Source organism: Caretta caretta, chromosome 24 (assembly GCF_965140235.1).
Source record: "Caretta caretta isolate rCarCar2 chromosome 24, rCarCar1.hap1, whole genome shotgun sequence".
In the NCBI taxonomy this organism is placed as follows: Eukaryota; Metazoa; Chordata; order Testudines; family Cheloniidae; genus Caretta; species Caretta caretta.
The window spans coordinates 16,543,351-16,615,439 of record NC_134229.1 but is presented as its reverse complement, the minus strand read 5'-3'; the positions used below and the strand labels follow the sequence as shown (position 1 = coordinate 16,615,439).

At 48.7% G+C, this 72,089-nt stretch overlaps 1 long non-coding RNA gene across 1 annotated transcript; it reads right to left on the bottom strand.

Annotated features, from left to right (window-relative positions):
* Positions 1-24,615: 24,615 nt before the first annotated feature.
* Positions 24,616-31,424, bottom strand: LOC142070081 (uncharacterized). Its single transcript, XR_012666014.1, has 6 exons — positions 31,401-31,424; positions 30,913-30,951; positions 29,455-29,502; positions 26,562-26,585; positions 26,073-26,111; positions 24,616-24,663 (listed from the first exon to the last, which is right to left on the bottom strand). It is a non-coding gene; the product is annotated as an uncharacterized LOC142070081 (long non-coding RNA).
* Positions 31,425-72,089: the final 40,665 nt, after the last annotated feature.

Genomic DNA, 72,089 nt, shown 5'->3' with positions numbered 1-72,089 from the left:
GGGCCCCTCACTCTCAGAGACCCCATCAGCCTCGGACATGGGCAGCCTGGGGAGGGGAACCTGATTGTCTGAGGCTGAGGCTGAGTATGCAAGAGGAGAGAGGGTTTCTGTGTCTGGGAGGGAAGCAGGAATTCTCTGCAATGTTTTTCTGGTTGAGATGCCTGGCAGGGACTGACTTGTCTAGGGGTTGCTACCCAGCAGGTGTCAAAGGGTTAAACAGCTGGCTGTGGGGCGGAGGAGGAGACTGAGGGGTCTGTGTCACTTTCTGGGGTAGGAGGAGTGGGTTCTTAAAGGATTGGCAGAAACCTCAGCCCCCCACTCACCCCAATCACCCCTCACTGAGACACAGACCCCAGCAGCCACCACCGACCCCAATCACCCTTTTACTGCAAAACGGTAAAACAGTAAAAACCCATCTGCAAAATATACTGCCCCCCTCCCACCCCCCTGCAGAGCTGGCCTTACCATGAGGCGAACTGAGGCGTCTGCCTTGGGTGCTAGATTGTATGGGGGGCACCACTAGGACCCAGAGTGTAGAAAATTGTGTCTGCTGCTGGTGCATCTGTATTCTCTCTGCTGGAGATGCACAGAGATGGGGGAGTGCTGGGCTGGAGGGAGGAGGGCACAAGAGACAGAACAAGGAGGCAGGAGAAAAGGTGAGGGGCAATAACTGAAAGCAGCAGGAGCTGCAGGGAGAGAGAGGAGGAGGAGCCTCTTTTGTACCCCTCGAGCACCCCCAGCAGCCTGGACTGATTAACCCCAGCTTCTCAGGGAGCTTCCTGTTTCCTGCTGCTTCGCTGAACCCACTTGAGGAGAACAGGCTGTCAATTGATATAGTAGGAGCCAGTTAGGCCCTTAAGACGCTGATATCTTCGCTCACTCAGGACCTGCTACCAGCTTGCTTATTTGTCCCTTTCAACTGAGTGTTGAGAGCCACTTTAGCTGGCACAGAACAGCAGCCACGAGTGAAAGAAGAAAACGCCGCTCTGGGGCAGCATTCAGAAAAAGAAAGCAAGCAAAGGAAGCTTTTCTATCTAAGCAGGAAGGAGCTCTCCTGAGAGACACAGACACAAATGCTCATGGTGAGCCTTCCAGCCCCAATGAGGATGTGAGTGGTGAAGAGATGCCTGATCTTCCAGTTAGTCAGAGTGTGGGTGACCTGGCAGCTACTGCAGCATCCATATCTCCATCTCAAATGGATGTAACCACGCACATTCCTAAAGAAAAGTGTAGATCAGAGAAGAGTGTGGTGGGGGCACAAGAAACAGCTGCTGCTGAGTTTAGTTCCATAAGTCTAGATGATCCAGGACTGTGGACCCACTTGAGCAGTAGCCTGAGGGACTTCCTTGTACTGCACGGGCCACAGCAAGTGAAAAACTTCATGTTCCCCAAAGACAATGAAAATAGCCTCTGTTTAGTCCCTAGCCTCTGTTTGTCAGAGGGTGGTGATGGATGGCAGGAAAGAGATCACTTGATCATTACCTGTTAGGTTCACTCACTTCGGGGCACCTGGCATTGGCCACTGTCGGTAGACAGGTTACTGGGCTGGATGGACCTTTGGCCTGACTCACTATGGCCATTCTTATGTTCTTATAGAAGTTTCCATCCAACACATTACTGGCATGAAATCCCAATGGTGACAAAGTGGAGAGGCCATGGCTTATGTACTCAAAAACCCAGAATGCTCCATACTGTTTTTGTTGCCAACTCTTCCAGTCTAATGTTCCAGCCACAGTGGGTTCTAAAGGAACAAAGGACTGGAAAAATCGGGCTAGAAATCTAGCATGCCATGAGAAGGCCGCAAATCAGCAGAGAGCATTCCATAGGTGGAAAGAGCTCGAGATGAGAGTAAGGATAAAGGATGATCACCAGAGATGATCAGCATCAAGAGAAGACCGCATCAGAGTCTCTTTACTGGCAAAATGTTCTGAAAAGGCTCATGGCCATGGTGAGAATGCTTGCAACACAAACCCTAGCCCTGCGTGGCACTTCAGATCAGCTGTATGTGCCAAACAATGGAAACTTCCTTAAAATTGTGGGGCTGATAGCTGAGTTTGATGCTGTACTCCAGGAGCATCTAAGAAGAGTCACCACCCAAGAAATGTACACACACCACTACCTTGGAAAAACAATTCAAAATGAGATCATCCAGTTACTGGCAACAAAAGTCAAACAGAAGATTGTGGCAGATGTGAAGTCAACAAGATATTACTAAGTTATTCTGGACTGCACACCTGACATAAGCTGTATGGAACAAATGACTTTAATGGTGGGTTTTGTAACAACCACAGAACCTAGTGACAATGTCCCTGCACTGGTGACTGTCAGAGAGCATTTTCTAGAATTCATTGACATTGATGATACTACAGGAGCTGGTATGACAAATGTGCTTGTGACGGTGCACCCCACAAGGCTTTCTGGAAATATGCTTCTAAATGTATATGTATGACGTAACTGGAAAATGTTTCATGCTACATATGCCATGTAACATATTTCTGTGAAGGTTATGATCACTGCATCTATTCTTCCTATTTGTAGGCATGTATCATTTTTGTATTTGAAGTTGTGAATATTGGCTGTGTACTTGCTTGCTTTTAAGTAGCCTTGGTAAAGCATCTGGTCAGTTTCTTGAGAAAGGAATATGGAAATTAAGTGCCCAGTCAAGAAGCACTTAACGGACAATGGATCTTGGAAGGCTCCAATCCACATAAGAAGTCTATCTGAGGATGTTCAAGGTAGCATGCGAGCCATGGCTGCTACCTGTAAGTTCTGGATCATGCATGGACATGTGACTTGCCCATGTGACTCCAAAACTCCAACTTGTAGCAGGAATTCTATTCAGGGGGAGGGAGGGGTGTCCACCCACAAGAGAAAGTCTATTTAAGCCCCTGGGAGAACCCTCCATTTTGTCTTAAGTTGGCTCAAGAGATAGCCTCTCCACCCCCAAAATATACCTGAAAGAAACTGGAACAAAGGACAGTAACTACAGGGGGGCATGATTGATTGCTGGACACAGACTAGAAGGAGACTAGTCTGTAAAAGGAAGCTTACTGGAACACCTCTGAGGGTGAGGGTTTTTCTGTATTCAGGTTTCTGTCTGTATTAGGCATAGACTTGCGTGTTCTATTTTATTTTGCTTGGTAATTCACTTTGTTCTGTCTATTACTACTTGGAACCACTTAAATCCTACTTTCTGCATTTAATAAAATCACTTTTTACTTATTAATTAATTCTGTATTAATACCAGCTGCGCATATCTCTCTATCAGTGTTATAGAGGGCGAACAATTTATGAGTTTACCCTGTATAAGCTATATACAGGGTAAAACGGATTTATTTGGAGTTGGGACCCCACTGGGAGTTGGGCATCTGAGTGTTAAAGACAGGAACACTTCTTGAGCTGCTTTCAATTAAGCCCACAGCTGTTAGGGGACGTGGTTGAGGCCTGGGTCTGGGTTTGCAGCAGGCTAGCGGGTCCGGCTCAAACCAGGCAGGGCATTGAAGTCCCAAGCTGCCAGGGCAGGAAATCAGGGACAGAAGTAGTCTTGGCACATCAGTTGGCAACCCCAAGGGGGTTTCTGTCATCCAACCCGTCACAGTGCTTCTTAAAAAGCTGGAAGAGACGGGAATTGCGATAGCTGACAGGAGAGGTCAGGGCTACGATAATGGTGCCAACATGAGAGGAAAGAAGAGAGGAGTGCAGACACGGATCCGAGAGATAAACCTTCGAGCTTTTTTTGTCCCATGCAGTTCTCATTCATTGGACTTGGTGGTCAGTGAGGCAGCATCAGCTTCTAGTGAGGCTGCTGAATTTTTGAATGTAATTCAGAGCATCTCTGTATTTTTCTCTGCATCAACTCATGGATGGCAAATTTTGAAGCAACATCTGGGAACATCCTCTCTAACACTGAAACCACTGAGTGCCACACGATGGGAAAGTCGAGTGGAGGCGATAAAGCCTATCAAACACCAAATTGGGAAGGGAAGGGGGAGGAAGGGGGAGGGAGGAGGGTGAGGGGGTGAGAGAACCTGTATTTGTGCAGGAAATGGCCCAACTTGATTATCATGCACATTGTGTAAAGAGTTGTCACTTTGGATGGGCTATCACCAGCAGGAGAGTGAATTTGTGTGGGGGGGTGGAGGGTGAGAAAACCTGGATTTGTGCTGGAAATGGCCCAACCTGATGATCACTTTAGATAAGCTATTACCAGCAGGACAGTGGGGTGGTAGGAGGTATTGTTTCATATTCTCTGTGTATATATAAAGTCTGCTGCAGTTTCCACGGTATGCATCCGATGAAGTGAGCTGTAGCTCACGAAAGCTCATGCTCAAATAAATTGGTTAGTCTCTAAGGTGCCACAAGTACTCCTTTTCTTTTTGCAAATACAGACTAACACGGCTGTTACTCTGAAACCTGTCAAATTGGGAAGATAGATGATGCCATAGTTGCCATTATGGAGGATAATGCTATGACAGGAACTGTTTGTGGGAGAACAGTGGCAGAGGGAAATGGAATCACCAGAAACATACATAACTTCAAATTTCGGTGTGGCTTAGTGTTGTGGCATGACAAACTGTTTGAAATAAATGTTGTAAGCAAGAGACTGCAAGGTGTTGACCTTGATATATCCGGAGCAATCGAACAACTGAACAAAGCAAAGTCACACCTACAGTCTTACCGGTCAGATGAGGGATTTCAAAAGGTTCTGAAGAGTGCCCAGAAGTTGGCAGAGGAACTTCGCACTGAAGCTATTTTCCCACCCCTTCAAGAATACAAGAGTCACCAAAGAAGAAGACATTTTGATTACAAGGCACGGGATAATCCCATAAGAGACCCAAACAGCAATTCAAAGTTGAATTCTCTAAACAGGTGCTAGATTGTGCAATACAGTCAGTTGAAGAACGTTTCATGCAGCCTCTGTCTGTTACGGCCCCTGAGCTCAGGGAGTTGCTAGCTTGGGCGAGAACGTTTCATGCAGCACAGGGAACACAGCGATATATTTGGGATGTTGTATGATATTCCAAAACTCCTCACTATACCTGAAGAAGACCGACACCAGCAATGGAGGGCACTAGAGACAGTGTTGACATGATGACATGAGTGATATTGATGGGAGTGATTTAGGTGATGAACTGAAAGCCCTTTCAAGATACATTTCAGCAGGATCAACTCCAGAGGCTGTTCTGGAATATATGTGCACAAAGAAGATGGCCACCCTCTTTCCAAATGCTTTTGTTGCTCTGCACATACTTCTAACGCTTCCTGTACCAGTTGCCAGTAGAGAACGCAGCTTGTCCAAGCTGAAGTTAATAAAAACACATCTACGCTTCACAATGACACAGGAGAGGCTGGTTGGCCTTGCAACCATCTCAAGATAAGCATGAGCTGGCCCAGACTATGGACCTTCAGCAGGAAGCAGTTCAAAACTTTGCAACCAAGAAGCCACAGAAAGCATCACTTTGATTATTCAAACAGATAAAAATGTCCGTGTTTACTATGCAGACAAGAAAAGTTACGTTTGCTGTTCAGGCGTTTGAAAGTTAAGTGTTACTTAAAATTTTTGAACATGGGCATTTTACATTGTTAGTTCTCCTTTATTGGGTAGGCAGCAGAGCAGCACCGCGAGAGAAGTAGAACAGGAAGAAGGCAGAATTGAGACCTTTCAAAGTTTTGGCCCAAGCAAAGGGACATGGGGGCGTCATTTGAGCTTCCCGCCTCAGGTGCCAAAATCTTGTGGGCTGGCCCTGCCCTCTCCCCTCCACCACTGCAACCAGGCCCTACCCTGTCACACAGTGAGAGACAGTCCCTGCCCCAGCTGAGATCGGGTCCTGTTGTGCCAGGTGCTGTACAGACACCCCCCATATCTCTCCTTCCACATACAGCGCCTCCTCCTCACCCCGCCGCATATATTGATGTTACAGCCCTGCTCAGAGCACGTCTAGCTCGGGGTCTGCAGACGAGGCAGCAGAAGGGTCGGCAGGCAGCGCCAAGTGCTTCAGTGTGCATCTGGGACGATGACCCCACAAGTCCATGGGGCAGAGTAGCCCCCAGGGCCTAGACTGTACCAGAGCCCCTTGCCCCTGGGCATCTGCTGAGGCTGCAGAAGGGGCGAGCAGGGTACCATTCACTCAGGACGTGTCTGTTGGAGGCCGTGAAATCGTCGGTGTGAAGGGGCAGAACGTGCTTCACCCTCAGGCTGTGTGCAGATCTGGGCTCCCTTCATGGCCGGGTCACCTGCTGAGGCCCCTGCGGAGTTCCCTGGAACTGAGCGAGATGGAGGGAAAGAACCAAGCTGTGTAACGTGCCAAGGGATTTCGCTTCTACCCCCTGAGAGCCCTGAGGAACTGCACCCAGCCACTCTGCACCCTCTGTGCCCAGACAGGTATCAAACCGCTCCCTTCTGGGGAATGCGGGACATTGTTCTAGGAGAGGAGATGGTCTCACTGCTCCCATACGTGTGCAGCTCTCGGGGTGCGAGATGCCCCTTCCTGCTCTGCTGCTGTGCAGGGGAGGTATAAACTGTGGGAGTCTCTCCCCAGCCTGCCAGGGCCCCGTACCCCTCGACGTGCCTGGAGTCCCCCTGGCAGCACTGGCTGTGATGGTCTAGGCTTGCAGCTCCTCAGCGCCCTGGGCCTACAGGCTCTGGCCTCCAGGGCAGCGTGGCAGGTGGACAGCCCCAGAGTCAGGGAGCCCAGGGCACGCAGGGTCTGGGCTCTGGGGCAGCCTGTCACAGACTCTCAGGACTCGTGCTCTCTCGGCTCTGTACGGTCCCCGGGGGAACCCCCTTCAGGGGACAGCCCTTCTCGGGGATCCGCTCTCTCTCAGGGGTTAAGCCCCTCCGCCTCCTGGAACTGCATCTCTCTGAGCCTCCAGCACGCCTGTCTCTTGCTGCAGGCCCCCTCAGCAAGTCCATTCACTCTGGACCCCTGGTGCTTCCACACCCAGAAGGAATAATGCCACCCTGTTCTCTAGACCAGAGCGACTCTCAGCCAGCGTAAAACAGGAGGGTTTATTGAGCCTCTGAACACAGCACAGGAAACGCTCATGGCCACAGGCCTGACCTCCCTCAGCACCCTACATCTAGATCTGTCCCGCCTCCAGGTGGTCTCTGGCTGCTCTCTCCTCCTAGCCCAGAAAATCCCTCCTTCCAGCTGGGCATCTGACATCACCTCCCCCAAGACCCATCTCTGCCCTTTGTCTTCTGTCCCAGGTAAACAGGCTGCCTGGGCCCCCTCTCCTTTCAGCCTCTCCTCTCATCCGTCCTCTATCCCCCTCTGGCTGGAACCGGCTGGTCAGGTGACCGGGGTCCTCTCTCCGCACCCCATTCTTCTCCCACTGGCCGGAACTGGCTGTGACTCCCGAGCTGGGCCTCCCAGTCACCACTCACTGGGGTATCCATTCTCCAGCCCCACCCCACCCCTGCCACTTCCCACCCCAACCACCCCTCAATGAGACACAGAAACCTCCCAGACACCCTCAACACCAGTCAACTCTCACTTGGACACATAGACCCCAGCCACCCCCACCCCAATCACTCCTCACTGAGAAACAAACCCTCCCAGGTGCCCCTCATCACAAACACCCTTCATTGTGACAGTGACCCCCCAGCAATCCACCACCCCAATCACCCCATCAATGAGAAACAGACCCCCAGGAAAACCCCCACCACTAACACCCCTCACTGAGACACAAGCCTCCCCACACACACCTCACCGCAAACACCCCTCAATGGCCCAAAGACGAACGATTCACCGCTACAGACTACAGAGTAGGGACCGAATGGCTAGGCAGCAGTTCTGCGGAAAAGGACCTAGGGGTGACAGTGGACGAGAAGCTGGATATGAGTCAGCAGTGTGCCCTTGTTGCCAAGAAGGCCAATGGCATTTTGGGTTGTATAAGTAGGGGCATAGCGAGCAGATCGAGGGACGTGATCGTTCCCCTCTATTCGACATTGGTGAGGCCTCATCTGGAGTACTGTGTCCAGTTTTGGGCCCCACACTACAAGAAGGATGTGGATAAATTGGAGAGAGTCCAGCGAAGGGCAACAAAAATGATTAGGGGTCTAGAACACATGACTTATGAGGAGAGGCTGAGGGAGCTGGGATTGTTTAGCCTGCAGAAGAGAAGAATGAGGGGGGATTTGATGGCTGCTTTCAACTCCCTGAAAGGGGGTTCCAAAGAGGATGGCTCTAGACTGTTCTCAATGGTAGCAGATGACAGAACGAGGAGTAATGGTCTCAAGTTGCAGTGGGGGAGGTTTAGATTGGATATTAGGAAAAAGTTTTTCACTAAGAGGGTGGTGAAACACTGGAATGCGTTACCTAGGGAGGTGGTAGAATCTCCTTCCTTAGAGGTTTTTAAGGTCAGGCTTGACAAAGCCCTGGCTGGGATGATTTAACTGGGAATTGGTCCTGCTTCGAGCAGGGGGTTGGACTAGATGACCTTCTGGGGTCCCTTCCAACCCTGAGATTCTATGATTCTATGATTCACCACCCACCTCAATCACCCCTCAATGAGACAAAGACCCCCCCAAGCCACCCCCCACCTCAATCTCCCCTCACTGAGACTCAGATCATCCAGCAACCCCCACCCCAATCACCCTTCAGTGAGACACAGATCCCACTAGACATCCCCTACCCCAATTACCTCTCACTGAGACATAGACACCCCCCAACCACATCACACCCCAAGCCCCCAAACTGAGAGACAGACCCTGCAAGACACCACCCATCCCAATCACTCCTCATTGAGACACAGACCCCCCCGATACTCCAGATCACAATCACCTCTCAATTGGCCACAGACCCCACACCCCACCACAATCACCCCTAGCTGAGACACAGAGCCACCAGTTACCCCCTACCCCAATCACCCCGCACTGAGACACAGACCCCCCGGAACCACCCCGCTCCACCCCAATTGTTATGCTTATAAGAAACACACGGGATCTTTTTTAGGCGAAAAAGCAACATGCCACATTTATTGAAGATGCAATAATTAGCATATGGATGTAATTACACTACACTACACACACACACATACACACAATCCAGCCAGTTGTTGTTATAGTTACCAGTTTAGAGTCCGGATCAATCTAGTGGCCAGCTAGGTTAATCACGGGTAGCAGGAGCCGGGTTCTGTTCGTCATGACACGATCCTCTGGGGAAGTCTTGGCAGGACGAACTCAAAGATTCATGGTAAGGCACCCTGTTTATATAGTGATTTTTTAAATTGGGATTAATGAGTTGTGCACCATTATGCCGTCATTAATTTTTTTTGATGAGTGCTTGTTTTTAAAATTTTTAAAATTTTGTTTTTTATTAAGTTTTTAGGGAGTTCTTTTATGCAGGTTTTGATTATAGTTATTTTGCTGTTATTGATAGGGGCCTGTTTTATTTGTAGAGTTGTTAATTTGCCTTTTTTTTTGACATTTTAAGAGAGGCGTGTTGCAGCCTTTTGGCATCCTTGCGTTTCTTTCTGAGGTTTTTTTTAAAACATTTCGTTCAGCGATGGCCTTGATACTTGTTTTTTAACACACATTTTTTACTTACACACAAAACAGAATTATTTTACACAGAACATTTTGAACAGGAACATCAAATTGCAATGCAAAAGAAAAACAACCATGGCATTCTTTTACTTCTTTTAAAATGCAAAACCTCCAACAAAGTGGTGACCCTCAAGGATCTGTTACTGCCTTGAAATTAGTGTCTGTTGTAAAAACTGAGTCAGCTTTTCTATTTTTGGTAAATAGTACATGTGGTTGCTATATTTATTGATGCTAAACTAATAATTTGCATTTTAGTATATTTTATAGCTATGGTAGTTTTATTCCCTAATTGTATTTGTTGTTGATACAGCAGACAGGTGGTGTTCAGCCACGCCACATATTCCATCTTGCTTTTAGGTTTCCCAGACCTATTTGTACCAAGTTTATAGTAGTATTTGCCAGCTTGTGAATGCGACTATTTTGCAGTTTTGACTTAATTTAATCTATTTTTAGTTACATTTAGGTCTATAATATTTATAATTCCTGCTTTAAAACCAATCACTCCTAATATGCTGATTGCTACATTAGGATATTTCCCTGTTAAGACTGGCATTTCTTGACCTCCACCCTTCTGCAACATTGGTTTTTTGTAAATGCATTTAAAATGCTTATTAATTTTGTTTTGCTTAATGCAGTAGTCTGTGGATTTTTTGTAACACAATACATAACAATGCTAGCAACAAGACAAACACCACAAAACAACATAAAACACAATTTTTGTCACGACAACAGATTTATGGTATTCTGGGTTGCTCTTTAGCTGGTACCAGCTTTCTTTGGTTTTTTGAAAGACAAAAAGAATGTTTTTACCCCCTTAGGGGGTGGCAGATTATTGCTTAAAATATCCATTTTTTTACAAATACCCTTGCTGATTGCAGGCAAAACAGAAGAATTACTCCCATACTTTCCTGTGTTTTTGTTTTATAGGCAGGCCAGTTTTTAATGGCTTCTACTTTCTAAGGGTTTAAGGGAAATTATTGCATTGTTTAGTTATTAAAAGTATGAGGTGGCGTACCACAGTTTTTATTAAAGTTCAATATTAAAGATATTATGCGGATCTGTTATACTGCATTCTCCACCAAAAGTGTTATGCTGATAAGAAGCACATGGGATCTTTCTAGGGGAAAAGGCAATATGTTGTGTTTATTGAACATACAACAATTAGCGTATGCGTTCAATCGCACCACACACACACACACACACACACAGTGTCCCACCAAACAATGTTATAGTGACGAGTTTAGAGTCCGGATCACTCTCGTGGCCAGCTCGTTTGATCACGGGTAGGTAGGAGCTGGGTTCTGTTAGTTACGACACGATGCTCCGGGGAAGTCTTGGCAGGATGAACCCCAAGTTTTATGGCAAGGCACCCTGTTTATATAGTGATTTTTTTATTGTTTAATGAGTTCTGCACCATTATGCTGTAATTCATTGCTGTTTGACGAATGCTTGTTTTTTTAATATATTTTTATTTTGTCTTTGTATTATGTTTGTATGGAGTTCTTTTATGCAGGTTTTGATTACAGTAATTTTGTTTTTATTGTTAGGTGCCTGTTTTATTTTTAGAGTTGTTAATTTGCCTCTATTTTTTTTTTTTTTGACATTTTAATAGGGTCGTGTTGCAGCCTCCTGACGCTCGTTTGTTTGTTTCCAGGGTTTTTTGAGAACATCTGGTTCAGCGATGGCTTTTATACATGGTTTTTTAACACACATTTTTTACTTACACACAAAACAGAAATACTTTACACAGAACATTTTGAACAGGAACATCAAATTGCAACGAGAAAGAAAAACAACCATGGCATTCTTTTACTTACTTTAAAATGCTAAACCTACAACAAAGTGGGGACACTCATAGGTCTGTTACTGTCTTAAAATTAGCTCGACTACAGGATTAAACACAATCAAACCTCACTCAGACACAGATCATCCAGCAACCCTCACCCCAACCAGCCCTCACGGAGACACAGCCGCCCCCAAACACACCCCACCCCAGTCACACGTTATGCAGAGAACCTTCCCCAAGCCACCCGCCACCCCAATCACCCCTCAATAAGACACAGACCCCCCCAGCAACCCGCACCTCAATCTCCCCTCAATGAGACACAGACCCCCACCCCAATCACCCAACAATGAGACACAGACCCCCAAGCCACCCCAAGGTTTGCTAGCCTGGGAGAAGGTCAGGGCCTGGGCTGGGCTTCCTAGAAAAGAGGCGGGACGGGGTGCCTTCACGCCCTGGAGATTTTTGATCAGCACTCGTCATGTCCTTGCACAAACAAAGCCTGTCCCCGACCTCTCCTCAGGAGGGGGCAGATTCTGGTCCCGTTGGAGCAGCGACGCTGCCAGAGTAACTGTGTGGCATTGCAGAGAACCAGGACAGGGCGATGCCCCAAGGAATTCTCTAGAACTAGCACCCGCCGAGCACCCAGGAGAAATCCATCCAGCTCCAGGGATTCCTTCTGCTGCCTGGTGGGTACTACAGGACACCCAGAAATACTGAACTTCACACCATTGTGGATGGAGCACACGCTGTGCTCCCACAGCTCAGACCAATGGATTGTGTTCTGAGGTGGATTGGACAGGACACAGAGGCCTCAAAGATCGGGGAACCATTGTGCAGAGTCACACAGTGAAAGACAGACCCTGCCCTTCTGAGATCGGGCCCTGTTGCGCCAGGTGCTGTACAGACACCCCCCACCTCATATCTCTCCTCCCACATGTAGCGCCCCCAGCGCATCCCTCCTGTCTCTGTTACGGCCCCTGAGCTCATGGAGTTGCTAGTTCAGGCGACAGCAGCTCTCACTCCCCCCAGACAGCCTCTCTGGGGTGTTCACACAGGCAGCGGGATGGGGGCTGCTGGGCCTTGTAACATGCCTTGCTGGTAGGTGATCAGGTGTCCGGTTTTTGACCATTAAAAGTCCACTCGGTGGTGCTGTGGGGCTAAGGCAGGCTAGTCCCTACCTGTCCTGGCTGGCACCACGCTGCATCCTGGAAGGGCCAGTAGGTCCCGCTCCTAGGTGGGGGGGGGGGGGGGCCAGGGGGCTCCGCGAGTTGCCCCTGCCCTGAGCACCGGCGCTGCAGACCCATAGGTTGGGAACCATTGCCAATGGGAGTTTGGAGGGTGTTGTGCCTGTGGAACCCCCACAGACCCCAGTCCTTGGCGGGCGGAATCGAACCGGGGACCTCTGGACCCTAGTGCATGAGTCTTTACAGCATGAGTTAAAAGCCAACTGGCTGTTAGCTAAGGCTGTAAAGCAAACTCATTAATCTCTCTCTCTCAGTGGTCTTTGTGCCACTATATGGGACAGAACACCAAATCCAGGATCATGTTACACCTTTCTCTGCAAGATGGTTCATTATTTGTTCCCCTTTTAGGTACATATAGTTAGGATATAGATATTCAGGCCTGTCTGTAAAGGCCTATACTCTAAGAATTTAGGTGTATTCTTATCACTTGGCTAGTGATAGAGGTATAAAAGAAAGAATCAAAATCACTGCCTGCTGGTGTAAGGGCCTTCTCTTACTGTGACAGTCTGAGGCCCTGTTCTTAGGCTCAGGCCTTTGGCTAAGCAGCAGAGGCAGCCATAAGCTGGGAAGCGACCGGTCACATCCTCACATCCCAAACTAGTCACACTGAAATAAGGTGCTATTCGGCTGTTAGGCACTATCAGGACAGGATTGTATTCCTATCACCTCCAGAGAAAGGGAAGTGCCTAGAAAATGTAAAAGGAAACTTAGTTTGATAGCATCCTGTCTGGCAAGAACTCACTTATCAATAGCTGGGATGTGAAATCCTCACTTCTGTATTGTCTTGTCATTATAGTTCCCACTTTGCTGTTGTTTGTCTGTATAATCTCTGTGTGGTTTTGTGATTGTTCCTGTCTGCTGTATAATTAATTTTGCTGGGTGTAAACTAATTAAGGTGGTGGGATATAATTGGTTACATAATCATGTTACAATATGTTAGGATTGGTTAGTTAAATTTCAGGAAAATGATTGGTTAAGGTATAGCTAAGCAGAACTCAAGTTTTACTATATAATCTGTAGTCAATGAGGAAATGACTGGGTGTGGGTGGGAGTGGGCATGTGGGTGTGTGAGATGGGAACAGGGAATGGGGGTAAGAAAATTGGAATCATGTTTTGCTAAAGGGGGAGATGGGAACAGAGAATGGGGGTAAGAAAATTGGAATCATGTTTTGCTAAAGGGGGAAATGGGAACAGGGAATGGGAGTAAGGAAGTTGGAATCATGTTTGGCTAAGGGTAGGAATGGGAACAGGGACACAGGTGTAAGGCTCTGTGGTGTCAGAGCTGGGAAGGAGGATACTAAGGAAGGAAACTGGAATCAGGCCTGCTGGAAGTTCACCCCAATAAACATCGAATTGCTTGCACCTTTGGACTTCGGGTATTGTTGCTCTCTGTTCATGTGAGAAGGACCAGGGAAGTAAGTGGGTGAAGGAATAAGCCCTCTAACATCGCCCCTTAACCTTCTCTTTGGTAACCAAAGTATATTGAGTTCCCTGAATCTTGCACTCTAAGGCATGCTTTAATCCTTTAATCATCCTTATGATCCTAATCTCGCGCCCCCCGAGAGAGTTAAACTGTAAGGCTTGTGTCTTCAGTGGGATTCTGGGAGAGGCTGTGTTTAAGATACAGCGTAAAAACGGGGCTGCACTAATTCCGGCGGGGGGTGGTGGTTGGACTGCATTGCAACTCTCAAGAAGGGGTGCTAGATAGAGGATCAGCACCTCCAGAGCATGCATAGGGACCTCAAGACGGGCAGTGCCTGGGCTCTGTTCAGACGCTGGAGGCTTAAAATATGGAAGGCAGTTGCTGGGTCTCCCTAAAGCAGTGTGGTGAGCGGCCAAGAGGGGGCGCTAAATCCGAGCTGTGACAGCCGTTTCCGAGCAGGTTGTGTGGGTGTGGCTGCTTGTGTGTCACAATCCAGGAGAGCGAGGAGAGGGGCTCTGGAAGGAGCTGCCATTCTTTCCCCCAATGGTGTTCGACATTGCCCTTCCTGAAATGATCCAAACAGCAACCCTGCATCCCTCTCTTTTGCAAAACTATTGTTCTACTGCCCTAGACAGGGATTGACAGACAGGCCTAAGCCAGTTAGGTGTCCAGCTCCTTTAACTCCTTTAGTCTCCTTTGAAAAATGCCACCCTAATGTCTTTTTTTCTGAAAAGATTTTGTTTCTCCTGTGAAGGATAGATAGTGCTGGTCCGGGCAGAGAGGAGGAGTGGATGAGGCTGAGAAGCCAGTGGAAGGGGCTGAAGCCCAAAATAATTTTGAACAAATGAAGCCTTCTCATAAGTTTGTGCCATAACTTGTGTCCTTTGAAGAAGCAAGACTGAGGTGCAGTGTATGGGTTGTTTTGATGGGAGCGAATGCCTGTGTGATGTTCAGGCCAAAAGAGTGTAACTGTTCTGGAAAGGGTTCGTTTTACGGAGTGCAAGGAGACATCTCCAGACCTCTGGGGATTATGTGCTGGAACATCTGCCCTGAAGGGAAACTTGCCACTTGTTCTCCCAGTCACAGCCCTGGGAACTGTCGCTCTCTAACTCAGTTACAGACCCTTTTCCTTCCTGCTCTATTGGATTTGTGAGTTGCTCCATCATTTATTTTTTCTCGGTGCTTCCCAACCGAGGAAGAGGGAAGGATATTGGAGAGCACAACCTATTCCCCCCGCCTCACCTACACACAGTTCAGAATTCCCTAACAGAAATGACAGCATTTAGGCCTGGTCTAAACGTAAGGCAGTTTACTTCAACCTAATTATGTCCGTGTACACGCTGCAGCCGTGTCCCGCTGGTGGAAGTGCCCTCCTACACCGACATCATAACTCCACGAGAGGCGTAGCACTTATGTTGGGGTAGTTAAGGTGACGCAGTGTCTGTGCGGACGCTGTGTTACTGACATTGGCTCCTTGCTGTCTTGAGCCCGGCTACCCACGGTTCCCCACTCCCAGCCAGGCTGCTGCCTGGAGGCTCCCTGCGCCCCATTCAGGGAGTCAACAACCCTGGGCATCTGGCCCCTGCTCCCAGTGGGGAGTCAGGGGTGGCGGGTGGGAGGAGGGATGCAGCTGGGCTCCTGGAAGGGAGCTGCAAGGAACTGAGAGCTTTGGCTCTCAGCCTCCCACACTGCCCCTCTTTAGTCTGTGGAAGCGCTCCTGGTGAGGACACGCATCACGGACAGAAGGAGGGTAGTGTGGACATCAGCCACCACAGGAATTACTAACATAGCTCGACTTCGGGCTGTAGTGTAGACATGCCTTAGAATGGAGTAAATCCCATGCCAGTCTGGAAGTAAAATTAATTTACCGAGAACCATTTAAACAACAAACAATCCCAAAGCTTTTTGTGCAGTTGGATTTATTTTTATTTTTGCAAAGCTCTTGCCATTCCCCAGGGCAACAGAGGGACAGAGCTCTTTGCCCTCTGTTACATCAAAAGACACCACAATCAAGGAACAGCACAGTCATCAGTTAGAGACCCAATCAGTCCGATTGATGATTCTCATGTGGGATTTGACTGGTCAGGAGAGGTGTGAGGCAGCAGCAAGGGAAGCATAACGGCAGGCATCATCGCCATGATCAGCAAATCTGGTTTCATCAGCATGTCTCTTATTAATTCATCATCCCAGGGTCTGCAGGGCCAGGGAGAGATGGCAAACAGCAATTATGTTCCCAGTAATCCACTAGGAATAAGACAAGTATCCTCCCCTATACCCTGAAGGAATTCCACCCTTTTCTATCCCCAGCCAGCTGGGTGCATTTTACATCCTTTGCAAACTGTGTTATTGATAAACTGGAAAAGAGAGTCAGAGCCCCGCCCATCAGCTCCTCCCCTCTGCCCCCAGGAGCGTGCAGCGGCTTGCAGGAGGGACTGGGGGCGAGGGGGTAGGAGCGAGGGTGGGGCATGCTCGGGGGAGGGGCAGAATGGGGCAGCAAGAGGGGAGGCAGAGGGGGGGCGGGAAGAGGCAGGGAGGGGGCAGAAAGAGGCAGAGCAGGGGTGGGGCTTTGGGGGAAGGTGTGGAGTGGGGGCAGGGCCTGGGGCAGAGCTGGGGGTTGAGTACCCCCCCCCCCGACCCCCGGCACATTAGAAAGTCAGACCTCAAAAATTTAACAACAGTGTGTTTTGCAAATGAAAAAAAATGATGATTTTGTTTTCTGTTGGAAAACCAAAAGAAGGGCCTGGGCTATTTGTAAGACTAGAAGCAAAGGAAGACATGGAAGCTGTTTTACTGAATCTTAGGACACACCCTGCGAAGAGATGAGGGTCTTTCCTGAACTCTCACTTAGGTGAGCAGGAGCTTCGAAAGCACAACGGGCACTGCTGTCCCCAGCCCTGTAGGGGGCAGTGTCGTTTAGTGGCTGGGAGCGTAGTTGAAACCTGCATATGACTGGCCCTGGGGATACTATTATCTCCACCCCAAAGGTGCAGACTGCCGGCACTGGCAGCCAATCGCAGCTCCCAGGGTCTATGATCCCCCTCGGGCAGCATTTCTCAGAGTTCGGGTCGCGACTCAGTCCTGGCTCACGGCATGTCAGGCGCTGGCTTGCTCTGGTCAGCATGTTAAAAGTCCCGTCGGCTTTGCCGCCCGGCTAAGGCAGGCTAATGCCTACCTGTTCTGACACCGCGCTGTGACCCGGACGCAGCCAGCAGCGGGTCCGGCTCCCAGGCAGGGGGGCCACGGGGCTCCGCGCGCTGCCCCCGCCCTGAGCACCGGCTCCGCACTCCCATTGCCTGGGAACCATCCAATGGGAGCTGGGGGGGCTCAGAGTCTGCAGGCAAGAGCTGCACGAAGCCGCTTGCGTGCCTCCGCCTAAGAGCCGGACCTGCCGCTGGTGGCTTCCGGGATGCAGCGCGGTCAGCGGTGCCAGGACAGATGGGAAGCCTGCCCTGGCACCCTGGCTGCACGGCTGACCGGGAGCTGCCGGAGGTAACTCTGTGCCACAACTGCACACCCCAACCCCTTGGCCGAGCCCTGAGCCCCACCCCCCGCAAACATGGAACACATTCCTGCACCCCAAACCCCTCATCCCCAGCCCAACCCCAGAGCCTGCACCGCTAGCCCAGAGCCCTGACCTCCTCCTCCACCCCAACCCCCTGCCCCAGCCCAGAGCCCCCTCCCACACCCTGAACCCCTCAGTCCCGGCCCCACCCCGCAGTCCTCACACCCGCACCCCAACCCTCTGCCCCAGCCCAGAGCTCCCTCCCACACCCCGAACCCCTCAGTCCTGGCCCCACCCCGCAGTCCTCACACCCGCACCCCAACCCTCTGCCCCAGCCCTGAGTCCCTGTCACACTCCAAACCCCTCATGCCCAGCTCCATTGGGTCGTGGCATCAACAATTTTCTGTGATTTTAGAGGACCCTCTTTCAAGAGATTTCATGGGTACCCAGAAGAAATCATGGGACACTTTCATGCCTCTCTAGTGGATTTGTGGGAGAAGAGGTCATCCTCCAATAAGGCTGTGGGAAATTGTCATGAGGCCCCTGCTGCCAGCTGATTGTGTATTCTAGATTTCCTGGGACATCTCCCACCTGCAATAAATTCCAGGTGATTTCAAAGGAACTTTTTGCAAGATGTTCCATGAGTACTTAAGGGAACTGTAGAGATGTCAACATCCCATCGCCCCTGGTAAACTCCCATAACCTCCCTGGAGCTACTGTGTGTTCACTAGAAGACTGTTTGAAGTAACTCCCAGCAACACTGCCTTCGGGGGATACAGAAAGCTTTTTGTGTTCTGCATCATGGATAGCTGGGATGGGTCTGGGAGTGGTCGGAGAGAAGGTCAACCTCCGGTAAGCCCTCTGAAGCAGCTGGTGTTTCCAAAGCGCCTTTGCAACATTGGAAAACAAAGCCAATGCTCCTTACTTGGCAAATGCTACCAGACAACAATCCTGCCAAAACCTGGTTGATTCCCCTGCTCTGTGTGAAGACAAATGACATGCAGAGGTAATCTCTGCCACTGAGACTGTTGTCTTTAAAGCTGTTGTCACTTACGATATTAGTGTTGAAACTACCGAAGCCCAGCAAGTTGCAGAATATTTATTATGTGTCTTATGGTAAAACCTAAAGGTCCCCAACTGATAATCAAATGACCCAGTGAAGCTATGGACTATTTAAACCAGATAGGTATCTGGCCCCAACATCATTTTCATCCACTGCTGGAAAGAAATAAAACCCTTGCAAAAGTTCATACATCCAAAGGCTGCAGAAATATTTTCACCACATTCAATAGAGGAGATACAGGGGGGTGGGATAGCTCACTGGTTTGAGCGTTGGCCTGCTAAACCCAGGGTTGTGAGTTCAATCCTTGAGGGGGCCATTTAGGGATTGGGGCAAAAATTGGGGATTGGTCCTGTTTCAAGCAGGGGGTTGGACTAGATGACCTCCTGAGGTCCCTTCCAACCCTGATAGTCTATGATAGAAGATGCCTCAAGAATTTTGCAAGCAAAGGGTTAGGCTGATAGTGATCAGCGATGCAGCATACTCTTGAGACAAAATAAAGCAAAGTCAGAAGGCAAAGATGACTGCTGATACTCACTGCTGACGAGAAATTGTTGTTTTACTGCAACAGAAAGAAAAGTTAGGAATGCCCCCTGTTCAACACCTCACCAGGGTAGCAGAGGATGCACCATTTAGTAACTTCAGAATAGCCCGAAGGAACTGTGGGACACTTCATGCCTGTCCAGTGGACTTTTAGGAGAAGAGATCATCCTCCCATGAAGCCGTGGGAAATTCTCATGAGGCTCCCAGTGGGGATGGGCTTGTATCCCAAAACTCTTGGGATATCTCCCAGGTGCAATGCATTGTGGGTGATGTCAAAGACTCTCTTGCAGGATATTTCATGGATGCCCAAAGGAATTGCGGAGACGGCAACCTCCCATGACCCTGGCAATCTCATATAAGACTCCCAAATATGTGTTCACTGGTGACCCTCTGAGGTAGCTCCCAGCAGAAGTGTTTTCCGAGTGATATCAGAAAGCTTCTTCTGGCATGCCTCATTCTTACCGCGGGTACTGTGGGAGAGGAGGTCAACCTGCTGTAAGCCTCTGGAGATGTTCATAAGCCCTGTGGAGTGGGAGGACTTTCCATACTGCCTTTGCAACATGGGCAAACGCAGCCAGTGCTCCACGCAGGCAAACGTTACCAGACATCAAACTAGCTGAAACGGGGTCCATTCACTGATGTGTGTGAAGCTACATGGCATGGAGAGGTATTCTCTGGTACTTACCTGGCTGTTGCCGATACCCACATTCTGGTTGTTGTTACCGAAGTTCTGCAAGATGGGGAAAGTTTATTATGTTTATTGTGTAACAGCTATAGGGCTCAAATGGATATTCCTTCGACCCAGTGGGCCATGGACAATTCATAGCATCTGCGGATGTGGCGTAATGATTCCAGTGCTTCTCTGGACAATTTACACCAGTGGGAACCTGGCCCTGTTGATTCCTATGACACTATGACAAATTTACATGAACTAGGGATCAGTCACAGCATCATTCTCATCCACTGGTGGAAACCAAGAGAGAATCCTTGGTAAAGCTCTGACACTCCAAGGCTGTAGTTCGAGAGGAGAGATAACTGCTGATACTCATCACTGACCAGAATTGGTTGTTTTTCTAGAGAGGTTAGGAATGCACACTGTTCCACCCCCCACAAGGGTAGCAGAGGTTGTACCATCTAAGAACTTCAGAATAGCCACACCAGATCAGACTGATAGGCCAGTCTACCCTGATGTCCCTCCCTGGGGCTGGAACAGAGGAATAGGCCCCCCAATCATATCTCCTAAAAGACCCAGTATACCACTACTGAACTCTTCAATGCTATCAACATAAATAATATCTCCTCAGTACTAATCGAGTATTTTAACTCTTATGCTATGCTTAGATCCCCTCCCACCGAAGTATGTCTCATTCATAGATACCTGGGTATCTTCTTTTGTTCTGCAGCAACCAAGCCACATGTTATTTCCACTCACGTGACATGAAGCAAAATTAATAGCAAAGGAGTCAGCCAAGGTATCCCTGATAGGGCACCATTTACCCTGAGTTCCTAGGACTGTAGCCAAGAGCAGTGCATTCCGTGTGATTTCGGAAGGATCTCTTGGGAGATATTTAGTGGGTGCCCAAAGGAACTGTGGGGCACTTTGTTTCTGTCCAATGGACTTGTAGCAGAAGACATCATCCTCCCATGAAGCCCTGGGAAATTCACATGAAGCCCCCAGTGGGGATGGACAGGTATCCCAAAACTCTTGGCATATCTCCCAGGTGCAGTGCAATGTGGCTGATGTCAAAGACCCTTTTGCAAGATATTTCATGGGTGCCCAAAGGAATTGTGGAAAGGACAACCTCCCATCAACCCTGGAAATCTCATATAAGCCTCCCAAATATGAGTTCATATGGGGACCCTCTGACGTAGCTCCCAGCAGACATGCTTTCCGAGTGATATCAGAAAGCCTCTTCTGGCATGCCTCATTCTTACCCCTGGTACCGTGGGAGAGGGAGGTGAACCTGCAATAAGCCTCTGGAGATGTTCTTAAGCGCTGTGGAGTGGGAGGACTTTCCGGCAAATGCAGCCAGTGCTCCTCAAAGGCAAACGTTACCAGACATCCAACTAGCTGAAACGGGGTCCATTCACTGATGTGTGTGAGAGGTAATCTCTGGTACTTACCCCGTTGTTGTTGCCGCCGAAGTCTACATTACCCTGCAAGATGGGGAATGTTTATTATGTTTATTGTTTAACACCAATAGGGCTGCAACGGATATTCCATCGACCCAGTGGGCCGTGGAGAATGTATAGCATCTCGGGATGTTGCGTATTGATTCCAGGGCTTCTCTAGGCAATTTACACCAGTGGGAGCCTGGTCTCATTGATTCCTATGAAACTTGGGCAAATTTACATGAACTGGGGTTCTCCCCCAACATCATTCTTACCCACTAATGGAAACCAAGAGAGAATCTTTGGTCAAACTCCTACATTTCAAGGCTGTAAATTTGTTATACAAGGCTGGACTGATGGAATAAAAGGGTTCAGGGTGGCAGTTGCGTAGAGAGCTTTGCCAGTAAAAGGTTGGGCTGTTAGTGAGCAGCGATACAGAGTAGTATTGAGGCAAAGCAAGATAGTCCGATAGGACAGATAACTGCTGATACTCACCATTGACCAGAATTCGTTGTTTTTCTGCAACAGAAAGAGAAGTTAGGAATGCACACTGTTCAACCCCCCGACAAGGGTAGGAGAGGTTGTACCAGTGAGTAACTTCAGAATAGCTGCACCAGATCAGACCAATAGGCGAATCTACCCCAACGTCCCTCCCCAGGCTGGAACAGAGGAATGGGCCCCTCAATCTTATCTCCCAAAATGCCCAGTATTCCAGTGCTGACCTCATCAATGCTGTAGACATGGATAAAATATCTTCGGTGCTAATCTAACACTTTAACTCTGATACTATGCTTAGATCCCCTCACAGCTAAGTACGTTTCTTATTCTGAGATATCTGTCTCTCCTCTTTTGTTCTTCAGGAAACAAGCCACATATTATTCCCACTCAGATGACATAAGGCAAAATTAATCTAATAGCAAAGGAGTCAGCCAAGCTATCCTTGATCGGACACAATTTACCCTGAGTTCCTAGGACTGTTGCCAAGAGCAGTGCATTCGGTGTGATTTCGGAAAGATCTCTTGGGAGAGAATTAGTGGGTACCCAAAGGAACTGGTGGACACTTCATTCCTGTTCAGTGGGCTTGTAGTAGAAGACATCATCCTCCCATGAAGCCATGGGAAATTCTCATGTGGCTCCAAATGGAGATGGGGCTTGTATCCCAAAACTCTTGGGATATCTCCCATGTGCAATGTGTTGTGGGTGATATCAAAGACCCTCTTGCAAGACATTTTATGGGTGCCGAAAGAAATTGTGGAGAGGACAACCTCCCATCAACCCTAGCAATCCCACATAAACCTCCCAAATATGTGTTCACCTGGGGACCCTTGGAGGTAGCTCCCTTCTGAGTGACATCAGAAAGCCTCTTCTGGTATGCCTCATTATTACCCCGGGTACTGGGGAGAGGGAGGCGAACCTGCTATAACCCTCTGGAAATTTTCATAAGCCTGGTGGAGTGGGATGACTTTCCATGCTGCTTTCGCAACATGGGCAAATGCAGCCAATGCTCCTCGAAGGCAAACGTTACCAGACATTCAACTAGCTGAAACGGGGTCCATTCTCTGATGTGTGTGAAGCTACAGAGCATGGAGAGGTAATCTCTGGTACTTACACTGTTGTCGTTAAAGCTGCCGCCGTGGATGTTGCCGGTTTTCACGCTACCGGATTTCTGGAAGATGGGGAAAGTTTATTATGTTTATTGTGACAGATTTCTAAGTAGTAGCCATGTTAGTCTGTATCTGCAAAAAGAGGAGTACTTGCGGCACCTTAGAGACCAAGCAGTTTCTTTGGGCATAAGCTTTCATGGGCTAGAACCCAATTCATCAGATGTAAAACCTATAGGGCTCCAATGTATATTCCATCGACCCACTGGGCCGTGGTCAACTGATAGCATCTGGGGATGTGGCGTATTGATTCCAGCCCTTCTCTGGACAAAATACACCGGTGGGAACCTGGCCCCGTTGATTCCTATGAAACTAGGGCAAATTTACATGAACTGGGGATTTCCCCCAGCATCATTCTCACCCACTAATGGAAACCAAGAGAGAATCCTTGGTAAAGCTCTGACGTTCCAAGGCTATAAATTTGTTATCCATGGCTGGACTGATGGGATAAAAGGGGACGGAATGGCAGTTGCATAGAGAGTTTTGCAAGCAAAGCGTTGGGCTGTTAATGAGCAGCGATACAGAATAGTGTTGAGGCAAAGCATGACAGTCCGATAGGACAGATAACTGCTGATACTCACCACTGCCCAGAATTGGTCGTTTTCCTACAACAGAAAGAGAAGTTAGGAATGCACAGTGTTTAACCCCTCACAAGGGTAGCAGAGGGTGTACTAGCGAGTAACTTCAGAGTAGCCACACCAGATCGGACCAATAGCCAATCTACCCTGATGACTCTCCCCGGGCTGGAACAGAGGAATGGGCCCCTCAATCATATCTCCCAAAATACCAAGTATTCCAGTGCTGACCCCATCAATGCTGTAGACATAGATAATATATCTTCTAAATCTAATAAATTTAGAAGATATATTATCTTTAGATAAATTTAAATTTAGATAATAAATCTAGCACTTTAACTCTTATGCTATGCTTAGTACGTTTCTTAGATATCTTTCTCTCCTCTTTTGTTCTTCAGGAAACAAGCCACATATTATTCCCACTCAGATGACATAAGGCAAAATTAATCTAATAGCAAAGGAGTCAGCCAAGCTATCCTTGATCGGACACAATTTACCCTGAGTTCCTAGGACTGTTGCCAAGAGCAGTGCATTCAGTGTGATTTCAAGAAAGATCTCTTGGGAGAGAATTAGTGGGTACCCAAAGGAACTGGTGGACACTTTGTGCCTGTTCAGTGGACTTGTAGCAGAAGACATCATCCTCCCATGAAGCCATGGGAAATTCTCATGAGGCTCCCAGTGGGGATGGGCTTGTATCCCAAAACTCTTGGGATATCTCCCAGGTGCAGTGCAATGCGGCTGATGTCAAAGACCCTTTTGCAAGATATTTCATGGGTGCCTAAAGGAATTGTGCAGAGGACAACCTCCCATCAACCCTTGCAATCTCATATAAACCTCCCAAATATGTGTTCACCTGGGGACCCTTGGAGGTAGCTCCCAACAGAAGTGCCTTCTGAGTGACATCAAAAAGCCTCTTCTGGTATGCCTCATTATTACCCCGGGTACTGGGGAGAGGGAGGCGAACCTGCTATAACCCTCTGGAAATTTTCATAAGCCTGGTGGAGTGGGATGACTTTCCATGCTGCTTTTGCAACATGGGCAAATGCAGCCAATGCTCCTCGAAGGCAAACGTTACCAGACATCCAACTAGCTGAAACGGTGTCTATTCATTGATGTGTGTGAAGCTACATGACATGGAGAGGTATTCTCTGGTACTTACGTTCTTGTTGCCGATGCCCCCATTCTGGATGTTGTTCTTACCGAAGTTCTGCAAGATGGGGAATGTTTATTATGTTTATTGTGTAACAGCTATAGGGCTCAAATGGATATTCCTTCGACCCAGTGGGCCATGGACAATTTATAACATCTGGGGATGTGGCGTAATGATTCCAGTGCTTCTCTGGACAATTTACACCAGTGGGAACATGGCCCCGTTGATTCCTATGACACTACGACAAATTTACATGAACTAGGGATCGGCCACGGCATCATTCTCATCCACTGGTGGAAACCAAGAGAGAATCCTTGGTAAAGTTCCGACACTCCAAGGCTGTAGTTCGAGAGGAAAGATAACTGCTGATACTCACCACTGACCAGAATTGGTTGTTTTTCTAGAGAGGTTAGGAATGCACACTGTTCCACCCCCCACAACGGTAGCAGAGGTTGTACCATCTAAGAACTTCAGAATAGCCACACCAGATCAGACCGATAGGCCAGTCTACCCTGATGTCCCTCCCTGGGGCTGGAACAGAGGAATAGGCCCCCCAGTCATATCTCCTAAAAGACCCAGTATTCCACTACTGACCTCTTCAATGCTATCAACATAGATAATATCTCCTCGGTACTAATCTAGTATTTTAACTCTTATGCTATGCTTAGATCCCCTCCCACCAAAGTATGTCTCATTCATAGATACCTGGGTATCCTCTTTTGTTCTGCAGCAACCAAGCCACATGTTATTTCCACTCAGGTGACATGAAGCAAAATTAATAGCAAAGGAGTCAGCCAAGGTATCCCTGATAGGGCACCATTTACCCTGAGTTTCTAGGACTGTAGCCAAGAGCAGTGCATTCCGTGTGATTTCAGAAGGATCTCTTGGGAGACATTTAGTGGGTGCTCAAAGGAACTGTGGGGCACTTCGTTTCTCTCCAATGGACTTGTAGCAGAAGACATCATCCTCCCATGAAGCCCTGGGAAATTCACATGAGGCGCCCTGTGGGCTGGACAGGTATCCCAAAAGTCTTGGCATATCTCCCAGGTGCAGTGCAATGTGGCTGATGTCAAAGACCCTTTTGCAAGATATTTTATGGGTGCCCAAAGGAATTGTGGAAAGGACAACCTCCCATCAACCCTGGCAATCTCATATCAGCCTCCCAAATGTGAGTTCATATGGGGACCCTCTGACATAGCTCCCAGCAGAAATGCTTTCCAAGTGATATAAGAAAGCCTCTTCTGGCATGCCTCATTCGTACCCCTGGTACCGTGGGAGAGGGAGGTGAACCTGCTATAAGCCTCTGGAGATGTTCTTAAGGGCTGTGGAGTGGGAGGACTTTCTGGCAAATGCAGCCAGTGCTCCTCGAAGGCAAACGTTACCAGACATCAAACTAGCTGAAACGGGGTCCATTCACTCATGTGTGTGAAGCTACAGAGCACGGAGAGGTAATCTCTGGGACTCACGTTGTTGCTATTCCTGTTGCCTCCGAAGTTCCCGTTACCCTGCAAGATGGGGAATGTTTATTATGTTTATTGTTTAACACCAATAGGGCTGCAACGGATATTCCATCGACCCAGTGGGCCATGGAGAATGTATAGCATCTTGGGATGTTGCGTATTGATTCCAGTGCTTCTCTAGGCAATTTACACCAGTGGGAGCCTGGTCCCATTGATTCCTATGTAACTTGGGCAAATTTACATGAATTGGGGTTCTCCCCCAACATCATTCTCACCCACTAATGGAAACCAAGAGAGAATCTTTGGTCAAACTCCTACATTTCAAGGCTGTAAATTTGTTATACAAGGCTGGACTGATGGAATAAAAGGGTTCAGGGTGGCAGTTGCGTAGAGAGCTTTGCCAGTAAAAGGTTGGGCTGTTAGTCAGCAGCGATACAGAATAGTATTGAGGCAAAGCAAGATAGTCCGATAGGACAGATAACTGCTGATACTCACCATTGAAAAGAATTCGTTGTTTTTCTACAACAGAAAGAGAAGTTAGGAATGCACACTGTTCAACCCCCCGAGAAGGGTAGCAGAGGTTGTACAGTGAGTAACTTCAGAATAGCCGCACCAGATCAGACCAATAGGCCAATCTACCCTAATGTCCCTCCCCGGGCTGGAACAGAGGAATGGGCCCCTCAATCATATCTCCCAAAATGCCCAGTATTCCAGTGCTGACCCCATCAATGCTGTAGACATAGATAATATATCTTCGGTGCTAATCTAGCACTTTAACTCTTATGCTATGCTTAGATCCCCTCACAGCTAAGTACGTTTCTTAGATATCTGTCTCTCCTCTTTTGTTCTCCAGGAAACAAGCCACATATTATTCCCACTCAGATGACATAAGGCAAAATTAATCTAATAGCAAAGGAGTCAGCCAAGCTATCCTTGATCGGACACAATTTACCCTGAGTTCCTAGGACTGTTGCCAAGAGCAGTGCATTCGGTGTGATTTCGGAAAGATCTCTTGGGAGAGAATTAGTGGGTACCCAAAGGAACTGGTGGACACTTCATTCCTGTTCAGTGGACTTGTAATAGAAGACATCATCCTCCTATGAAGCCATGGGAAATTCTCATGTGGCTCCAAATGGAGATGAGGCTTGTATCCCAAAACTCTTGGGATATCTCCCATGTGCAATGTGTTGTGGGTGATATCAAAGACCCTCTTGCAAGACATTTCATGGGTGCCGAAAGAAATTGTGGAGAGGACAACCTCCCATCAACCCTGGCAATCCCATATACATTTCCCAAATATGTGTTCACCTGGGGACCCTTGGAGGTAGCTCCCTTCTGAGTGACATCAGAAAGCCTCTTCTGGTATGCCTCATTATTACCCCGGGTACTGGGGAGAGGAAGGCGAACCTGCTATAACCCTCTGGAAATTTTCATAAGCCTGGTGGAGTGGGATGACTTTCCATGCTGCTTTTGCAACATGGGCAAATGCAGCCAATGCTCCTCGAAGGCAAACGTTACCAGACATCCAACTAGCTGAAACGGGGTCCATTCTCTGATTTGTGTGAAGCTACAGAGCATGGAGAGGTATTCTCTGTTACTTACGCTGTTGTCGTTAAAACTGCCGCCGTGGATGTTGCCGGTGTTCACGCTACCAGATTTCTGCAAGATGGGGAAAGTTTATTATGTTTATTGTGACAGATTTCTAAGTAGTAGCCATGTTAGTCTGTATCTGCAAAAAGAGGAGTACTTGCGGCACCTTAGAGACCAAGCAGTTTCTTTGGGCATAAGCTTTCATGGGCTAGAACCCAATTCATCAGATGTAAAACCTATAGGGCTCCAATGTATATTCCATCGACCCACTGGGCCGTGGTCAACTGATAGCATCTGGGGATGTGGCGTATTGATTCCAGCCCTTCTCTGGACAAAATACACCGGTGGGAACCTGGCCCCGTTGATTCCTATGAAACTAGGGCAAATTTACATGAACTGGGGATTTCCCCCAGCATCATTCTCACCCACTAATGGAAACCAAGAGAGAATCCTTGGTAAAGCTCTGACGTTCCAAGGCTATAAATTTGTTATCCATGGCTGGACTGATGGGATAAAAGGGGACAGAATGGCAGTTGCATAGAGAGTTTTGCAAGCAAAGCGTTGGGCTGTTAATGAGCAGCGATACAGAATAGTGTTGAGGCAAAGCATGACAGTCCGATAGGACAGATAACTGCTGATACTCACCACTGCCCAGAATTGGTCGTTTTCCTACAACAGAAAGAGAAGTTAGGAATGCACAGTGTTTAACCCCTCACAAGGGTAGCAGAGGGTGTACTAGCGAGTAACTTCAGAGTAGCCACACCAGATCGGACCAATAGCCAATCTACCCTGATGACCCTCCCCGGGCTGGAACAGAGGAATGGGCCCCTCAATCATATCTCCCAAAATACCAAGTATTCCAGTGCTGACCCCATCAATGCTGTAGACATAGATAATATATCTTCTAAATCTAATAAATTTAGAAGATATATTATCTTTAGATAAATTTAAATTTAGATAATAAATCTAGCACTTTAACTCTTATGCTATGCTTAGTACGTTTCTTAGATATCTGTCTCTCCTCTTTTGTTCTTCAGGAAACAAGCCACATATTATTCCCACTCAGATGACATAAGGCAAAATTAATCTAATAGCAAAGGAGTCAGCCAAGCTATCCTTGATCGGACACAATTTACCCTGAGTTCCTAGGACTGTTGCCAAGGGCAGTGCATTCAGTGTGATTTCAAGAAAGATCTCTTGGGAGAGAATTAGTGGGTACCCAAAGGAACTGGTGGACACTTTGTGCCTGTTCAGTGGACTTGTAGCAGAAGACATCATCCTCCCATGAAGCCATGGGAAATTCTCATGAGGCTCCCAGTGGGGATGGGCTTGTATCCCAAAACTCTTGGGATATCTCCCAGGTGCAGTGCAATGCGGCTGATGTCAAAGACCCTTTTGCAAGATATTTCATGGGTGCCCAAAGGAATTGTGCAGAGGACAACCTCCCATCAACCCTTGCAATCTCATATAAACCTCCCAAATATGTGTTCACCTGGGGACCCTTGGAGGTAGCTCCCAACAGAAGTGCCTTCTGAGTGACATCAAAAAGCCTCTTCCGGTATGCCTCATTATTACCCCGGGTACTGGGGAGAGGGAGGCGAACCTGCTATAACCCTCTGGAAATTTTCATAAGCATGGTGGAGTGGGATGACTTTCCATGCTGCTTTTGCAACATGGGCAAATGCAGCCAATGCTCCTCGAAGGCAAACGTTACCAGACATCCAACTAGCTGAAACGGTGTCTATTCATTGATGTGTGTGAAGCTACATGACATGGAGAGGTATTCTCTGGTACTTACGTTCTTGTTGCCGATGCCCCCATTCTGGATGTTGTTCTTACCGAAGTTCTGCAAGATGGGGAATGTTTATTATGTTTATTGTGTAACAGCTATAGGGCTCAAATGGATATTCCTTCGACCCAGTGGGCCATGGACAATTTATAGCATCTGGGGATGTGGCGTAATGATTCCAGTGCTTCTCTGGACAATTTACACCAGTGGGAACATGGCCCCGTTGATTCCTATGACACTACGACAAATTTACATGAACTAGGGATCGGCCACGGCATCATTCTCATCCACTGGTGGAAACCAAGAGAGAATCCTTGGTAAAGTTCCGACACTCCAAGGCTGTAGTTCGAGAGGAAAGATAACTGCTGATACTCAGCACTGACCAGAATTGGTTGTTTTTCTAGAGAGGTTAGGAATGCACACTGTTCCACCCCCCACAAGGGTAGCAGAGGTTGTACCATCTAAGAACTTCAGAATAGCCACACCAGATCAGACCGATAGGCCAGTCTACCCTGATGTCCCTCCCTGGGGCTGGAACAGAGGAATAGGCCCCCCCAGTCATATCTCCTAAAAGACCCAGTATTCCACTACTGACCTCTTCAATGCTATCAACATAGATAATATCTCCTCGGTACTAATCTAGTATTTTAACTCTTATGCTATGCTTAGATCCCCTCCCACCAAAGTATGTCTCATTCATAGATACCTGGGTATCCTCTTTTGTTCTGCAGCAACCAAGCCACATGTTATTTCCACTTAGGTGACATGAAGCAAAATTAATAGCAAAGGAGTCAGCCAAGGTATCCCTGATAGGGCACCATTTACCCTGAGTTTCTGGGACTGTAGCCAAGAGCAGTGCATTCCGTGTGATTTCGGAAGGATCTCTTGGGAGACATTTAGTGGGTGCTCAAAGGAACTGTAGGGCACTTCGTTTCTGTCCAATGGACTTGTAGCAGAAGACATCATCCTCCCATGAAGCCCTGGGAAATTCACATGAGGCGCCCTGTGGGCTGGACAGGTATCGCAAAAGTCTTGGCATATCTCCCAGGTGCAGTGCAATGTGGCTGATGTCAAAGACCCTTTTGCAAGATATTTTATGGGTGCCCAAAGGAATTGTGGAAAGGACAACCTCCCATCAACCCTGGCAATCTCATATCAGCCTCCCAAATGTGAGTTCATATGGGGACCCTCTGACATAGCTCCCAGCAGAAATGCTTTCCAAGTGATATAAGAAAGCCTCTTCTGGCATGCCTCATTCGTACCCCTGGTACCGTGGGAGAGGGAGGTGAACCTGCTATAAGCCTCTGGAGATGTTCTTAAGGGCTGTGGAGTGGGAGGACTTTCCGGCAAATGCAGCCAGTGCTCCTCGAAGGCAAACGTTACCAGACATCAAACTAGCTGAAACGGGGTCCATTCACTCATGTGTGTGAAGCTACAGAGCACGGAGAGGTAATCTCTGGTACTCACGTTGTTGCTATTCCTGTTGCCTCCGAAGTTCCCGTTACCCTGCAAGATGGGGAATGTTTATTATGTTTATTGTTTAACACCAATAGGGCTGCAACGGATATTCCTCGACCCAGTGGGCCATGGAGAATGTATAGCATCTCGGGATGTTGCGTATTGATTCCAGTGCTTCTCTAGGCAATTTACACCAGTGGGAGCCTGGTCCCATTGATTCCTATGTAACTTGGGCAAATTTACATGAATTGGGGTTCTCCCCCAACATCATTCTCACCCACTAATGGAAACCAAGAGAGAATCTTTGGTCAAACTCCTACATTTCAAGGCTGTAAATTTGTTATACAAGGCTGGACTGATGGAATAAAAGGGTTCAGGGTGGCAGTTGCGTAGAGAGCTTTGCCAGTAAAAGGTTGGGCTGTTAGTCAGCAGCGATACAGAATAGTATTGAGGCAAAGCATGACAGTCCGATAGGACAGATAACTGCTGATACTCACCATTGAAAAGAATTCGTTGTTTTTCTACAACAGAAAGAGAAGTTAGGAATGCACACTGTTCAACCCCCCGAGAAGGGTAGGAGAGGTTGTACCAGTGAGTAACTTCAAAATAGCCGCACCAGATCAGACCAATAGGCCAATCTACCCTAATGTCCCTCCCCGGGCTGGAACAGAGGAATGGGCCCCTCAATCATATCTCCCAAAATGCCCAGTATTCCAGTGCTGACCCCATCAATGCTGTAGACATAGATAATATATCTTCGGTGCTAATCTAGCACTTTAACTCTTATGCTATGCTTAGATCCCCTCACAGCTAAGTACGTTTCTTAGATATCTGTCTCTCCTCTTTTGTTCTCCAGGAAACAAGCCACATATTATTCCCACTCAGATGACATAAGGCAAAATTAATCTAATAGCAAAGGAGTCAGCCAAGCTATCCTTGATCGGACACAATTTACCCTGAGTTCCTAGGACTGTTGCCAAGAGCAGTGCATTCGGTGTGATTTCGGAAAGATCTCTTGGGAGAGAATTAGTGGGTACCCAAAGGAACTGGTGGACACTTCATTCCTGTTCAGTGGACTTGTAATAGAAGACATCATCCTCCCATGAAGCCATGGGAAATTCTCATGTGGCTCCAAATGGAGATGAGGCTTGTATCCCAAAACTCTTGGGATATCTCCCATGTGCAATGTGTTGTGGGTGATATCAAAGACCCTCTTGCAAGACATTTCATGGGTGCCGAAAGAAATTGTGGAGAGGACAACCTCCCATCAACCCTGGCAATCCCATATACATTTCCCAAATATGTGTTCACCTGGGGACCCTTGGAGGTAGCTCCCTTCTGAGTGACATCAGAAAGCCTCTTCTGGTATGCCTCATTATTACCCCGGGTACTGGGGAGAGGGAGGCGAACCTGCTATAACCCTCTGGAAATTTTCATAAGCCTGGTGGAGTGGGATGACTTTCCATTCTGCATTTGCAACATGGGCAAATGCAGCCAATGCTCCTCGAAGGCAAACGTTACCAGACATCCAATTAGCTGAAACGGGGTCCATTCACTGATGTGTGTGAAGCTACAGAGCATGGAGAGGTAATCTCTGTTACTTACGCTCTTGTCGTTAAAGCTGCCGCCGTGGATGTTGCCAGTGTTCACACTACCAGATTTCTGGAAGATGGGGAAAGTTTATTATATTTATTGTGACAGATTTCTAAGTAGTAGCCATGTTAGTCTGTATCTGCAAAAAGAGGAGTACTTGCGGCACCTTAGAGACCAAGCAGTTTCTTTGGGCATAAGCTTTCATGGGCTAGAACCCAATTCATCAGATGTAAAACCTATAGGGCTCCAATGTATATTCCATCGACCCACTGGGCCGTGGTCAACTGATAGCATCTGGGGATGTGGCGTATTGATTCCATCCCTTCTCTGGACAAAATACACCGGTGGGAACCTGGCCCCGTTGATTCCTATGAAACTAGGGCAAATTTACATGAACTGGGGATTTCCCTCAGCATCATTCTCACCCACTAATGGAAACCAAGAGAGAATCCTTGGTAAAGCTCTGACGTTCCAAGGCTATAAATTTGTTATCCATGGCTGGACTGATGGGATAAAAGGGGACGGAATGGCAGTTGCATAGAGAGTTTTGCAAGCAAAGCGTTGGGCTGTTAATGAGCAGCGATACAGAATAGTGTTGAGGCAAAGCATGACAGTCCGATAGGACAGATAACTGCTGATACTCACCACTGCCCAGAATTGGTCGTTTTCCTACAACAGAAAGAGAAGTTAGGAATGCACAGTGTTTAACCCCTCACAAGGGTAGCAGAGGGTGTACTAGCGAGTAACTTCAGAGTAGCCACACCAGATCGGACCAATAGGCCAATCTACCCTGATGACCCTCCCTGGGCTGGAACAGAGGAATGGGCCCCTCAATCATATCTCCCAAAATACCAAGTATTCCAGTGCAGACCCCATCAATGCTGTAGACATAGATAATATATCTTCGGTGCTAATCTAGCACTTTAACTCTTATGCTATGCTTCGATCCCCGCGCAGCTAAGTACGTTTCTTAGATATCTGTCTCTCCTCTTTTGCTCTTCAGGAAACAAGCCACATATTATTCCCACTCAGATGACATAAGGCAAAATTAATCTAATAGCAAAGGAGTCAGCCAAGCTATCCTTGATCGGACACAATTTATCCTGAGTTCCTAGGACTGTTGCCAAGAGCAGTGCATTCGGTGTGATTTCAGAAAGATCTCTTGGGAGAGAATTAGTGGGTACCCAAAGGAACTGGTGGACACTTTGTGCCTGTTCAGTGCACTTGTAGCAGAAGACATCATCCTCCCATGAAGCCATGGGAAATTCTCATGAGGCTCCCAGTGAGGATGGGCTTGTATCCCAAAACTCTTGGGATATCTCCCAGGTGCAGTGCAATGTGGCTGATGTCAAAGACCCTTTTGCAAGATATTTCATGGGTGCCCAAAGGAATTGTGCAGAGGACAACCGCCCATCAACCCTTGCAATCTCATATAAACCTCCCAAATATGTGTTCACCTGGGGACCCTTGGAGGTAGCTCCCAACAGAAGTGCCTTCTGAGTGACATCAAAAAGCCTCTTCCGGTATGCCTCATTATTACCCCGGGTACTGGGGAGAGGGAGGCGAACCTGCTATAACCCTTTGGAAATTTTCATAAGCCTGGTGGAGTGGGATGACTTTCCATGCTGCTTTTGCAACATGGGCAAATGCAGCCAATGCTCCTCGAAGGCAAACGTTACCAGACATCCAACTAGCTGAAACGGGGTCCATTCACTGATGTGTGTGAAGCTACATGACATGGAGAGGTATTCTCTGGTACTTACGTTCTTGTTGCCGATCCCCCCATTCTGGATGTTGTTGTTACCGAAGTTCTGCAAGATGGGGAATGTTTATTATGTTTATTGTGTAACAGCTATAGGGCTCAAATGGATATTCCTTCGACCCAGTGGGCCATGGACAATTTATAGCATCTGGGGATGTGGCGTAATGATTCCAGTGCTTCTCTGGACAATTTACACCAGTGGGAACCTGGCCCCGTTGATTCCTATGACACTACGACAAATTTACATGAACTAGGGATTGGCCACAGCATCATTCTCATCCACTGGTGGAAACCAAGAGAGAATCCTTGGTAAAGCTCTGACACTCCAAGGCTGTAGTTCGAGAGGAGAGATAACTGCTGATACTCATCACTGACCAGAATTGGTTGTTTTTCTAGAGAGGTTAGGAATGCACACTGTTCCACCCCCCACAAGGGTAGCAGAGGTTGTACCATCTAAGAACTTCAGAATAGCCACACCAGATCAGACCGATAGGCCAGTCTACCCTGATGTCCCTCCCTGGGGCTGGAACAGAGGAATAGGCCCCCCAGTCATATCTCCTAAAAGGCCCAGTATTCCACTACTGACCTCTTCAATGCTATCAACATAGATAATATCTCCTCGGTACTAATCTAGTATTTTAACTCTTATGCTATGCTTAGATCCCCTCCCACCAAAGTATGTCTCATTCAGAGATACCTGGGTATCCTCTTTTGTTCTGCAGCAACCAAGCCACATGTTATTTCCACTCATGTGACATGAAGCAAAATTAATAGCAAAGGAGTCGGCCAAGGTATCCCTGATAGGGCACCATTTACCCTGAGTTCCTAGGACTGTAGCGAAGAGCAGTGCATTCCGTGTGATTTCGGAAGGATCTCTTGGGAGACATTTAGAGGGTGCCCAAAGAAACTGTGGGGCACTTCGTTTCTGTCCAATGGACTTGTAGCAGAAGACATCATCCTCCCATGAAGCCCTGGGAAATTCACATGAGGCGCACAGTGGGGTGGACAGGTATCCCAAAAGTCTTGGCATATCTCCCAGGTGCAGTGCAATGTGGCTGATGTCAAAGACCCTTTTGCAAGATATTTCATAGGTGCCCAAAGGAATTGTGGAAAGGACAACCTCCCATCAACCCTAGCAATCTCATATAAGCCTCCCAAATATGAGTTCATATGGGGACCCTCTGACGTAGCTCCCAGCAGAGATGCTTTCCGAGTGATATCAGAAAGCCTCTTCTGGCATGCCTCATTCTTACCCCTGGTACCGTGGGAGAGGGAGGTGAACCTGCTATAAGCCTCTGGAGATGTTCTTAAGGGCTGTGGAGTGGGAGGACTTTCTGCCAAATGCAGCCAGTGCTCCTCGAAGGCAAACGTTACCAGACATCAAACTAGCTGAAACGGGGTCCATTCACTCATGTGTGTGAAGCTACAGAGCACGGAGAGGTAATCTCTGGTACTCACGTTGTTGCTATTCCTGTTGCCTCCGAAGTTCCCGTTACCCTGCAAGATGGGGAATGTTTATTATGTTTATTGTTTAACACCAATAGGGCTGCAACGGATATTCCATCGACCCAGTGGGCCGTGGAGAATGTATAGCATCTCGGGATGTTGCGTATTGATTCCAGGGCTTCTCTAGGCAATTTACACCAGTGGGAGCCTGGTCCCGTTGATTCCTATGAAACTTGGGCAAATTTACGTGAACTGGGGTTCTCCCCCAACATCCTTCTCACCCACTAATGGAAACCAAGAGAGAATCCTTGGTAAAGCTCTGACGTTCCAAGGCTGTACATTTGTTATCCATGGCTGGACTGATGGGATAAAAGCGGACAGAATGGCAGTTGCATAGAGAGTTTTGCAAGCAAAGCGTTGGGCTGTTAATGAGCAGCGATACAGAATAGTATTGAGGCAAAGCAAGATAGTCCGATAGGACAGATAACTGCTGATACTCACCAATGAAAAGAATTCGTTGTTTTTCTACAACAGAAAGAGAAGTTAGGAATGCACACTGTTCAACCCCCCGAGAAGGGTAGCAGAGGTTGTACAGTGAGTAACTTCAGAATAGCCGCACCAGATCAGACCAATAGGCCAATCTACCCTAATGTCCCTCCCCGGGCTGGAACAGAGGAATGGGCCCCTCAATCATATCTCCCAAAATGCCCAGTATTCCAGTGCTGACCCCATCAATGCTGTAGACATAGATAATATATCTTCGGTGCTAATCTAGCACTTTAACTCTTATGCTATGCTTAGATCCCCTCACAGCTAAGTACGTTTCTTAGATATCTGTCTCTCCTCTTTTGTTCTCCAGGAAACAAGCCACATATTATTCCCACTCAGATGACATAAGGCAAAATTAATCTAATAGCAAAGGAGTCAGCCAAGCTATCCTTGATCGGACACAATTTACCCTGAGTTCCTAGGACTGTTGCCAAGAGCAGTGCATTCGGTGTGATTTCGGAAAGATCTCTTGGGAGAGAATTAGTGGGTACCCAAAGGAACTGGTGGACACTTCATGCCTGTTCAGTGGACTTGTAGTAGAAGACATCATCCTCCCATGAAGCCATGGGAAATTCTCATGTGGCTCCAAATGGAGATGGGGCTTGTATCCCAAAACTCTTGGGATATCTCCCATGTGCAATGTGTTGTGGGTGATATCAAAGACCCTCTTGCAAGACATTTCATGGGTGCCGAAAGAAATTGTGGAGAGGACAACCTCCCATCAACCCTGGCAATCTCATATAAACCTCCCAAATATGTGTTCACCTGGGGACCCTTGGAGGTAGCTCCCAACAGAAGTGCCTTTTGAGTGACATCAGAAAGCCTCTTCTGGTATGCCTCATTATTACCCCGGGTACTGGGGAGAGGGAGGTGAACCTGCTATAACCCTCTGGAAATTTTCATAAGCCTGGTGGAGTGGGATGACTTTCCATGCTGCTTTTGCAACATGGGCAAATGCAGCCAACGCTCCTCGATGCAAATGTTACCAGACATCAAACTAGCTGAAACGGGGTCCATTCTCTGATTTGTGTGAAGCTACAGAGCATGGAGAGGTAATCTCTGTTACTTACGCTCTTGTCGTTAAAGCTGCCGCCGTGGATGTTGCCGGTTTTCACGCTACCGGAGTCCTGCAAGATGAGGAATGTTTATTATGTTTATTGTGCAACAGCAATAGGCCTTGAACGGATATTCCATCTGCCTAGTGGGCCATGGACAATTTGTAACATCTGGGGTTGTGGCGTATTGATTCCACTGTTTCTGTGGAGAATTTACACCAGTGTGAACCTGGCCCCCTTGATTCCAATGAATCTATGACAAATTTACATCAACTGGGGATCAGTCTCAAGATGATGGAAACCAAGAGAGAATCCTTAGAAAGCTGGGATATCCCAATTCTGCCTATTTGTTACCCTAACCTGACTGATGGGGTAAAGGGTGGCAGGAAGTCTATTTCCTCAATTTTTTTTTGCCAGCAAAGGATTCAGCTCTTAGAGAGCAGTGATTCAGAATGCCCTTGAGGCAAAGCATTATATTCCAATAGCAAAGATGACTGTTGATCATCACAGCTGACCAGAACGGGTTGTTCTGCTGCAAGAGAAGGAAAAGTTAGCAAAGCGTACTGTTCAACTCCCCACCAGGGTATCTGGGATTGTATCACTGAGTAACTAAAGAATTTGCACACCTGATCCGAACAATTGGCCAGTCTATCTTGATATCTCTGCCTAAGCTGGGGTAGAGAAATTACTCCATCTAGCCTGGTTTCTAGGTGCAGTACAGTATGTGTGATTACAGAACACCCCCCCTCTTGAGATATTTCATGGGTGCCCAAGGGAACTGTGAGTTGTCAACCTCCCATCAGCCCCTACAATCTCCCATAAGCCTCCTGTAACCTACTCTGTGTTCACATGGGATGGGGACCTTCTAAAGTAGCTCCAAGTAGCAATGTCTTGGATGGGTGATATTGGAAATCCCCTTGGGGCATATTTATAGCCATGCAGGGGAACTCTGTCAGAGATGGTCAATCTGCCACAGATCTGCAGAGATTTTCATAAGCACCCTGCAGCAGGTGGCATTTCTAAATTGCCTTTGTAACATGGAAAAACGGTGGGAAATGTTCCTTGCTTGGTAACCTTTACAAGAGAAGAAACGAGCTGGAACAGGGTTTTTTCACCTGATTTGTATAAAGCTACTTGACGTGAGGAGGGAATCACTCTTATTTATGCTGTTGTCATTAAAGTTGCTATCGCCCACGTTGTTGTTACTGAAGCAACCAGAGCCCTGTAAGATGAGGGGTATTTATTCTGTGTATTACGGTAACCTCTAGAGGCTCCCTCCTGAGTATCCGTTGACCAAATGGAACTATAGACAATTTACATCATCTGCGTGAGCTGGCCTCATTGATTCCCATAGTTCTACGGGTCTTTTAGAACAGCGTGGCCCTGCTCCTAACATCATTCTATCCAATCCTGGAACCCTATAGATAATCCTCAGGAAAAAACCAGACACCCCAAGGCTGCATAATTTGTTTCACCTCGCCAGATTAACGGCTAAAGCAGAGCAGGGGGGCAGTTGGCTAGAGGGTTTTGCCGGCAAACAGTTGTGCTGTTAGTGAGCAGCGATGTAGGGTACTGCTAAGGCAAAGCATGGAAGTCTGATAGCAAAGAGGATCAGCTGATACTCACCACCGACCACAACTGGTTTTTCTGCAACAACAGAAAGAAAAGTTAGGACTGCATGCTGCTCAGCCCCCCACCAGGCTACCAGAGGTCACATCACGCATTAACTTAAGAACTGCTGCTCCCGATGAGACCGATGAGCCAGTGGACCCTGATATCCTGCCCGGAGCTGAAACAGAGGAATGGGCCTCTGTAGTCTGGTATCCTGCCTCCTACATGGGCCAGTTTTGCAGTGCTGCCCTCATGGTGTGTCTGTGCAGCACCTTAGGGGGCCCTGATTCCAGGTGGGTCCAGGTCTGCCCCATCACCCGGCACAATGAATCCTCACCAGAGTGTGGGCAGGGACTGTCTCCCCTGTGTCAGGGCTGTGCCTGGCAAATCAGGGTCCTGGTTTCAGATGGAGCCTCTAAGTGCTATTGTAATGGAAATAATAAGTACATCATCTCACCAATGGAGCTGCTCTGGTGCTCTCCAGGGAGAGGAGTCCTATGAGGAAAGCGGCCACGTACGACACCTTCATCTTTGTGTCTTTACTCTCTCTGCAGTGGAGTTGTTTCTGGTCTGGCACGCTCCGTGGGAGATGGCAAGGCTGAGCACTATATTTATACTGTATGCTGTGCTGGGCACTGCCCACCTTATTGTTCCAAGCCCTGATAACGTGATTGCAGTGAGAGGCCATTTCTTCCTTCTCCTCCCCTAGATCTTCCCATTCCTCTTTCTCCCTGTCACACCCTTGTTGCCTCTTAATCTTTCCTCCACCACACCCTGCTGCAGCCCAGACTTTCATACTCACTTTTTCATCCTGCAGCAATCCCAGGGTTTTGAGAATCAAGAGAGGCTGAGCTAGGTCAGGCCGTAGGACACAGGTCACAACCCCAGTGGTCGTTGGCCTGGAGCACACCTTTGAAAAAGGGGAGTAGGTTCCTAAGTCACCCAGACTCTGTGTTGATATAATTGAAGTGGTACAACTCCCCTAATGGTATTGCTTATTACCGTACAGAATTATCATGTAAGCTTTGTCTTCTCTACTGCCTATGTCGGCAAAACGAATGTCGCTCAAGTGTGAGAATATTCCACCACCCCACCCCACCCCACCCTGAGTGACATAAGTTACACTGACATAAGCATGACATGTCAGCTGGAGAGTTTTTCCTCCCGCCATAGCTTCTGCTGCTGGCAGAAGTTGTTTTTTTATGCTTTCGGGAGAGCACTCTCACGTCGGCATAGAGCGTCTTCACCACACATAAGTGTAGACATGGCCTAATTATTCCTTCTCGCTCCTGGAGTCAAGTGGTTTTATGAGACTGTGATGTTGCACTCTGTATGTTTATGGAAATATGCTTACAAGGGTAAAAATGACATAACTGGAATATGCTTTGTGCTAGATATGCCATGTCATATATCTTTGCAAAGGTTATGATCTACTGAATATAGTCATCCTATTTGTAGGCATGTATCATTTTTATATCTGAAATTAGGAAGGTTGGTTCTATGTTCATATTTGAAGTGTTTGCTGTAGGAAACACATAAGGGAGGTTTTGCCAACATATTGTGAAGGGTCTATTCAAGTCATTGGGAGTACTTACTAACAATGGATTTTGGGAGCCGCCACTCCACATCTGAGCTTTCCTCGGAAGATTCAAACTAACATGTAAACAATGGGGTCGGCCTGCAAAAAGCTGAGTCTTTCAGGGACATGTGACTTGCCCAGGTGGCTACAAACTCCATTTTGTTGCTGTGATTTTGCACAGAAGAACAGAGGGGATGATTTAATTGGGGATTGGTCCTGCTTTGAGCAGGGGATTGGACTAGATGACCTCCTGAGGTCCCTTCCAACCCTGATATTCTATGATTCTATGATTCTATGATTCCACCCACGAGAGAGAATATCAAAGGCCCTGGAAGCCTCTCCATTTTTGTCTTCAGCTGGCTCAAGGATGACCTCTCCACCCCAAAGAGATGCCTGAAAGAAACTGGAACAAAGGACTGTAACTATGAGGATGTGAGTGATTGCTGGACCCAGGCCATAAACTACAATGTTGGTCTGAAAAGGACTGTACCTGAGATAACATCTAGGGTGAGAAGTTAGTATTTGTAACTAGATCCTTAGTGTATTAAGTTAGCCTTGCATATTTTGATTGATTTTACTTAGTAACTTACCTTGTTCTGTCTGTTATTACTTGAAACCACTTAAATCCTACTTTTTATACTTAATAAAATCACTTTTGTTTATTATTAAACCCAGAGTAAGTGATTAATACCTGGGGGAGCAAACAGCTGTGTGTATCTCTCTATCAGTGATATAGAGGGCGGACAATTTATGAGTTTACCCTGTACGAGCTTTATACGGAGTAAAATGGATTTATTTTGGGTTTGGATCCCATTGGGAGCTGGGTGTTTTGGTGCTGGAGACAGGAACACTTCTTAAGCTGTTTTCAGTTAAGTCTGCAACTTTGGGGAAGTGATTCAGACCCAGGGTCTGCGTTGCAGCAGGCTTGTGTGTCTGGCTCAACAAGGCAGGGTTCTGGAGGCCCAAAGTGGTAGAGAAAACGGGCTCAGAGGCAGTCTCAGCACATCAGGGGACAGTCCCAAGGGGTTCTCTGTGACCGAACTCGTCACAGTGGCGTAGTCGGCAGGATCTGTGCACAGCTGATTGCTTTGAGATACTGGTAGTGATTTTAAGTGAGTTTTGAGTGTGGTGGCTGGAGCACAAACTCAGTGGTCACTGATTTGTTATTTTCGGTTTGTTTATTTCGGGTGAAGGAAATAAGCACAAGAAAGCAGGAATATGACTACCAGTGAGGCAGCTACAAAACTAGAGCTGGCCAGAGTTGAAGCGTAAGAGAAGGCAAAGGACGCGACGTTGAAATGAGGCTCAAAGAAGCAGAGGCAGCCAGGGAGGAAGCTGCTCAGAAAAGAGCCCTGGACTTAAAAGAGAAAGAAATTGAGGCACAGAAAGCTGCCCAGGAGGAGAAGGAAAGGGAGAGGCAACATGCTTAGGAGAAGGAAAGAGAGAGGCAGCTAACCCTGGAGTTAAAAGACAGACTAATACAGGCCCAAATTGAGACCCAGAAGCATGAACTGGCTGTAACGGAGTGGAAGAGAAAGAACCCTTCAGGAGCTGGTTCTACTTCCCCAAAAATCCACAGATGGGAACGATTATGCCCTCAGTATGATGAATCCAGTGATATTGCCGAATATTTCAGCACCTTTGAGAGACTGTGCACCCTGGGCCTACGGGCTCTGGCCTCCAGGGCAGCGTGCCAGGTGGACAGCCCCAGAGCCATGGATCCCAGGGCACACACGGTCTGGGCTCTAGGGCAGCCTGTCACGGACTCACAGGACTCGTGCTCTTGGCTCTGTACGGTCCTTGGGAGGAACCCCCTTCAGTGCGACAGCCCATCTCGGGGGTCCACACTCTCTCGGGGATAGAGCCATAGGCCCCTCTGCTTCCTAGATCTGCCCCTCTCTGAGCCTTCAGCACACCTGTCTCTTCCCATGGGCCCCCTCAATGAGTCCACTCACTCTGGATCCCCGAGGCCTCTACTCCCAGAAGGAATAATGCCCCCTGTTCTCTAGATGGGAGCGAATCTCAGCCAGCGTAAAACAGGAGGGTTTACTGAGCGTTTGAACACAGCAGAGGAAACTCTCGAGGCCTCAGGCCTGGCCTCCCTCAGCACCCTACATCTAGGTCTGTCCCACCTCCAGGTGGGCTCTGGCTGCTCTCTCCTCCTAGCCCAGAAAACCCCTCCTTCCAGCTGGGCATCCGATATCACCTCCCGCAAGTCCCCCTCTGTCCTTTGTCTTCTGTCTCAGGTATACAGGTCGCCTGGGCCTAGGGTGACCAGATGTCTCAATTTTATAGGGACAGTCCCAATTTTGGGGTCTTTTTCTTATATAGGCTCCTACTACCCCCCACCGCCTGTCCCGATTTTTTACATTTCCTGTCTGGTCACCTTACCTGGGTCTCCCCTCCCCTCAGCCTCTCCTCTCATCCGTCCTTTGTTCCTTACTGGCTGGAACCAGTTGGTCAGGTCACCGGGGTCCTCTCTCCGCAGCCCATTATCCACCCACTGGTCAGAACCAGCTGTGATTCCTGAGCTGGGCCTCCCGGTCACCAGTCGCTGCGGTATCCATTCTCCAGGCCGTTCGCTGGCCCTCTGTAACAACAAACTCCCTCTCCCACCACCTCATTAAACCAGTCACACACAGCAAATTGAGTCCCACGCCCTCTGCATGAAAACCATTGAAAACAAAAAGAAAAGCCCCAGCTTCGTCACACACCCCTCAAGTCATGGACTCCAGGGCATGCAGGGTCTGAGCTCAAGGGAAGCCCCAGTGTCATGGACCACAGGGCAAGTAGGGTCTGGACTCGAGGGCAGCCACAGAGTCAGGGGAGTCAGGGCACACAGGGTCTGGGCTTAAGGGGAGCCCAAAAGTCACAGACCCCAGGGCACGCAGGTTCGGGGTTCTAGGGCAGCTCCAGAGTCACAGACCCCACAAATTTCCCCCTCCTGGGAAAGTTCAGTAATTTTAGGTTCTGTCCCGAATGGGAAGCAAGCCAGGTTTTGAGCTAGCAACTCTTCCCTGCAGTGGAATGACAGTTCCCCACTATGCTCTGGCAGCCGGGCCTGCTTCTATTCACAGCTGGGGACGGACCCAGGGAAGGGCAGGCATTGGCAGTGCCAGGGATAAGTTTGGACCCTGCAGTGCTGGGGGGGGCTGGGCTGGCGCCCGGCATCGGCCGTGCTAAGGAAGAGTGTTAGGGCAAGAGCAAGAGGCACCGTGAGCACGTGGCACTGGGACCCACCATTGAGCGATGGCTCGACCCAGTCTCCAGAAACTCATCCTGGAATCCAATGACCTGGCCCCTGCAGCCCGGTCTGTGCCGGCCTCTCTTGGGCACCTGGGGCCGATGGCTGCAGCACGCTGGCTCTGGCAAGCTCCGGCCTCTGCTGCCCGTCGCCCCCGTCTGTCTGACCTCACAACTGGACAGGGAATGAAGACCGTATTGACCTCGCCAACTACAGAACTTCTGACGATGAGGAGAGGGGTCGTCTGCCCTCAGCCCATGGAGGAACCCCTCAGTCTCAGAGACCCCATCTGCCTCGGACCTGACAAAAGGAGAGAGGGTTTCAGTGTCTGGGGGTGGGGAGGGGGATGGGGCAGGAAGCGGGAATTCTCTGCCATGTTTTTCTGGACGAGATGCCTGGCAGGGACTGACTTGTCCAGGGGTTGCTACCCAGTGGGTGCCAAAGGGTTAAACAGCTGGCTGTGGGGCAGGGTAGGAGACGGAGGGGTTTGTGTCACTCTCTGTGGTGGGAGGAGTGGGTTGATAAAGGACTGGCAGAAACCTCAGCCCCCACTCACCCCAATCACCCCTCATTGAGACACAGACCCCCACTCCCCGTGAGCCCAATCACCCCTCACTGAGAGAGATACAGACCCCCGCCCCGCTACCCCTACTCCAATCACCCCTTCACTGCAAAACAGATCATCCCATTCACCAACCCCACCCTGAGGCAGTGAAAGGCAGGGGAGACGGTCGTTGTTTCGACATGTTCTTAATTGCGCCTTCCCTGCTCCTGTCCCCTCTGCTTCCTGCAGGACTCAATAACCTCCCAGGTGCATTGTCTGCAGCTCCCACTCGCTTTCCCTGGGGGGCCAGGTTCTCAGCATGGGGGAACATCAGCCCCTCGTCTTGGCCATCTCTTGCCTCGGGTAGAACCGACCCTCTCCTCCCCCCAATGTCACGGCTCCTCTCCAGCCCTCGGCAGTCTCTGTGGACAATAATCTTGCCCAGGGTCTCTCAGCCCTTTCCGTCCCAGCGTCCCCCTACCATCCAGCTGGGACCTGCAGGCTGGGCAGCTAACGACCCCGGGGTCCTGGCAGGCGCTTGTCTGCAGAGACTGGTGCTGCCTGGGGAAAGGGCTGAACTCTGTGTCCCAGGGAACAAAACCCAGCTCGCAGAGCACAGACTGGCAGAGCCCCCAGCCTGGGCTGAGACCCATGGGCCGGGCCTAGGGGAGCTATTGCTGCAGGCTGGCTGCACATGGAGGCCTCGGTTCATGCTCCGCTCGCACTTTTGAGGTTCTCTCAGCAGCCCTGAGGGGGAAGCAGAGGGGTTACGATCCCCTGGTGGGGCCCTCAGGATGGGACCCTGTGAGACAGCCCGGCGGGGTCCGACCCCTCTAGGCTGACACCCAACGCTATTACTGCAGAAAGGTCGTGGGGCCACGTGCCACATGGCTCAGGCCCAGCTCCCATCCAGCTCTCCCTGGGGCTCCCACAACCCCTCCGGCAGCAAGCAACGGGTCACCAGCACTCTCCACTGCCCTTCCCTGCCATGCAGCGGGCAGCCAGCAGGGGCAGGGAGAGCCCTGCTCAGAGCACGTCTAGCTCGGGGGCTGCAGATGAGGCAGGAGGAGGGGTCGGCAGGCGGGTCACCTGCTGAGACCCCTGCAGAGTTCCCTGGAACTGAGCGAGAGGGAGGGAAAGAAAGCGGGGGAGGGATAGCTCAGTGGTTTGAGCATTGGCCTGCTAAACTCAGGGTTGTGAGCTCAATCCTTGAGGGGGCCATTTAGGGATCTGGGGCAAAAATTGGGGATTGGTCCTGCTTCAAGCAGGGGGTTGGAATAGATGACCTCCTGAGGTCCCTTCCAACCCTAACCTTCAAAAAAAAAAAAAAAAAAAAACCCGAGCTGTGTAACGTGCCAAGGGATTTTACTGTTACCGCCCTGAGAGCTCATAGGAACTGCACCCGGACACTGCACCATCTGTGCCTAGGTTATAAAACCACTCCCTTCTGGGGAATATTTTAAATTGTTCTTGGAAAGAATATGGTCTCACTCCTCCCATACGTGTGCTCCCATACGCGTGCAGCTCCCGGGGTGCGAGATGCCCCTTCCCGCTCTGCTGCTATGCAGGGGAGGTATGAACTGGGGAAGTCTCTCCCCAGCCTCCCAGGGCCCCGTACTCCTCGATGTGCCCGGAATCCCCCTGGCAGCACTGGCTGTGATGGTCCTAGGTGTCAAAGTCAGATTCAGGACTCACATAATTTGTCAGACCACTCTGTTTATTAGCAAAGCGCTTTGCCAATGCACCCAGATATGTGAGCCCTCTGCAAAAGCTCAAGCTAACTTATTTATACAGATAAGCCAAAGCCAATTTCACATAAGAGACAAAAGGAAGCAGAAACTGACAAATATACATACATATCTTATTTGCATACTAACATTTACCAATCTCCTAGCTCAGTAGGAGCTCTAAGTTAATTAGTTTGAGGACCCATTGTTTCACACTCCTTAATGTTTCTCTTCCTGACAACTATATTTCAACAAACCCACCAGATGCATTTCTTTAATGAATGATAATTTCAATATAATTCATTCTACTTTCACAATCCCTCCTTTTGGTCAAGCTTCGCAATGACCAACAATGACTGGGTTCCACATATCAATCGTTCTTTATCTCTTTGTTCATCAGTGATATTTAAAATCATCAAATTAGCACTCTGGTTTGGGGCAGCTATCTGTGTAGAATGCCTGACACAATTTTGGATACAACAGGAAAGTAACTGAAAACATACAAAAATTATTAGGATTCCAAACAGGAGAGTTAGGGCTCCCTGAAACAACCAGTTTCCTATGCCAGAGAAATTGAAAAGGTTACTTAGCCACTTCCATAAAGAACTTGGCTCTTCGTGGGGAAGATATGCGATTTGTTCTAAGTGGCTAGCACGGTCTATTACCTCATTGGTGTTGTCTGGTATATACACACAGCAGTCTTTTCCAATGAGAGCACAAGTCCCTCCTTTTGCCGGCAGCACTATGTCCAATGCCTGACGGTTTTGGAGGGCCATCTGTCGGATTGCCCCTGTTTCTTTGGTCAGGACTCTTAAACTTTCTCCGGTGTCATTTGCCATTATTTCAACTACTGCTTGAAACCTTAGGAGCCTTTTTGCATGGTGTATTACTCCCCCTAATGGTATGAAGGAACCGCCAATGGCCTCTTCCCAGGGTAAGGGGCTTATGTAAGGGATAAGGGATTTAACTGGGATTTGGTCCTGCTTCGAGCAGGGGGTTGGACTAGATGACCTTCTGGGGTCCCTTCCAACCCTTATATTCTATGATTCTATGATTCTATGATTCTATGTTATTTACATACCTTTGGGCATGTGTTAAGTCCCTTCTTTTTCGCCTGAAATTGCGGAGGCGTTCTCGAGGGAAGGTTCCTAGCACTCGGAATTGTGGGAAGAGTCGGGCGGGATAACAGATTCCTGACCAATTAGCTGGTAGTGCGGTATAAGCTCTGGTCCCACACACCCAGTGATGGCCTATTAAGGCCGGGAAGGGTCGGTTGCACCCATTTGTCATATAGGTGTTTGCAAAGGAGGAGGCGTATCCCCCAAATGGTACAGGGTAATTCTCCTTAGGAGGAGTGGTGTTATTTGCATGACATTGAAAGATTGTATTGTTTTCACTAAGGTTACTGTAGGGGGAACATGAGATTGATTTCTCTGTTTGATCCCAGGTTGAGAAAAAATTTGTATCTCCATACCCGGCCCGCCACTTTTTAGTTTTGTTTGAATAATCCCATACACCATTGGCCACAATATGCTGAAGGCAACGGCTTTTCCCCAGATCAATCCCTGTCCCATTACATACCCAACACCAATGACCTTTTCCCTCCCCCACACTTATCCATTGAGATGCATTTATTCCCACCGCTTCCCAAGTGTCATTGCTGTTCCATATTTTGTTAAATGGACGAGGCCCTCCAGTGAGGTCCGGGGACTTGAGTGGGATAGCCAGGACAGGAACACCAGTTTGAGAGTGGGCTGGGATGTGGCTGCAGACCCAGCAATTAGAAATATTAAGGGTCTGAGCTATCCACACCTGCTGCTGGATAAAAGAATTGTCATCGTGGTCTCCCCAGACTGTAAGATACCAGCAGCCGAGGAACAGCGTCTGCTTCTGGCAACCCTTACGAGAGCGTAGATTGTAAGGTATTGCAGACTGTTCCTCTACGTCTTCTTCTGGAGTCAAAATTGACTCTGCGTCGTCCTGAGGTGACGATTGGTTCTCTGGGGATGGTGCCTTCTTACACTGTGAAGCATGTATCCACGCTGCGATGCCAGATAGTTTAACAGCCGTCTGTGTAGTAAGCAGTACCTGATGAGGACCCTTCCGCCGGGGCTCCAAGGCGTGCTTTCGACGATGGCGCTGTACGTAGACCCAATCACCTGGCTCGAGGCTGTGGCAAGCGTCGGAGGTGGGTTCCGTGGGCCAGGCGGCGCGAAGCTGTGAATGGAAGTGACTTACAGCTTGCATTAGTCCCTCGCAATACTGAAGGAGCGCCAGTACAGGAGGAGGGGTCGGCAGGCGGCGCCAAGTGCCTCAGTGTGCGTCTGGGACGATGACCTGGGAGAGCCCACGAGTCCATGGGGCAGAGTAGCCCCCAGGGCCTGGACTCTACTGGAGCCCCTTGCCCCTGGGCCTCTGCTGAGCGTGCACAAGGGGTGAGCAGGGTCTCGTTCGCTCAGGACATGTCCGTGGGAGGCCGTGAAATCCTCGGTGTGAAGGGGGCAGAACGTGCATCACCCAGAGGCTGCGTGCGGATCTGGGCTCCCTTCATGGCCAGGTCACCTGCTGAGTCCCCTGCGGAGCTCCCTGGAACTGAGCGAGAGGGAGGGAAAGAACCGAGCTGTGTAACGTGCCAAGGGATTTCACTGTTACCGCCCTGAGAGCTCATAGGAACTGCACCCGGACACTGCACCATCTGTGCCTCGGTTATAAAACCGCTCCTTTCTGGGGAATATTTTAAATTTGCTTTTGGAAAGAATATGGTCTCTCTGCTCCCATACGTGTGCAGCTCCCGGGGTGCGAGATGCCCCTTCCCGCTCGGCCGCTGTGCAGGGGAGGTATGAACTGGGGCAGTGCTAAGGAAGAGCGTTAGGGCAAGAGCAAGAGGCACCGTGAGCACCTGGCACTGGGACCCACCATTGAGCGATGGCTCGACCCAGTCTCCAGAAACTCGTCCTGGAATCCAGTGACCTGGCCCCTGCGGCCCGGTCTGTGCCGGCTGCTCTTGGGTGGGTGTTGGGGAGCCGAAGGCTGCAGCACGCTGGCTCTGGCAAGCTCTGGCCTCCGCTGCCCTTCACCCCCGTCAGTCTGACCTCACACCTGGGCAGGGCAGGCGACCTCGCCAATCACAGAACTTCTGGCAATGAGCAGAGAGGGGGCGTCTGCCCTCAGCCCACGTAGGGGCCCCTCACTCTCAGAGACCCCATCAGCCTCGGACATGGGCAGCCTGGGGAGGGGAACCTGATTGTCTGAGGCTGAGGCTGAGTATGCAAGAGGAGAGAGGGTTTCTGTGTCTGGGAGGGAAGCAGGAATTCTCTGCAATGTTTTTCTGGTTGAGATGCCTGGCAGGGACTGACTTGTCTAGGGGTTGCTACCCAGCAGGTGTCAAAGGGTTAAACAGCTGGCTGTGGGGCGGAGGAGGAGACTGAGGGGTCTGTGTCACTTTCTGGGGTAGGAGGAGTGGGTTCTTAAAGGATTGGCAGAAACCTCAGCCCCCACTCACCCCAATCACCCCTCACTGAGACACAGACCCCAGCAGCCACCACCGACCCCAATCACCCTTTTACTGCAAAACGGTAAAACAGTAAAAACCCATCTGCGAAATATACTGTCCCCCTCCCACCCCCCTGCAGAGCTGGCCTTACCATGAGGCGAACTGAGGCGTCTGCCTTGGGTGCTAGATTGTATGGGGGGCACCACTAGGACCCAGAGTGTAGAAAATTGTGTCTGCTGCTGGTGCATCTGTATTCTCTCTGCTGGAGATGCACAGAGATGGGGGAGTGCTGGGCTGGAGGGAGGAGGGCACAAGAGACAGAACAAGGAGGCAGGAGAAAAGGTGAGGGGCAATAACTGAAAGCAGCAGGAGCTGCAGGGAGAGAGAGGAGGAGGAGCCTCTTTTGTACCCCTCGAGCACCCCCAGCAGCCTGGACTGATTAACCCCAGCTTCTCAGGGAGCTTCCTGTTTCCTGCTGCTTCGCTGAACCCACTTGAGGAGAACAGGCTGTCAATTGATATAGTAGGAGCCAGTTAGGCCCTTAAGACGCTGATATCTTCGCTCACTCAGGACCTGCTACCAGCTTGCTTATTTGTCCCTTTCAACTGAGTGTTGAGAGCCACTTTAGCTGGCACAGAACAGCAGCCACGAGTGAAAGAAGAAAACGCCCCTCTGGGGCAGCATTCAGAAAAAGAAAGCAAGCAAAGGAAGCTTTTCTATCTAAGCAGGAAGGAGCTCTCCTGAGAGACACAGACACAAATGCTCATGGTGAGCCTTCCAGCCCCAATGAGGATGTGAGTGGTGAAGAGATGCCTGATCTTCCAGTTAGTCAGAGTGTGGGTGACCTGGCAGCTACTGCAGCATCCATATCTCCATCTCAAATGGATGTAACCACGCACATTCCTAAAGAAAAGTGTAGATCAGAGAAGAGTGTGGTGGGGGCACAAGAAACAGCTGCTGCTGAGTTTAGTTCCATAAGTCTAGATGATCCAGGACTGTGGACCCACTTGAGCAGTAGCCTGAGGGACTTCCTTGTACTGCACGGGCCACAGCAAGTGAAAAACTTCATGTTCCCCAAAGACAATGAAAATAGCCTCTGTTTAGTCCCTAGCCTCTGTTTGTCAGAGGGTGGTGATGGATGGCAGGAAAGAGATCACTTGATCATTACCTGTTAGGTTCACTCACTTCGGGGCACCTGGCATTGGCCACTGTCGGTAGACAGGTTACTGGGCTGGATGGACCTTTGGCCTGACTCACTATGGCCATTCTTATGTTCTTATAGAAGTTTCCATCCAACACATTACTGGCATGAAATCCCAATGGTGACAAAGTGGAGAGGCCATGGCTTATGTACTCAAAAACCCAGAATGCTCCATACTGTTTTTGTTGCCAACTCTTCCAGTCTAATGTTCCAGCCACAGTGGGTTCTAAAGGAACAAAGGACTGGAAAAATCGGGCTAGAAATCTAGCATGCCATGAGAAGGCCGCAAATCAGCAGAGAGCATTCCATAGGTGGAAAGAGCTCGAGATGAGAGTAAGGATAAAGGATGATCACCAGAGATGATCAGCATCAAGAGAAGACCGCATCAGAGTCTCTTTACTGGCAAAATGTTCTGAAAAGGCTCATGGCCATGGTGAGAATGCTTGCAACACAAACCCTAGCCCTGCATGGCACTTCAGATCAGCTGTATGTGCCAAACAATGGAAACTTCCTTAAAATTGTGGGGCTGATAGCTGAGTTTGATGCTGTACTCCAGGAGCATCTAAGAAGAGTCACCACCCAAGAAATGTACACACACCACTACCTTGGAAAAACAATTCAAAATGAGATCATCCAGTTACTGGCAACAAAAGTCAAACAGAAGATTGTGGCAGATGTGAAGTCAACAAGATATTACTAAGTTATTCTGGACTGCACACCTGACATAAGCTGTATGGAACAAATGACTTTAATGGTGGGTTTTGTAACAACCACAGAACCTAGTGACAATGTCCCTGCACTGGTGACTGTCAGAGAGCATTTTCTAGAATTCATTGACATTGATGATACTACAGGAGCTGGTATGACAAATGTGCTTGTGACGGTGCACCCCACAAGGCTTTCTGGAAATATGCTTCTAAATGTATATGTATGACGTAACTGGAAAATGTTTCATGCTACATATGCCATGTAACATATTTCTGTGAAGGTTATGATCACTGCATCTATTCTTCCTATTTGTAGGCATGTATCATTTTTGTATTTGAAGTTGTGAATATTGGCTGTGTACTTGCTTGCTTTTAAGTAGCCTTGGTAAAGCATCTGGTCAGTTTCTTGAGAAAGGAATATGGAAATTAAGTGCCCAGTCAAGAAGCACTTAACGGACAATGGATCTTGGAAGGCTCCAATCCACATAAGAAGTCTATCTGAGGATGTTCAAGGTAGCATGCGAGCCATGGCTGCTACCTGTAAGTTCTGGATCATGCATGGACATGTGACTTGCCCATGTGACTCCAAAACTCCAACTTGTAGCAGGAATTCTATACAGGGGGAGGGAGGGGTGTCCACCCACAAGAGAAAGTCTATTTAAGCCCCTGGGAGAACCCTCCATTTTGTCTTAAGTTGGCTCAAGAGATAGCCTCTCCACCCCCAAAATATACCTGAAAGAAACTGGAACAAAGGACAGTAACTACAGGGGGGCATGATTGATTGCTGGACACAGACTAGAAGGAGACTAGTCTGTAAAAGGAAGCTTACTGGAACACCTCTGAGGGTGAGGGTTTTTCTGTATTCAGGTTTCTGTCTGTATTAGGCATAGACTTGCGTGTTCTATTTTATTTTGCTTGGTAATTCACTTTGTTCTGTCTATTACTACTTGGAACCACTTAAATCCTACTTTCTGCATTTAATAAAATCACTTTTTACTTATTAATTAATTCTGTATTAATACCAGCTGCGCATATCTCTCTATCAGTGTTATAGAGGGCGAACAATTTATGAGTTTACCCTGTATAAGCTATATACAGGGTAAAACGGATTTATTTGGAGTTGGGACCCCACTGGGAGTTGGGCATCTGAGTGTTAAAGACAGGAACACTTCTTGAGCTGCTTTCAATTAAGCCCACAGCTGTTAGGGGACGTGGTTGAGGCCTGGGTCTGGGTTTGCAGCAGGCTAGCGGGTCCGGCTCAAACCAGGCAGGGCATTGAAGTCCCAAGCTGCCAGGGCAGGAAATCAGGGACAGAAGTAGTCTTGGCACATCAGTTGGCAACCCCAAGGGAGTTTCTGTCATCCAACCCATCACAGTGCTTCTTAAAAAGCTGGAAGAGACGGGAATTGCGATAGCTGACAGGAGAGGTCAGGGCTACGATAATGGTGCCAACATGAGAGGAAAGAAGAGAGGAGTGCAGACACGGATCCGAGAGATAAACCTTCGAGCTTTTTTTGTCCCATGCAGTTCTCATTCATTGGACTTGGTGGTCAGTGAGGCAGCATCAGCTTCTAGTGAGGCTGCTGAATTTTTGAATGTAATTCAGAGCATCTCTGTATTTTTCTCTGCATCAACTCATGGATGGCAAATTTTGAAGCAACATCTGGGAACATCCTCTCTAACACTGAAACCACTGAGTGCCACACGATGGGAAAGTCGAGTGGAGGCGATAGAGCCTATCAAACACCAAATTGGGAAGGGAAGGGGGAGGAAGGGGGAGGGAGGAGGGTGAGGGGGTGAGAGAACCTGTATTTGTGCAGGAAATGGCCCAACTTGATTATCATGCACATTGTGTAAAGAGTTGTCACTTTGGATGGGCTATCACCAGCAGGAGAGTGAATTTGTGTGGGGGGGTGGAGGGTGAGAAAACCTGGATTTGTGCTGGAAATGGCCCAACCTGATGATCACTTTAGATAAGCTATTACCAGCAGGACAGTGGGGTGGGAGGAGGTATTGTTTCATATTCTCTGTGTATATATAAAGTCTGCTGCAGTTTCCACGGTATACATCCGATGAAGTGAGCTGTAGCTCACGAAAGCTCATGCTCAAATAAATTGGTTAGTCTCTAAGGTGCCACAAGTACTCCTTTTCTTTTTGCAAATACAGACTAACACGGCTGTTACTCTGAAACCTGTCAAATTGGGAAGATAGATGATGCCATAGTTGCCATTATGGAGGATAATGCTATGACAGGAACTGTTTGTGGGAGAACAGTGGCAGAGGGAAATGGAATCACCAGAAACATACATAACTTCAAATTTCGGTGTGGCTTAGTGTTGTGGCATGACAAACTGTTTGAAATAAATGTTGTAAGCAAGAGACTGCAAGGTGTTGACCTTGATATATCCGGAGCAATCGAACAACTGAACAAAGCAAAGTCACACCTACAGTCTTACCGGTCAGATGAGGGATTTCAAAAGGTTCTGAAGAGTGCCCAGAAGTTGGCAGAGGAACTTCGCACTGAAGCTATTTTCCCACCCCTTCAAGAATACAAGAGTCACCAAAGAAGAAGACATTTTGATTACAAGGCACGGGATAATCCCATAAGAGACCCAAACAGCAATTCAAAGTTGAATTCTCTAAACAGGTGCTAGATTGTGCAATACAGTCAGTTGAAGAACGTTTCATGCAGCCTCTGTCTGTTACGGCCCCTGAGCTCAGGGAGTTGCTAGCTTGGGCGAGAACGTTTCATGCAGCACAGGGAACACAGCGATATATTTGGGATGTTGTATGATATTCCAAAACTCCTCACTATACCTGAAGAAGACCGACACCAGCAATGGAGGGCACTAGAGACAGTGTTGACATGATGACATGAGTGATATTGATGGGAGTGATTTAGGTGATGAACTGAAAGCCCTTTCAAGATACATTTCAGCAGGATCAACTCCAGAGGCTGTTCTGGAATATATGTGCACAAAGAAGATGGCCACCCTCTTTCCAAATGCTTTTGTTGCTCTGCACATACTTCTAACGCTTCCTGTACCAGTTGCCAGTAGAGAACGCAGCTTGTCCAAGCTGAAGTTAATAAAAACACATCTACGCTTCACAATGACACAGGAGAGGCTGGTTGGCCTTGCAACCATCTCAAGATAAGCATGAGCTGGCCCAGACTATGGACCTTCAGCAGGAAGCAGTTCAAAACTTTGCAACCAAGAAGCCACAGAAAGCATCACTTTGATTATTCAAACAGATAAAAATGTCCGTGTTTACTATGCAGACAAGAAAAGTTACGTTTGCTGTTCAGGCGTTTGAAAGTTAAGTGTTACTTAAAATTTTTGAACATGGGCATTTTACATTGTTAGTTCTCCTTTATTGGGTAGGCAGCAGAGCAGCACCGCGAGAGAAGTAGAACAGGAAGAAGGCAGAATTGAGACCTTTCAAAGTTTTGGCCCAAGCAAAGGGACATGGGGGCGTCATTTGAGCTTCCCGCCTCAGGTGCCAAAATCTTGTGGGCTGGCCCTGCCCTCTCCCCTCCACCACTGCAACCAGGCCCTACCCTGTCACACAGTGAGAGACAGTCCCTGCCCCAGCTGAGATCGGGTCCTGTTGTGCCAGGTGCTGTACAGACACCCCCCATATCTCTCCTTCCACATACAGCGCCTCCTCCTCACCCCGCCGCATATATTGATGTTACAGCCCTGCTCAGAGCACGTCTAGCTCGGGGTCTGCAGACGAGGCAGCAGAAGGGTCGGCAGGCAGCGCCAAGTGCTTCAGTGTGCATCTGGGACGATGACCCCACAAGTCCATGGGGCAGAGTAGCCCCCAGGGCCTAGACTGTACCAGAGCCCCTTGCCCCTGGGCATCTGCTGAGGCTGCAGAAGGGGCGAGCAGGGTACCATTCACTCAGGACGTGTCTGTTGGAGGCCGTGAAATCGTCGGTGTGAAGGGGGCAGAACGTGCTTCACCCTCAGGCTGTGTGCAGATCTGGGCTCCCTTCATGGCCGGGTCACCTGCTGAGGCCCCTGCAGAGTTCCCTGGAACTGAGCGAGATGGAGGGAAAGAACCAAGCTGTGTAACGTGCCAAGGGATTTCGCTTCTACCCCCTGAGAGCCCTGAGGAACTGCACCCAGCCACTCTGCACCCTCTGTGCCCAGACAGGTATCAAACCGCTCCCTTCTGGGGAATGCGGGACATTTTTCTAGGAGAGGAGATGGTCTCACTGCTCCCATACGTGTGCAGCTCTCGGGGTGCGAGATGCCCCTTCCTGCTCTGCTGCTGTGCAGGGGAGGTATAAACTGTGGGAGTCTCTCCCCAGCCTGCCAGGGCCCCGTACCCCTCGACGTGCCTGGAGTCCCCCTGGCAGCACTGGCTGTGATGGTCTAGGCTTGCAGCTCCTCAGCGCCCTGGGCCTACAGGCTCTGGCCTCCAGGGCAGCGTGGCAGGTGGACAGCCCCAGAGTCAGGGAGCCCAGGGCACGCAGGGTCTGGGCTCTGGGGCAGCCTGTCACAGACTCTCAGGACTCGTGCTCTCTCGGCTCTGTACGGTCCCCGGGGGAACCCCCTTCAGGGGACAGCCCTTCTCGGGGATCCGCTCTCTCTCAGGGGTTAAGCCCCTCCGCCTCCTGGAACTGCATCTCTCTGAGCCTCCAGCACGCCTGTCTCTTGCTGCAGGCCCCCTCAGCAAGTCCATTCACTCTGGACCCCTGGTGCTTCCACACCCAGAAGGAATAATGCCACCCTGTTCTCTAGACCAGAGCGACTCTCAGCCAGCGTAAAACAGGAGGGTTTATTGAGCCTCTGAACACAGCACAGGAAACGCTCATGGCCACAGGCCTGACCTCCCTCAGCACCCTACATCTAGATCTGTCCCGCCTCCAGGTGGTCTCTGGCTGCTCTCTCCTCCTAGCCCAGAAAATCCCTCCTTCCAGCTGGGCATCTGACATCACCTCCCCCAAGACCCATCTCTGCCCTTTGTCTTCTGTCCCAGGTAAACAGGCTGCCTGGGCCCCCTCTCCTTTCAGCCTCTCCTCTCATCCGTCCTCTATCCCCCTCTGGCTGGAACCGGCTGGTCAGGTGACCGGGGTCCTCTCTCCGCACCCCATTCTTCTCCCACTGGCCGGAACTGGCTGTGACTCCCGAGCTGGGCCTCCCAGTCACCACTCACTGGGGTATCCATTCTCCAGCCCCACCCCACCCCTGCCACTTCCCACCCCAACCACCCCTCAATGAGACACAGAAACCTCCCAGACACCCTCAACACCAGTCAACTCTCACTTGGACACATAGACCCCAGCCACCCCCACCCCAATCACTCCTCACTGAGAAACAAACCCTCCCAGGTGCCCCTCATCACAAACACCCTTCATTGTGACAGTGACCCCCCAGCAATCCACCACCCCAATCACCCCATCAATGAGAAACAGACCCCCAGGAAAACCCCCACCACTAACACCCCTCACTGAGACACAAGCCTCCCCACACACACCTCACCGCAAACACCCCTCAATGGCCCAAAGACGAACGATTCACCGCTACAGACTACAGAGTAGGGACCGAATGGCTAGGCAGCAGTTCTGCGGAAAAGGACCTAGGGGTGACAGTGGACGAGAAGCTGGATATGAGTCAGCAGTGTGCCCTTGTTGCCAAGAAGGCCAATGGCATTTTGGGATGTATAAGTAGGGGCATAGCGAGCAGATCGAGGGACGTGATCGTTCCCCTCTATTCGACATTGGTGAGGCCTCATCTGGAGTACTGTGTCCAGTTTTGGGCCCCACACTACAAGAAGGATGTGGATAAATTGGAGAGAGTCCAGCGAAGGGCAACAAAAATGATTAGGGGTCTAGAACACATGACTTATGAGGAGAGGCTGAGGGAGCTGGGATTGTTTAGCCTGCAGAAGAGAAGAATGAGGGGGGATTTGATGGCTGCTTTCAACTCCCTGAAAGGGGGTTCCAAAGAGGATGGCTCTAGACTGTTCTCAATGGTAGCAGATGACAGAACGAGGAGTAATGGTCTCAAGTTGCAGTGGGGGAGGTTTAGATTGGATATTAGGAAAAAGTTTTTCACTAAGAGGGTGGTGAAACACTGGAATGCGTTACCTAGGGAGGTGGTAGAATCTCCTTCCTTAGAGGTTTTTAAGGTCAGGCTTGACAAAGCCCTGGCTGGGATGATTTAACTGGGAATTGGTCCTGCTTCGAGCAGGGGGTTGGACTAGATGACCTTCTGGGGTCCCTTCCAACCCTGAGATTCTATGATTCTATGATTCACCACCCACCTCAATCACCCCTCAATGAGACAAAGACCCCCCCAAGCCACCCCCCACCTCAATCTCCCCTCACTGAGACTCAGATCATCCAGCAACCCCCACCCCAATCACCCTTCAGTGAGACACAGATCCCACTAGACATCCCCTACCCCAATTACCTCTCACTGAGACACAGACACCCCCCAACCACATCACACCCCAAGCCCCCAAACTGAGAGACAGACCCTGCAAGACACCACCCATCCCAATCACTCCTCATTGAGACACAGACCCCCCCGATACTCCAGATCACAATCACCTCTCAATTGGCCACAGACCCCACACCCCACCACAATCACCCCTAGCTGAGACACAGAGCCACCAGTTACCCCCTACCCCAATCACCCCGCACTGAGACACAGACCCCCCGGAACCACCCCGCTCCACCCCAATTGTTATGCTTATAAGAAACACACGGGATCTTTTTTAGGCGAAAAAGCAACATGCCACATTTATTGAAGATGCAATAATTAGCATATGGATGTAATTACACTACACTACACACACACACATACACACAATCCAGCCAGTTGTTGTTATAGTTACCAGTTTAGAGTCCGGATCAATCTAGTGGCCAGCTAGGTTAATCACGGGTAGCAGGAGCCGGGTTCTGTTCGTCATGACACGATCCTCTGGGGAAGTCTTGGCAGGACGAACTCAAAGATTCATGGTAAGGCACCCTGTTTATATAGTGATTTTTTAAATTGGGATTAATGAGTTGTGCACCATTATGCCGTCATTAATTTTTTTTGATGAGTGCTTGTTTTTAAAATTTTTAAAATTTTGTTTTTTATTAAGTTTTTAGGGAGTTCTTTTATGCAGGTTTTGATTATAGTTATTTTGCTGTTATTGATAGGGGCCTGTTTTATTTGTAGAGTTGTTAATTTGCCTTTTTTTTTGACATTTTAAGAGAGGCGTGTTGCAGCCTTTTGGCATCCTTGCGTTTCTTTCTGAGGTTTTTTTTAAAACATTTCGTTCAGCGATGGCCTTGATACTTGTTTTTTAACACACATTTTTTACTTACACACAAAACAGAATTATTTTACACAGAACATTTTGAACAGGAACATCAAATTGCAATGCAAAAGAAAAACAACCATGGCATTCTTTTACTTCTTTTAAAATGCAAAACCTCCAACAAAGTGGTGACCCTCAAGGATCTGTTACTGCCTTGAAATTAGTGTCTGTTGTAAAAACTGAGTCAGCTTTTCTATTTTTGGTAAATAGTACATGTGGTTGCTATATTTATTGATGCTAAACTAATAATTTGCATTTTAGTATATTTTATAGCTATGGTAGTTTTATTCCCTAATTGTATTTGTTGTTGATACAGCAGACAGGTGGTGTTCAGCCACGCCACATATTCCATCTTGCTTTTAGGTTTCCCAGACCTATTTGTACCAAGTTTATAGTAGTATTTGCCAGCTTGTGAATGCGACTATTTTGCAGTTTTGACTTAATTTAATCTATTTTTAGTTACATTTAGGTCTATAATATTTATAATTCCTGCTTTAAAACCAATCACTCCTAATATGCTGATTGCTACATTAGGATATTTCCCTGTTAAGACTGGCATTTCTTGACCTCCACCCTTCTGCAACATTGGTTTTTTGTAAATGCATTTAAAATGCTTATTAATTTTGTTTTGCTTAATGCAGTAGTCTGTGGATTTTTTGTAACACAATACATAACAATGCTAGCAACAAGACAAACACCACAAAACAACATAAAACACAATTTTTGTCACGACAACAGATTTATGGTATTCTGGGTTGCTCTTTAGCTGGTACCAGCTTTCTTTGGTTTTTTGAAAGACAAAAAGAATGTTTTTACCCCCTTAGGGGGTGGCAGATTATTGCTTAAAATATCCATTTTTTTACAAATACCCTTGCTGATTGCAGGCAAAACAGAAGAATTACTCCCATACTTTCCTGTGTTTTTGTTTTATAGGCAGGCCAGTTTTTAATGGCTTCTACTTTCTAAGGGTTTACGGGAAATTATTGCATTGTTTAGTTATTAAAAGTATGAGGTGGCGTACCACAGTTTTTCTTAAAGTTCAATATTAAAGATATTATGCGGATCTGTTATACTGCATTCTCCACCAAAAGTGTTATGCTGATAAGAAGCACATGGGATCTTTCTAGGGGAAAAGGCAATATGTTGTGTTTATTGAACATACAACAATTAGCGTATGCGTTCAATCACACCACACACACACACACACACACACAGTGTCCCACCAAACAATGTTATAGTGACGAGTTTAGAGTCCGGATCACTCTCGTGGCCAGCTCGTTTGATCACGGGTAGGTAGGAGCTGGGTTCTGTTAGTTACGACACGATGCTCCGGGGAAGTCTTGGCAGGATGAACCCCAAGTTTTATGGCAAGGCACCCTGTTTATATAGTGATTTTTTTATTGTTTAATGAGTTCTGCACCATTATGCTGTAATTCATTGCTGTTTGACGAATGCTTGTTTTTTTAATATATTTTTATTTTGTCTTTGTATTATGTTTGTATGGAGTTCTTTTATGCAGGTTTTGATTACAGTAATTTTGTTTTTATTGTTAGGTGCCTGTTTTATTTTTAGAGTTGTTAATTTGCCTCTATTTTTTTTTTTTTTGACATTTTAATAGGGTCGTGTTGCAGCCTCCTGACGCTCGTTTGTTTGTTTCCAGGGTTTTTTGAGAACATCTGGTTCAGCGATGGCTTTTATACATGGTTTTTTAACACACATTTTTTACTTACACACAAAACAGAAATACTTTACACAGAACATTTTGAACAGGAACATCAAATTGCAACGTGAAAGAAAAACAACCATGGCATTCTTTTACTTACTTTAAAATGCTAAACCTACAACAAAGTGGGGACACTCATAGGTCTGTTACTGTCTTAAAATTAGCTCGACTACAGGATTAAACACAATCAAACCTCACTCAGACACAGATCATCCAGCAACCCTCACCCCAACCAGCCCTCACGGAGACACAGCCGCCCCCAAACACACCCCACCCCAGTCACACGTTATGCAGAGAACCTTCCCCAAGCCACCCGCCACCCCAATCACCCCTCAATAAGACACAGACCCCCCCAGCAACCCGCACCTCAATCTCCCCTCAATGAGACACAGACCCCCACCCCAATCACCCAACAATGAGACACAGACCCCCAAGCCACCCCAAGGTTTGCTAGCCTGGGAGAAGGTCAGGGCCTGGGCTGGGCTTCCTAGAAAAGAGGCGGGACGGGGTGCCTTCACGCCCTGGAGATTTTTGATCAGCACTCGTCATGTCCTTGCACAAACAAAGCCTGTCCCCGACCTCTCCTCAGGAGGGGGCAGATTCTGGTCCCGTTGGAGCAGCGACGCTGCCAGAGTAACTGTGTGGCATTGCAGAGAACCAGGACAGGGCGATGCCCCAAGGAATCCTCTAGAACTAGCACCCGCCGAGCACCCAGGAGAAATCCATCCAGCTCCAGGGATTCCTTCTGCTGCCTGGTGGGTACTACAGGACACCCAGAAATACTGAACTTCACACCATTGTGGATGGAGCACACGCTGTGCTCCCACAGCTCAGACCAATGGATTGTGTTCTGAGGTGGATTGGATAGGACACAGAGGCCTCAAAGATCGGGGAACCATTGTGCAGAGTCACACAGTGAAAGACAGACCCTGCCCTTCTGAGATCGGGCCCTGTTGCGCCAGGTGCTGTACAGACACCCCCCACCTCATATCTCTCCTCCCACATGTAGCGCCCCCAGCGCATCCCTCCTGTCTCTGTTACGGCCCCTGAGCTCATGGAGTTGCTAGTTCAGGCGACAGCAGCTCTCACTCCCCCCAGACAGCCTCTCTGGGGTGTTCACACAGGCAGCGGGATGGGGGCTGCTGGGCCTTGTAACATGCCTTGCTGGTAGGTGATCAGGTGTCCGGTTTTTGACCATTAAAAGTCCACTCGGTGGTGCTGTGGGGCTAAGGCAGGCTAGTCCCTACCTGTCCTGGCTGGCACCACGCTGCATCCTGGAAGGGCCAGTAGGTCCCGCTCCTAGGTGGGGGGGGGGGGGCCAGGGGGCTCCGCGAGTTGCCCCTGCCCTGAGCACCGGCGCTGCAGACCCATAGGTTGGGAACCATTGCCAATGGGAGTTTGGAGGGTGTTGTGCCTGTGGAACCCCCACAGACCCCAGTCCTTGGCGGGCGGAATCGAACCGGGGACCTCTGGACCCTAGTGCATGAGTCTTTACAGCATGAGTTAAAAGCCAACTGGCTGTTAGCTAAGGCTGTAAAGCAAACTCATTAATCTCTCTCTCTCAGTGGTCTTTGTGCCACTATATGGGACAGAACACCAAATCCAGGATCATGTTACACCTTTCTCTGCAAGATGGTTCATTATTTGTTCCCCTTTTAGGTACATATAGTTAGGATATAGATATTCAGGCCTGTCTGTAAAGGCCTATACTCTAAGAATTTAGGTGTATTCTTATCACTTGGCTAGTGATAGAGGTATAAAAGAAAGAATCAAAATCACTGCCTGCTGGTGTAAGGGCCTTCTCTTACTGTGACAGTCTGAGGCCCTGTTCTTAGGCTAAGGCCTTTGGCTAAGCAGCAGAGGCAGCCATAAGCTGGGAAGCGAACAGTCTCATCCTCACATTCCAAACTAGTCACACTGAAATAAGGTGCTATTCGGCTGTTAGGCACTATCAGGACAGGATTGTATTCCTATCACCTCCAGAGAAAGGAAAGTGCCTAGAAAATGTAAAAGGAAACTTAGTTTGATAGCATCCTGTCTGGCAAGAACTCACTTATCAATAGCTGGGATGTGAAATCCTCACTTCTGTATTGTCTTGTCATTATAGTTCCCACTTTGCTGTTGTTTGTCTGTATAATCTCTGTGTGGTTTTGTGATTGTTCCTGTCTGCTGTATAATTAATTTTGCTGGGTGTAAACTAATTAAGGTGGTGGGATATAATTGGTTACATAATCATGTTACAATATGTTAGGATTGGTTAGTTAAATTTCAGGAAAATGATTGGTTAAGGTATAGCTAAGCAGAACTCAAGTTTTACTATATAATCTGTAGTCAATGAGGAAATGACTGGGTGTGGGTGGGAGTGGGCATGTGGGTGTGTGAGATGGGAACAGGGAATGGGGGTAAGAAAATTGGAATCATGTTTTGCTAAAGGGGGAGATGGGAACAGAGAATGGGGGTAAGAAAATTGGAATCATGTTTTGCTAAAGGGGGAAATGGGAACAGGGAATGGGAGTAAGGAAGTTGGAATCATGTTTGGCTAAGGGTAGGAATGGGAACAGGGACACAGGTGTAAGGCTCTGTGGTGTCAGAGCTGGGAAGGAGGATACTAAGGAAGGAAACTGGAATCAGGCCTGCTGGAAGTTCACCCCAATAAACATCGAATTGCTTGCACCTTTGGACTTCGGGTATTGTTGCTCTCTGTTCATGTGAGAAGGACCAGGGAAGTAAGTGGGTGAAGGAATAAGCCCTCTAACATCGCCCCTTAACCTTCTCTTTGGTAACCAAAGTATATTGAGTTCCCTGAATCTTGCACTCTAAGGCATGCTTTAATCCTTTAATCATCCTTATGATCCTAATCTCGCGCCCCCCGAGAGAGTTAAACTGTAAGGCTTGTGTCTTCAGTGGGATTCTGGGAGAGGCTGTGTTTAAGATACAGCGTAAAAACGGGGCTGCACTAATTCCGGCGGGGGGTGGTGGTTGGACTGCATTGCAACTCTCAAGAAGGGGTGCTAGATAGAGGATCAGCACCTCCAGAGCATGCATAGGGACCTCAAGACGGGCAGTGCCTGGGCTCTGTTCAGACGCTGGAGGCTTAAAATATGGAAGGCAGTTGCTGGGTCTCCCTAAAGCAGTGTGGTGAGCGGCCAAGAGGGGGCGCTAAATCCGAGCTGTGACAGCCGTTTCCGAGCAGGTTGTGTGGGTGTGGCTGCTTGTGTGTCACAATCCAGGAGAGCGAGGAGAGGGGCTCTGGAAGGAGCTGCCATTCTTTCCCCCAATGGTGTTCGACATTGCCCTTCCTGAAATGATCCAAACAGCAACCCTGCATCCCTCTCTTTTGCAAAACTATTGTTCTACTGCCCTAGACAGGGATTGACAGACAGGCCTAAGCCAGTTAGGTGTCCAGCTCCTTTAACTCCTTTAGTCTCCTTTGAAAAATGCCACCCTAATGTCTTTTTTTCTGAAAAGATTTTGTTTCTCCTGTGAAGGATAGATAGTGCTGGTCCGGGCAGAGAGGAGGAGTGGATGAGGCTGAGAAGCCAGTGGAAGGGGCTGAAGCCCAAAATAATTTTGAACAAATGAAGCCTTCTCATAAGTTTGTGCCATAACTTGTGTCCTTTGAAGAAGCAAGACTGAGGTGCAGTGTATGGGTTGTTTTGATGGGAGCGAATGCCTGTGTGATGTTCAGGCCAAAAGAGTGTAACTGTTCTGGAAAGGGTTCGTTTTACGGAGTGCAAGGAGACATCTCCAGACCTCTGGGGATTATGTGCTGGAACATCTGCCCTGAAGGGAAACTTGCCACTTGTTCTCCCAGTCACAGCCCTGGGAACTGTCGCTCTCTAACTCAGTTACAGACCCTTTTCCTTCCTGCTCTATTGGATTTGTGAGTTGCTCCATCATTTATTTTTTCTCGGTGCTTCCCAACCGAGGAAGAGGGAAGGATATTGGAGAGCACAACCTATTCCCCCCGCCTCACCTACACACAGTTCAGAATTCCCTAACAGAAATGACAGCATTTAGGCCTGGTCTAAACGTAAGGCAGTTTACTTCAACCTAATTATGTCCGTGTACACGCTGCAGCCGTGTCCCGCTGGTGGAAGTGCCCTCCTACACCGACATCATAACTCCACGAGAGGCGTAGCACTTATGTTGGGGTAGTTAAGGTGACGCAGTGTCTGTGCGGACGCTGTGTTACTGACATTGGCTCCTTGCTGTCTTGAGCCCGGCTACCCACGGTTCCCCACTCCCAGCCAGGCTGCTGCCTGGAGGCTCCCTGCGCCCCATTCAGGGAGTCAACAACCCTGGGCATCTGGCCCCTGCTCCCAGTGGGGAGTCAGGGGTGGCGGGTGGGAGGAGGGATGCAGCTGGGCTCCTGGAAGGGAGCTGCAAGGAACTGAGAGCTTTGGCTCTCAGCCTCCCACACTGCCCCTCTTTAGTCTGTGGAAGCGCTCCTGGTGAGGACACGCATCACGGACAGAAGGAGGGTAGTGTGGACATCAGCCACCACAGGAATTACTAACATAGCTCGACTTCGGGCTGTAGTGTAGACATGCCTTAGAATGGAGTAAATCCCATGCCAGTCTGGAAGTAAAATTAATTTACCGAGAACCATTTAAACAACAAACAATCCCAAAGCTTTTTGTGCAGTTGGATTTATTTTTATTTTTGCAAAGCTCTTGCCATTCCCCAGGGCAACAGAGGGACAGAGCTCTTTGCCCTCTGTTACATCAAAAGACACCACAATCAAGGAACAGCACAGTCATCAGTTAGAGACCCAATCAGTCCGATTGATGATTCTCATGTGGGATTTGACTGGTCAGGAGAGGTGTGAGGCAGCAGCAAGGGAAGCATAACGGCAGGCATCATCGCCATGATCAGGAAATCTGGTTTCATCAGCATGTCTCTTATTAATTCATCATCCCAGGGTCTGCAGGGCCAGGGAGAGATGGCAAACAGCAATTATGTTCCCAGTAATCCACTAGGAATAAGACAAGTATCCTCCCCTATACCCTGAAGGAATTCCACCCTTTTCTATCCCCAGCCAGCTGGGTGCATTTTACATCCTTTGCAAACTGTGTTATTGATAAACTGGAAAAGGGAGTCAGAGCCCCGCCCATCAGCTCCTCCCCTCTGCCCCCAGGAGCGTGCAGCGGCTTGCAGGAGGGACTGGGGGCGAGGGGGTAGGAGCGAGGGTGGGGCATGCTCGGGGGAGGGGCAGAATGGGGCAGCAAGAGGGGAGGCAGAGGGGGGGCGGGAAGAGGCAGGGAGGGGGCAGAAAGAGGCAGAGCAGGGGTGGGGCTTTGGGGGAAGGTGTGGAGTGGGGGCAGGGCCTGGGGCAGAGCTGGGGGTTGAGTACCCCCCCCCCCGACCCCCGGCACATTAGAAAGTCAGACCTCAAAAATTTAACAACAGTGTGTTTTGCAAATGAAAAAAAATGATGATTTTGTTTTCTGTTGGAAAACCAAAAGAAGGGCCTGGGCTATTTGTAAGACTAGAAGCAAAGGAAGACATGGAAGCTGTTTTACTGAATCTTAGGACACACCCTGCGAAGAGATGAGGGTCTTTCCTGAACTCTCACTTAGGTGAGCAGGAGCTTCGAAAGCACAACGGGCACTGCTGTCCCCAGCCCTGTAGGGGGCAGTGTCGTTTAGTGGCTGGGAGCGTAGTTGAAACCTGCATATGACTGGCCCTGGGGATACTATTATCTCCACCCCAAAGGTGCAGACTGCCGGCACTGGCAGCCAATCGCAGCTCCCAGGGTCTATGATCCCCCTCGGGCAGCATTTCTCAGAGTTCGGGTCGCGACTCAGTCCTGGCTCACGGCATGTCAGGCGCTGGCTTGCTCTGGTCAGCATGTTAAAAGTCCCGTCGGCTTTGCCGCCCGGCTAAGGCAGGCTAATGCCTACCTGTTCCGACACCGCGCTGTGACCCGGACGCAGCCAGCAGCGGGTCCGGCTCCCAGGCAGGGGGGCCACGGGGCTCTGCGCGCTGCCCCCGCCCTGAGCACCGGCTCCGCACTCCCCCCCAAACCTGGAACCCTTTCTTCCACCCCAAACCCCTCATCCCCGGTCGCACCCAGAGGCTGCACCCCCAGCCCAGAGCCCATACCCCCTCCTGCACCCCAACCCCTTGCCCCAGTCTAGAGCCCCCTCTCAAACTCTGACCTCCTCATTCCAGGCCCTCATCCCCGCATCCCCGACCCTGTGTCCCAGCCCTGAGCCCCTCCCACACCCCAAACTCTTCATCCCCAGCTTCGTTGGGTCACGGGCATCTAAAATTTTCTTCAACTAGGTTCCCAGAAAAAAAGTTTGAAAACCACTGCACTAGGGAGTGGTTCTTAACGTGGGTATAAAGAACAGACCCGAGAGAATCCCCACAAAATGGCTACTAGTATAATAGAAGAATGGACACTGCAAAGAACATCTGGATTGATTCTGACACACCCTTTGGGCTTTAGACACCCATTGCTTTGCCTTTTGTCCCAATCCTTGCACATCTGTCCAGGCTCTTCCAACTAACCTCTCAGCTAAGCTCTCTAGTGTAGACGTAGCCAGAGACTCCACCACATCCTAGGTTAATTGTTCCAATGGTTAATTAATACTATTAAAATTTGCACCTTATTTCTTGATTCAATTTGCCTAGCTAGCTTCAGTTTTAGATTATTGGCTCTCATCTTCCTTTGTTTGATTAAAGAGCCATCTCCCATCAGAAATGTCTTCCCTCCTGCAGTTAGGTGTATACCAGGATCAAGTCACCTCTTAACTGTGGCTGTGGTAAACTAAATAGATTGCGTTTCTTGTCTTTGGACTCCCCAAGCTCTCTCAGTTAGCCTGACCTCTGAGCCCAACTCCGGAGGCCAATGGCCTTCCTATGTTTAATCTGACTTAAAGGCTCGTGTAAAAGCTCCAAAGGAGAGTACATTCTGAATAAACAGACACATCGCCTGCAAGACTTCCATCAGCCTACAGGAAAAAAGCAAGTTACTAAAAGATGAATTACTTGTTGCTGCTCTTTCTCTGGCAGCAGTGAAATGACAACGATGTCCTGAAAGGGACTGGACTCAAACGTCTGCTGGCTGGGAAATGGGAGCCGGTGTGGTCTGGTAAAAAGAGAGCTGGGCTGGGAGACAAGAGTTCGGGGAACATCTGTTCTGGGCTGCGCTGCTGAACTTCTCAGTGACTTTAGATAAGTCGCTTTCCCTCTCTGTGCCTGCCTTTCTTCTTCTCTTTGCCTTCCTTCATTTAGTCTTATCGGTCACTGTTACATGAGCCAGAATAACTTTACAGACTCTCAGAGTCAACTGCCTCGGGAGTATCTATGGACAGAGCAGCACCAGTAGGGCTCAACGTGCCCCCAAACCGCTAGGAAGACAAAGGCTGGAGTTATTTAGTGCTGCTTTTTCTCCGATATCGTTGAAATGATGCTGGTTTCATGGCAGTGGCTGAGCCAGGCAGCTCCTGGGGTGGGAAATTTCCCAGCTCCCTGCTCGATTTCCACCCTCCCTTCTATTGATATATTTCCTAGATCTCCGCATGCTTCACTGGCTTCCATGTCGGGAAACCCCCTTTTCACCTGGGCTAAATTCTATTCTGGTGTAAACTGTCATTTCTCTATTGAGTTCAGTGGTCCGAAGCCTATTTACGTCTGCTGGGGAGCTGCTCCCTCATGTAGTTGAGACCATGTCTATGATTGTCCATCGTGATGCTATTATCCCCAGTCCAAAGGTGCAGAATGAGAGGATTCCCAGTCAATCACAGCTCCCAGTGTGTCTGACTCCGCTGGGAAGTGGTTCTTATCATGGCTGTAAAGAGCAGAGCCCGCAGAGAACCAACAAACTGGCTACTTGGATAATGGGAGAACTGACACTGCAAAGAACACCTGGATTAACGCTGACACCCCCTTTTTGGGTTTAGAAGCCCATTGCTCTGTCTTTTGCCCTAATCCTTTCACATCTGTCTAGGTTTTTCCAGCTGACCACTGTGCTCAGAGCTGGGGCTTGAGAAGAGGAACTGTGATAATATAAGACAGCTGGACAGCACCCCAGAGACGCTTCCAGAGACGCTCCCAGAAGCGTGAAAGGAAATTGCTGAGAGTTACTTGCGTCTCTTCTTTTCTCTAGTACCATCAAAATTTAACTAATTCCCTCACATTGTCCATAGCTGAACCACACCCTGGCCAGACTAGGAGCGCCCTGTCAGTATAGCTGTTCTGGTGCACTTCTATTGCTGTAGATTATTCTAGTCCCCCCTGAGAAACATAAGCTATGTAAGCAAAAGCACAGTTTTGCTGTTATAACTGTGTCTACACGAGGGGCTTTTGCTAGCACAGCCGTGTCAGCCAGGAACCAAACATCTTTACACCCAGACCAATACCACTATGCCAGGAGAAGTCTGCAGCCTTCCCACTGCCCTTCTTTCTCGGTGCTGGGATTAACTTCCAGAGTTTGGGGGGTTCTTTATTGCTTGAGAACCAAAACTTTCCCCATGTTTTGCTTTTAAATCTCTTTGTTAAACCATCAGTCCAAATTGGAAGACAACTAGGAATACTCACACCAAGAACATCTTTGACTGAGTCCTCAACAGCCTGTAAGGAAAAATCTTGGAGTTACTCGATCTGCTCTTTCTCCAGTGTCATCAAAATGTAGCTGATTCCCTCACAATGGCTCTGCTCCATTTTACGTGGAGGGGGGAGGGCGAATGTTGATGATTTAGACTTTAGAGAAGTCATTTCCCCTCTGTGTGCCTGTCTTTCTTCTTCTCTCTGCCTTCCTCCATTAGGCTGACCAGTCACTGCTTAATCTACCAGAATTAGTTAAGAGACTCGAAGCCAACTGTGTTTGGTGTATTTATGGACAGAGCACCACCAACAGGGCTGACTGTGCCCCCGAACCACGAGAGAGAAAAAAGGCAGGAGTTCTTTAATGCTGCTCTTTCTCCAATATCATTGAAATGATGCTGGTTTCACCATAGTGGCAGTGGCTGAGACAGGAAGCTCCTGGGGTGGGACATTCCCCAGCCATGCAGGCGATCTCCACCTTCCCTCCCACTGAAATATCTCCCACATCCCCACTTGCACGCTTCATCATCTGCCAAGTTAGGAAACCCCTCTTCAATGGGCCAAATGCTATGCTGGTGTTAACCGGCATTCCTGTATTGATAACAGTGGCGCAAGGACGATTTACAGCTGCTGGGGAGCTGCTCCCTTGTCTAGTTGAGGCCATGCATACGACTGTCCATGGTGATACTACTGTCCCCACTCCAAAGGTGCAGAATGACAGCATTTGCAACCAATCACAGACCCCACTAGGCAGTGCTTCTTACCCTGGGTATAAAGAACAGGTCCCACAGAATCCCCTGAAAATGGCTACTAGTATAATGGGAGAATTGAAACTGCAAAGAACATCTGGATTGATTCGGACACATCTTTTGGGATTTAGACACCCATTGCTTGGTCTTTTGCCCCAATCCTTTCACATCTGTCCAGGCTATTCCAACTGACCACTGGCTCCAGGTTCAGGTTTGCTAAGAGCCACTGCGAGATAGAAAACAGCCTGACAGCAAATGGAATTTGGAATACTCACCCCAGGGACGCTCCTAGCTAGGTCCTCCTCAACCTGTAAGGAAAAAGCTGGGAGTTACTCGATCCTACGCTTTCTCCAGTATCATCACAAAATAGCTACTTCCCTCCCATTGTCCATAGGTTAACCACACCCTGTCCACACTAGGAGCCCCCTGTCAGTCTAGCTATGCCAGCGTAGTAGTGCGCTTTTGTGGGTGTAGGTTATTCTAGCCCTTTCCAAGCTAAATAATCTATACAGGGAAAACACAGTTTTGCAGTTATAACTATATCTACACTAGGGGCTTTTGCCAGCACAGCCATCCTCGGTCAGAGATCAAACATCTTCACACCCCAGACCAGCACTGCTGTGCCAGCAGAAGTCTGTCGTGTGGACAAGTCCTCAGATAGTCAACATTCCCACTGCCCTTCTTTGTCAGTGCTGGGATTAACCTCCAGCGTTTGGCAGTTTCCTTACTGCTCACGATAAGAATTAGAACTCGTTGAAACTTTACTCCTGGGGTTGGACATTTCCCAGCCATTCAGTAGATTTCCACCCTCCCTCCCACTGAAATATCTCGTAGATGCCCCCACTTGCATGCTTCATTATCTGCCATATTAGGAAACTCTTTTCCAAGTGGGCCAAATTCTATTCTGGTGTAAACTGCCACTACTCTCTTGACTCTGTGTACCTGACCGGACCGACTTCCTTGCACCACTGCTGAGACTCCCCTTGGGGATTTAGAAAACCATTCTTTGTCTTTTGCCCCAGCCCTTCCACATCTGAGCACTGGCTGAGGATCTGGGCATGCTAAGTGGTCCTGCGATACTATAAGACAGCCTGACAGCAAATCAAATTTGGAATGCTCACCCCAGGAACGCTCCTAGCTAGGTCCTCCTCAACCTGTAAGGAAAAAGCTGGGAGTTACTCGATCCTACGCTTTCTCCAGTATCATCACAAAATAGCTACTTCCCTCCCATTGTCCATAGGTTAACCACACCCTGTCCACACTAGGAGCCCCTTGTCAGTCTAGCTATGCCAGCGTAGTAGTGCGCTTTTGTGGGTGTAGGTTATTCTAGGCCTTTCCAAGCTAAATAATCTATACAGGGAAAACACAGTTTTGCAGTTATAACTATATCTACACTAGGGGCTTTTGCCAGCACAGCCATCCTCGGTCAGAGATCAAACATCTTCACACCCCAGACCAGCACTGCTGTGCCAGCAGAAGTCTGTCGTGTGGACAAGTCCTCAGATAGTCAACATTCCCACTGCCCTTCTTTGTCAGTGCTGGGATTAACCTCCAGCGTTTGGCAGTTTCCTTACTGCTCACGATAAGAATTAGAACTCGTTGAAACTTTACTCCTGGGGTTGGACATTTCCCAGCCATTCAGTAGATTTCCACCCTCCCTCCCACTGAAATATCTCGTAGATGCCCCCACTTGCATGCTTCATTATCTGCCATATTAGGAAACTCTTTTCCAAGTGGGCCAAATTCTATTCTGGTGTAAACTGCCACTACTCTCTTGACTCTGTGTACCTGACCGGACCGACTTCCTTGCACCACTGCTGAGACTCCCCTTGGGGATTTAGAAAACCATTCTTTGTCTTTTGCCCCAGCCCTTCCACATCTGAGCACTGGCTGAGGATCTGGGCATGCTAAGTGGTCCTGCGGTACTATAAGACAGCCTGACAGCAAATCAAATTTGGAATGCTCACCCCAGGAACGCTCCTAGCTAGGTCCTCCTCAACCTGTAAGGAAAAAGCTGGGAGTTACTCGATCCTACGCTTTCTCCAGTATCATCACAAAATAGCTACTTCCCTCCCATTGTCCATAGGTTAACCACACCCTGTCCACACTAGGAGCCCCTTGTCAGTCTAGCTATCCCAGCCTAGTAGTGCGCTTTTGTGGGTGTAGGTTATTCTAGCGCATTCTGAACTATATAACCTGTATGGGCACAAGCAGCGTTTTGCTGCTATAACTGTGTCCGGGGGCTTTTGCCAGCACAGCCATGTCGGTCAGGGATCAAACATCTTCACCAGACGAACACCACTATGCCAGCAGAAGTCTGTCGT